The sequence below is a fragment of the Pinus tabuliformis genome, chromosome 4_1, assembly GCF_031772625.1.
Source record: "Pinus tabuliformis cultivar Carrire ecotype Pingquan chromosome 4_1, CPIR1, whole genome shotgun sequence".
NCBI classification, from domain to species: domain Eukaryota; kingdom Viridiplantae; phylum Streptophyta; class Pinopsida; order Pinales; family Pinaceae; genus Pinus; species Pinus tabuliformis.
Genome location: NC_142303.1, coordinates 310,340,699 through 310,412,787, shown reverse-complemented (window position 1 = coordinate 310,412,787; position 72,089 = coordinate 310,340,699). Strand labels below are relative to the sequence as shown.

The 72,089-nt window shown below is 36.5% G+C and overlaps 1 pseudogene; it reads left to right on the top strand.

Moving 5' to 3' along the window:
* The first annotated feature begins 25,195 nt into the window (after positions 1 to 25,195).
* LOC149175528 (putative methyltransferase PMT21) lies at positions 25,196 to 66,719 on the top strand (annotated as a pseudogene).
* The last annotated feature ends 5,370 nt before the right edge of the window (positions 66,720 to 72,089 follow it).

The following is a 72,089-nucleotide window of genomic DNA, read 5'->3' as shown; positions in this document are numbered from 1 at the left end:
CATGTATGAACACTTGGTATATCCCCATTTGGTTGGGTTATTGATGTATGCATGAGTCATTGGTGATAGGAAGGTCATACTCACATAGTTGAGTTATAGAGTCATGTTAGTATTTTGAAAAATATTTTTGTAGACTCTGCATGTGCTACGGGGGAGCATGGACAATATAATGCATCTGAGCTTGTACTAAGGGGGAGAATATCTTGGTTTGCCCTTTTCCCTTGACATCAAAGGGGGAGAGTATCTTGGCTTTGCTTGATATATCTAACAGGTTCTACATCTTGAGGTGATCAACATCAATATTGTTGGCATCAAGTCCAAAGGGGGAGATTGTTTGAATTATGATACATGTGTTGTCCTTAATGGCAACCCACATACAGGTCAGTTCAGAATTGATAGAGGGAAAATCACATTGTAAGAGATCTATTCAGAGGTAATAGAGTAATGGTATCGAATCAAAATTATGGGACAAAGGATTACTGATCAGAATCAAGAAATTAAAGAAAGAAAATGGTTTAAGTTGTATACGTTGTTTACCCTAGTACAAGTAGCATATATAAGTGGGTAAACAGAATAAAAAGAGTGTATACATATTCACGTAGTTTCACATAAGGAAAAGAGTGTATGGGATGAAAAAATAAGGTTAAAGAATACCAAGGGTCCATACTGTTGTATTAGCCCATAATATTGAGCGAAATAACATTTAATTGATCCCATCTAAGAATACAATAGATTCTAAGTGTGGTTTTGGTGGATGATATTGACAAAGTCTCTAGTATATAAGGAGCATAAGAAAAAAGGGCTAATTGTGCAAGTGAAATGGTTTTTCATGAAAACTTCTATCTGAAGTATATTTTGTGTTGTAATGTCTATGGTTATGATATAGATTTGAAATATCTTGTGCACCCTGGATACAATGTTGGATCAAGATCATGAGGCCTGAAATGAATTATCATTGTATGATCTGGTAATGGATAGTCTAGATGTAATTGCTAACTCATGTTTTATCCTTTATATATGATCTGGGTATATCTGAAGTCTTGGAAAGGTTCGAATTTATAAGTCATTATTTGCAGATCTATACGTTGGTTCACCTTGGTGAAGGCGCATATAAGCACAGGTTCGACACTTCTAATTTGCATATGCAGAGGAAGGGCTTGTTGTTCAAAGATGAATGATCTATCTAATCAGTGTTGTTATTTTATTGTTGTTTGTCAATGTTGTCTTTATTATATTTGAAAGTAAAAATGATTTTATAAGGAGATTGAGTCTCGTTGATTGATTGATTGAGTAATGAAGGTGATCCTTGCTGCTATCTATTTAGAACTCAGTAATATGACAATTGATATTTAGAATAGCATTGGTTGGTATAGTTTTTGGTTCATAAGTTTATGATATAGTATCTTTAGAAGTATACGTAGGTTGGGTTACAGAAAGTTGCTTCTACAAGCAGGTTGGCCTCAATGAAGTCGCGCATACATTCTGACATATGACTTTTGAGGTTGCAGTTGGTTCTAGTTGTTGATGCAGTGTTTTGGGTTCAGCTTTGTGTTCTAGTCACAGTGATCTGACTGTTCAGATTGACTGACTGTTGATAGATGCATTTGTATTTGATGGTTGTATTGCAGTAGTGATGGAGTTTGAGCTTCAATGTTACTAATGGTTCCAGTATGAAAATTTGATGAAACATGACCTACATATTTTGTTGTTGTCTACCAAGAGTATCGAGTTTGAAAAGTTATGAAATGTGGTCCCTGGAGGAAGAATGAAGGTGGTAGCCTTCTGTAGGTTGGTGGTGCATATTGGTAAACATATCAGCCAGTGCAAGAGCTACGTGGTTGGAGCTCCATTCCAGAAGAAACTAGAGAATGGGATAAGGTTGTAGCCTTCAGCAGGCAGATACCTGCATACTAGAAAAAGTCTACACCAGTACAAAGCTTGTAAACACTTTTTATAATAAGAAGATTGGTGATTGAGAAGACAACATCGGTGGTTTTTTTTCCCACATTGGGTTTCCACCTAAAAAATACTGGTGTTCATGTTTTCTTCTTATGTGTGTTGATTTATTCTATTTTTACTACATTTGGTTACTACTTAGTAATTGCATCACACTCTGATTTAAGATCAATAGACAATAAATTAGCATTTTTAGAATTTCATTATATATACACTAGTTCCATTCATTATAGTCGCGGACATAAGATGTTTGGTATCTGTAAAGTAGCATATATAGTTTGAAAAAGAAAAATTATTATTGTGAAACTTTAAATACTGATTCACCCCCCCCCCCCCCCCCCAACGTCTGAGTATTTTTTTCAACACACCATTTCTCTAGTTATAAAGAAGTTCTCTTTGATTTGGTAGAGAGGGAGACTAAGTTAAGGATAATTCTTGGAGTTAATTCTACTCATCCCATGAAAGGTTTTGGGTCTGTCAAGTTTTAGTTAAGTTATGGGGAATCTGACCTGTTACATGATGTCATGTAAGTACGACGATTAATGAAGAATCTAGTGTATGTATCTACGTTGGAAGACAAAGGGATGGCGATTTCCTTAATCAAAAGGAAGTTTTATCTTGGCCTACTAATTCATCTATGAAAGATGCCTTTACATTAGGATCAGGATTTGAAGGACGCTACAAGGTCACAGGAAGACCTATCGTTGTATTGGCTCATAATACAAATTACTTGAGCAAATTATGGCACCACATATGGTCTCATCTTCACTATGATGCTCTTCATAAATTGAATAAATTGTTCTTTCGTATTCTCGATGTTCAAGCCCAACATGATGGTGTTTTTTGAGGTTGTGGAATTGGAAAGAAAACAAGGGGATGATTTCCCTCCAGTAAGAACAAAATTTACGACATTATTCATCTCATTCATTATGATATATGTGGTCTGATGCCTGTACATTACATTGGTGGTCATTTCTACTACATTACCTTCATTGACGACTTCTACAGAAAGACATGGATATATTATCTTAAGCACAAGGATGAAGCCTTCGAAAATTTCAAGGAATTCAAAGTGTTGATTGAAAATCAATCAGGTAAGAGAATCAAAGTCTTCAGGTTGAACAATGTAGGAGAATACATGTCAAAAGAATTCATAGCATTCTGCAAGAAAGATGGAATAAAAAGGGAAATGATTCTTCCATATACTCTTGAAAAGAATGGTCTCGCTAAAAGAAAGAACAGATCTATATTAGAAGCTACTCATGCTTTGCTCCATGATCAAAAGATGTCAAAATTCCTTTAGGCCAAAGCAACATCTACTGCGGTATATGTTTAGAACAAGGTGCCTCATCAAGCGTTGGAAAATAAGACTCCTAAAGCAATATTCATATGGATTAAGCTTGATATTAACCATTTTCATTTATTGGGATGCCCAATATATTTTCACGTTTTGAAGGACAAAATAAGCAGACTAGAGGCTACTAGACGAAATGATACGTTTGTAGGTTATTGTGATAATTTTGAATCTTGTAGAATCTATATTCCTGGCGAGGGAAAGGTCGAAACTAGTAGGAATGTAACATTTGATGAAGATGTAGCTCTTGGAAAAACAAGAGATTTTCCTCCACTTCCTCCTCCCAAGGAAGATAATGATGACTGGAATGTTCTAGATGGTCCAGCTGCACCTGAACTTGATATGGTTGATGCTTCCATAGAGCCTATCAATCCGTTAGATCCTCCTTCAAGTGATCCTCCCTATAAGAAGATATCACCATGGCTCTGTGACACTTTACAAGATACTGAAAGGAATGTCCCCATTCGCAAATCATTCATAGAAAGGAAGGAACCTTGTAGGTATGAGGGATATGTTTCTGCAATGAGTACTATGATTCATGCTGAACCATCCTCAATTGATGAAGAAACAAAAGAACAATTTTAGAAGGATGCTATGGTGGAAGAATAGAATCAATTATGAAAAATGATATCAGGATATTGTACCTAGACTAAAAGGGAAGTCTGTTGTGACTTCAGAATGGCTGTTGAAAATTAAGCATGGAAGTGATAGCATCATCAAGAAATATAAATCAAGGTTCATGGCTTGTGGCTTCGCTCAGAAATAGGGAGAATATTATGATGAAATATTTCCTCCTGTAGCTCGATATACCACTATCCTCTCTATAGATTCCCTTGCTACAGGTCAGGAATGGACTCTTCATCAGATAGATGTAAGGATTGCCTTCCTCCATGGCATGCAATAGGAAGAGGTATGTGTTGAAAAACCACAAGGATTTTAAGCGGAATACGGGAACACAAATATATGCAGGTTGAAGAAGGCATTGTATGGTTTGAAGCAAGATCCCCAAGATTGGTATTCACGTATTGACAACTACTTAATAAATATGGGTTTCACAAGAAGCAGTGTCAATCCCAGCCTCTACTTCAAGGTAATCCAAGGTATGCCATTGGTCCTAGTTTTTTATGTTGACAATATATTTTTTATAGGTGGTGAGACTCTAATGATTTAAAGTAAGAGGAGGCTAGCCTCTCAGTTTGAAATGAAATACCTTGCTCTTATGCACTAGATTTTGGACCTTGAAGTGTGGCAAAAGTCTGGTTAAATTTTTCTCTCACAAGGGAAATACATTGTAAAGTTACTAGAATGATTTGCAATGATTGAATGTAAATCCATGATCACTCTTGTGGAAATTAATTTCAAGAAATTATGTCGAGATGTTGCAAGACCAGACTTAGAAAATCCATCTCAGTATAGGCAACTAATTGAGGCTTTGATGTTCCTTGTGATCACTCATACATATATATCCTATGCAATAAACACTTTGAGTCAATTTATGACGGATCCCCACCACTCGCATTGGATAAATGCCAAACACATATTGAGATACTTGCATGGGTCAATCACACTTGCCCTGAGATATTCTGTAGGAAATGTTCAGCTTCATGGATACACAGATGTTGATTGGGTCAGAAATACTTTCGACAAGAAAAGTACATCAGAATGTTGTTTTAGCCTTGGATCTGCCATGATATCCTGGATGAGCATGAAACAAAAGTCTATGCCATTGAGAATAACCAAAGTAGAATATATTTCCACTAACATGGCTAGTTGCGAGGCAGTAAGGTTAAAAATTCTCCTTGGAGAGTTGTTTTGAGCAAGTCCTAGACACCACAGTAATATACTGTGATAACAAGAGTGGGATTACTTTGGAAGAAAATCTAGTGTTCCATGACAATTCCAAGCATATTAAAATTTGATATCAGTTCATTTGAGATATGGTGCACAGAGGAGCCATCAAGCTCCATCACATGTCAACAGATGATCAGATTGTAGATATTCTCACCAAGGCATTACCAAAGAGAAAGTTCTCATTCTTTAGAGAACAACTTGAACTGATGGTGTAGCCCCTCCAAATAAGGGGTAATGGTGATCAAGGACACTGAGCATACTCTTCCCACCCTACCTGAGCTCCTAGGGTGAGGAATTAAGATACAGGTCTCTTGGGGTTAAGGGAACTCTAGACAATAGGGAGATACCCTATTTGTTACCCACGATTTAAGAATGTTGCTCCCCTATCTTTAAAGGGTCAGAGAATTCTTCTCCCATCTTGGCCTTTGCAAAGTATACCCCAGTTGGAATCATACCATCAAGTAGGCCATATTGATGGGAATACTGCTCCTCATTTTGGCCAACGCGTTGAGAGTGTAATTAGGGTGTACAACCCAAGTTGATTATGATGAAGGTGTTTTACCATTGATGGGAAGATCCATAGGCAATAGGATGGGTTCAGATAAGCTGATATGATTCTAGGTAGAGACTAAGCTCCTCGATGAGATTTAAGGGTTGAGGGTGTACACCCCTGTGAGGAGAGTTATCCTATTTCTCAGTAAGGGTGGAAGATATTGCTCCCCAATATGGTTCCAAGTTGAGATGTGCTCCTTGACGGTATACTCTCTCATGATGATTGATGATGATCTTCTTGGTAGCATCTTGATAGTAGAGATTCCAGACAACGGCCTCATGGATAGAGGGTGGTAGACTAAGCTCCCCTCTAGTAATAAATTCTTCTTCTTCTAGATTAGAGAATGTTTCAGCAATTAGAGTTGAGCATGTATACTCAAGAATTACAACAACTTGACAAGATGATGCAAAGATATGGATAAGTGGAATTCTCGCTAGTTGAGAGGGAGTGTTAATTTTCGCAACTACAGTAGAATTACACATTGGACAATGAAAATGACCAAAGATGATGTTTGCATTAAATTCCTCTTTTTGAGAGGATCAAAATGGACATAAACATCACTAGATTCGTTCAAGTGGAAGTTAAGTTTAAATTATTTTATTAATTCATCCATTGTGGAATGAGTTGGCCCTAACCACTTAGATAACTGCTTGGGTAATTATTAACCCAAATTAAACCCTTTAGAAGCCTATAAAAGGAAGTGACTTGAAGCTTATTTAGACACACACTTAAGTTATTTTTTTATTTCTTCTACTTTGTCTTCGCTCGCACAGGTTCATCGGTGAAAGTCCTCATTGGGTCCAAGATCATAGGCAAAAGGTTCACTCTGAGTTAGGGTATCTTGGATCTAGGTCGCTAACACAGACATAAATGTTTTGTCCATAGTCACTGGCACAGTGTGGGTAAAAGAGCGACTTTGGATTTCTGGTCACTAGGAGGCAGTTCAGTGGGAGAGACTTTACCTTTAAAGGTTTTGGTCTCTGGTCGTTGGCTTCAGGTAGACCATGTAGTAACTTTTTTTTGTTGGTGGCTCAGATAGCACTACATGAGTATGAATTTTCCTTGATTGGTTGCTCAGACAGGACAACAAGGGAGAAACTACGGATATTTATTTTTTGGATCCATAATCGTAGGCGTAGAGACCTCCTGGGAGCAGCTTTTCTATTATAGTTTCCCACATACTGTCTTTATGAGTGTCATCCTGAAGTTTTCCCTCGCACATAGACAATCTTGATGATAGTGACCTGTTTCAGATCTGGGGTTTTGACATCTCAGAATCATTGATCTGTAGATCTGAGTTTCTTTGCTGTTATGACAAATTTGTTGATCTGTAGATCTAGTTTATTATTACCTGGTATTGATTATATGTATTGGGCTCATTGTACTCATTGTTGTAACATTTTATGATGATATACTAAAGAAGAAGAAGATTTGAAAGGGTTTTCCTTTGTGGAGTGTTTCCCTGGTATTGGACCAATCTTCTATCTCTTATAGTTGTTTGTTGTTATCTTCATTATCACTCCTTATATTTTCCATTTTTCAACTACATTTTATGATTGATTATACTACTAATAGTTGGATGCATTATTAATGAAAAGGATAAATTCAGATAAATTAACTGATACAACATTGAACAATTACAAAATTTAACATGAAGTTCACGCATGCCATATATTCTTTGATAAAGAACTTAATCATTATAAACACATTTGCATGGATTATCACAAGAGCCATAGAGAGTGGGCCATCAAATTCATGGAAAATTATCATAATATAAGGAAATATGACCCAATCATGGATAACCACTCCGAATCTTAGAGCGTCTCGCACCGCTTTTGGTCTCTTATTCTTACTATCTCCAGCCTATTAGATCCTAACTTGGCTCATTGGTTCATTATATTCTATTGATTTTATTAGAGAAAGAGAATGTTGGATGGGAACCTCCTACCCATTTTTGTACCATATTGTCTAATTGCATCTCTTCACTTATCATGAGGTGGTTCTATCTATTATGACACCTCCTTCTTCTTCAAGTGATGGAACCACTCCACTCCTTTACTTTCGTAATTCATGTTAATGATATATTCTAGCTTCGATTCTGACCTAGTCACATCACGTAACACTTGTTAGAGAATTGAACCACCAGGTATTTAATCAACCTCAACATGTAATTGAATGGTATGCGACATAGTTTTTCAAGCAAGACATGTAGGAAAGCAGGATTTAGGAATTAAAGTGTCTTTAGGTAAATATAGGTGAGCAAACAATTTTATCCTTAGTCCAAGGATCTATAATGTCATCTAACCATTAGTTGTGTTAATTAATTAAGAGTAAATATGACTATTTAATTAAAGGTATAGATGTCTTGGTCCTTCCATTTTTTCGTTACAATCACATTGCAATAAGAAAGGATATAACAAGGAGATGTTACAAAACCCACCCCCTTAAAGGAACATTCGCCTCAATGTTCTGAAAAATAGAGGATGTTAAAAATAAACAATATCTATATTTACAAGTCTTTATCTCAGTAACACTTATTGTGTCTTGAAATTTCATGTCCAACCATGTTGTTCATTATGCTCAAGGCTCCTTCAGGAAACAAATCGAAATCACTGCTTCCAAGGATACATCTAATGTATTCCTAATCCCACTGAGTATTCACATAACATTTTGAAACTAATATGATTGGATTTCCTCTTCCTTGTAGTAACACACCTTCTCTGTTTACACATCCCATTTTTTGCCTCCCCAATTCCCTCAGGTGATTTATCTCTTCGTAAGTATTTCTTGCACAAGAAGTGTCTTTATAGCGAATTCATCCCTCTCACTTGCTTTATTAACACAAATATTAGCCATGTCCTCTCTCATCGAAATAAAAGCATATCATAAGTTCCAACATCATTTAATGGTCTATACCCTGAGGTCTTGAAATTCCTTATGCGAATGTTGCTTGGTTTTGTAGTCAACTTTATACATTTGTGCGGGGAATTTTGTACTTTTCTTTTATGCATTATTTAGCCAAAACTGTCATTAAATCTAACTCACTAAGTGACTTATCACTCAAAGAAGAACTCAGTGGTAGATACACTTCTCCATGCAGTATTTGTTCTAGACAAATCAATGGTTTTCCTACACCATAAGCACATGATTCTTATGATATTACCATGAATTTTTTAAGTCAAATTAAACAATATTTTTATCAACAAACAAAATTTTAAATAAATTCAAACCAAACTTTTAAAAGCGAATGTAATCAAACTAGTATTTGATACTTATCCCTTTGTAGTATCTAGTATGTTCCTTCTTTAAAACCAACCCACTGAATGTTTTATCAACCAAAGAAAGCACTTAATGGTGGAGATACTGCTCCACACAATGTTCTCGTAAAACTCCATTCTTAATTCTAGCTCACTGAGTAGTTTCACCACTAGGTAAAGGACTTAGTGGTGAATATAATACTTCGTGCAATACTTTTGTATAGGTCCCAATAAGCTCCATCCTCTCACTCATATCCCAGCGAGTGTGGGAACTACTAACAAGGAAGCATTATGTTGATAGAAATATTATTTACTACCACATCTCCATTGTCATCACACCTCCAATATCATCAGACCTCCATTATCAATATTAGGTCAAAAAAAGTATATTTTGCGCAACTTGTTACTTTATTTTTCCACCTTTGTTTTATAGGAACCCTCATAACTCATTCATTTTTGCATAAACCTACTCTCTTTACATAAATAAAAAACCATTTGAGTTACAAAAGACATAAAGAGGTAAAACTCTAATATATTTTTAGTGATGCATGTTTTGGTTTATAAAATTGAAATAATTTGCAAAAATGACAAAAAAAATGGAATATTACATAGCTCTAATGAAACTCTATAGCTACATCCAAGATTCCAATGGTTCCTGAAGTTAATATGTCAACTCAAGCACATGGATAGGTTTCAAAATGCTTCAACATGGCTTTCCATCCATTTGGCATGAGAAAATCATCATTAGATGATTATAATGGCCAGGTAAAATTATTTGTCAACCATTGCATGGCATAGGAAATAGAGGACGAATGGACATGAATTACACTTGGTAGCAGATTGACCTCAAGAGAGAATGAATAATTATATTATAAGTTGAATATCATCAAAGGTGAATACCAATGTGTGAGAGAAATATTCATATGACTCACTGACTCATTAATGAATTATAGGAATTAGATCTTCAAATTAAATAGGAAATTTAGTCATCGTTTAGTTATTTAGATTTCTAGAAATTGTTTTCTCACTTAGTTATTGTAAGAAACATTATAAGTAGGACTTGATGAAGAGCAAGATTCATCTATTGTCAATGTAGAAAAATATTATTCCTAAGTACATATTGTCTTCAATTTAATGTCAAACATTGCTTCTTGTTATAATTTCAGTTTGATGAGAAGGTTGCATCAGTGATAGTAAGGTTTTCTGAGTATTTTTAAATATCAAGCACTAGCAAGAGGGCCCCTTGTGGCATACAAGAAATTGTAGTATATTTTTTCCTTTACTCTATTTTTCTCTATCTCACCTTCCATAATAATTGTCTTGTTCCTAATAGTCAAAATTTATAGCTTTTGTTCACTATCTTATCTTCTTTTACAATTTTTCCAAGCACTTTATTTAGATTTAAAAACACCAAAAAAAATTACCATTCATTCATACATTCAACCGTTTACTCTAACATTCATTTTCAGTCTCACACTCATAGGCATATTTACACAACATTCATACACATATCATAGTCTTAATTTATGAATGAATTCTGAGCTTAAACACATTCCTTCTCAATATTTTTTATCAAAGTTTCATATTTTATTTTTGAAGTTGCTTCACAGTTTCCATTGCTTTCATAGCCAGTTTTAATTTATCCATCTTTAGATAATTGTCATCTTTAGATATTTGTCGTTCCTTTCATAGAATAATTGTTCTTGCTTCCATAGTGTAAAATTGTGTTTACCTTCGTTTGATCATATTTTCAGATATTTCTTAGAACAAATATCTTTGATTCCCTAAGTTACATTTATTGCTTCATTAAGTATAGCTTTTTGTTCTTGATATCATTAGATTAAATTTGTTTCTTTAATTAGTTTAGATTTAATTACTTTCCTAGAATAAATTATACTTGTTTTCACTAGATTAAAATTTGAAGAGTTGTCTTTATCCACATAGAATAATTGCTTCTACTTTCACCAGAATATACTACTTCAAGCGAATCAAGTGTGTGTGCTATGTCTTGATTTCATTTTATATATACAATCTCAATAGATTCATAGAATTTCATTCTTTAAAGGTTTGATTTCATTAAAATTTAACATAATATTTCCATTGCTACTTCCTACATTAATATTGCACTCTATTTTAATAGATTGATCATTCATTTTTTGTCATTAATATACCATGCTTTTTCCTCTCATCTTGGAACTGGATCTCCTAGCACATAAAATGTAGTGTGATTAACAAGTCTATGAACTTGTTTTGAGATTTTAATGTAAGTATTTTAAGGTATAATTAACTGACCTAAAAATTCTGGCATGGTGCCCACGGAAGTACACACAAGAATTAGCCTTTGATTTAGAATGTCATTTAGTTTACACAAATTTTCAAAAGAGAGATGGTAAGATAGGAGGTAAGACCATCGACATCACCATTGTGAGGTATCTCTTAACCGTAGTTGTTGAATTAAATCTCATTTAGCTTCATCCATTTTTAGTCGCATAAAAGCTAAAATTCATTCATTCTAGAGTGCATGTATAGGGAAAGAGACTCTAGAGTTATATTTGTTAGAGGAATAATTTCAATTCCATCATAACCAACTATCCCCATTAGACCACATTGTGTAGTAAGAGCCACATCGCCATCCATATCATGAATTCAAACTTTTGTGGTTGGATGAAGACTCCCTGAGGTACAAATATCTAAGATTAAAACTAGAGAAGAACCAACTTATTACATAGAAGGAGTAGTAGATGAACCTACATCTTCAAGTAAGGCATTCATACTTATTTCTTGAATCGGAGAACAAATTATTAGACAAGAACTAGAGGTACCTACTACAGAAGGAGAAGAAGAAGATGAAGGAAATTTATCAAGAGGTTTGTTAATAGAAAAATTAGAAGAGGAAACTCCAATTGAAGAACCTTATTACCTCAGCTTTTAAGGATCAATGTTAGAAAGTGAAGGGGAATCATTTTCACCTATCAATACAAATGGAGCATTAATATGAGGAGCAGGTGAAAGACCATCACTTGAATGTGGTAGGGGGGAGATAATATCTATTGGTCAAGGAAGAGGTGGTGAAGGAGATGGGGACAATGAAGTGGATCCTTATGGATTTGCCATCCAGGATACTAATACTATTGTTAGTGTGAAGGGAATCTCTCCATCCATACTTCCTAACTTCCATGATATGAGAACATAAAACATGGAAAATTTTCTCTTTAAAATTGAAGTATTATGTAGCTCTTATGATTACTTACTTGATGCTCAAAATTTGAAATTGTTTCTAGCCACATTGAAACATGGAGGTCTTAAATGGTTAATGGGTCTAGATGCTAAATCTATAACAGCATGGGATGATATGAAAGGGTTTTTCTTAGAAAGAGATAAATATTATTGTACACATCATGATCTTAAAGAGAAAAGCATTAAAACAACTTGAAAAGAAGATGGGAGACTTGAGTATCTTATAGAGATATTTACATATAATATTAAGAGTGAAAAATTGCATAATATAGGACTTGATAAACTAAAAACACTCTTACTTAGATTAATCATGGATGAGTGTATTGATCTCCTTAACCTAATGGGTAAAGGAGATGTGTCTCAATTATCATTTGGAGAGATTCATGGGTTATGCATGCACATATCAAGAGGCAAAAAAAATATGGAAAAAGTCCTAGAGATCTAACTATAGCAAGAGTAAGTAAATCAACATTAGGATCAACGGGTTGAGATGAACTCGGAAATTTTCTTAATAATTTAAAAAAAATAGATTCCTAGTAATCTTAGTGAATAGATTTATATATTAATAATGAAAAATAAGGAAAAAGTTGGGAATATTTCTTTTTCTATATTATGCCCTAGATGTATAAACAAACATGCATTAAGGTAATACCTACTTGATAATACTAAGAATTTTGTCATCTATGCATAATCACGTGCTACAAAATATTCCCCATAACTACCCAGGTTAAAAGTTGTTTACCAAGAAGATAATGAAACTATTCAAACACCATAAAAACTTTTCTTTGTTGCTCCTAAGAGACCTTGTTAACCAGGTATGATGAAAGATCCCGAATCACAATTTTAATCATATGCACAACAATATCAAAATATTTGGAGCACACCCCTACCATGGAAACCTTAGCCACCTCAGTCTCAATTCCAATCGTGGCCATAAGGTTGGAAAGGATCCTATGGCATGGGGGCTCCATTCAATGAACCTCTCACATAGAACGCGCATTCATGGCATACTAAAAAAACCTTTAATTTGAGTATATATTGGAAAATACCTCTAAAAATCACTTTATTTAACCCCCTACCAATAAAAACCCAATATGCATTCCTAATTTACAAAACCCTACTTTTACTAGATATTGTACGTATCCATTTTTGAATTAACATTTTTTATAACCCCTTTATATTTTTTCATTAACTTTGAGCTCCATTTTTTATACACAACATATAAAAAATCATTACCCCCTATTATATTCTCAATATATTATATCATTATTTTGTCAATATATATCCCCCAATATGAACACACGTGGAATCCTATTGCTCTCCTAGTGAAGCCCCCATGTCCTATGGTTGAAATCCACAATATCCTCAATCTTTCCCTCAGTATCCTCTATAATAGTCTCAATACTATTCGCAATCACCACAACCTCCACAACCTCAATTTCACCCTCAATTGACCACAAGTAAACCTCTTCTATTACAACCTACTCAATTACCAAAAAATCTTATTGGATAGTTGGCATTGTCTGAATGGTTGGTGGCATTTGGTATGTTGGCATTGATGTCAACCAGACTAGCTTTGAGGAAAAGAGTCTGTAGCCATTTCTCAGGTAGTATATGGGGTCAAAGCCTACATCAGACCTTATCCACTGGAAATTTATCTGGAAGATCTTTCTAATGGCGTGTTAAAGATTTCAAATCACCTCATGGATCAAAAGTTATTGGCTGTTGCAGTTACCCTTAAGCAGGTCATAATATCAGAGCAAGTGAGCATATCACGACCGTCGGAGGATAGAATAGCAGAGGTCAAAGTCCCTTATAATTATTTTGAGATAAAATTCTGATTCAAATCAAAGGTCACAACACATTAAGACCCAATATTGAGACCTTAGAGAAAAGGGCATATTGAAACATTAGGAGCTAGATGTCATCGGAACAGAGCACATCATAACCCAATATCAAAACATCAGAGCAAAGGGCATATTAGAATATTAGAAGGTTGAGGTTATGAAAACCTCAGAACCTCATAAGTCCTTATAAATTTCAACTCTTTGAAAGTACCAAGGCTTGCAAAGGAGAATAAATACAAAGGAAATTGTTTAAAAACCAAGGACCAATGGGCCCTTTTTCTCTACTCTAGTTAGACACATGGAAGCAAGTGATTCACTTGAGGAGATGAATTGGAAAATGATATTAGCATGGCATGGTTGTACAGTGGACATGTGGACATTTGATTCAACATTTTTGGTGGGTTAATGGTACAAATCAAGTTGACACATGTCACAACTAAGGAGAGACCGCGTGGAGTGATGACAACAACATGATGGCATCTCCAAGGTTTCAGTTTTTGTAAGTCCTGTCCAATTTTTCTATAGAAAATTTATGATCTGATAAAGGGGATTTGATGTAACTAAAACATGGTCATGGGAGAGCAAAAGGACTAAGGGTGAAGAGAAGCCCTAAGCTCCTAAGTGATATTTTATGCCACGTAGGAGGTATTTCGGAGGTCGAAATTTCATGGACCCCTCTAATTGAATTATGAGAAAGTTCTAATATACAAGAGCTCTAAGGTGTTGGTTCTTGGTCAAGGAAAACCAAAAGTACCAAGGGTGGAAGAGAAAACATAAAGGAATATAGGCTCTTGGTAGGATCTGAAGGCCTTAGCACCTAAAATCTAAGCCACCAGTCACAGCGCCCAGTCCCATGTAGGAAAAATAGGAAAGCGTCAAGTGAAAGGAGCTCGGAACCTTGCTTCATCGTAGCATCACTTGAATAAAATTTAGGAGATATGAGGGATTCGATATTGCAACACCTAAGAGTTAAGATGACACTCTTAGGCAGTGATCATATGAGAAAGAAAATGATAAGGGGCTAAGCACTAAGGGGCTAAAGGAATAAGAATTGTGTGATTTAGTAATGTTCTTTTAATATAATTTATGAAGAGGTATGGCTCCGATACAACAATATATAGTATTAAAGGATGAATGGGTCAAAAACTAGAGAGTAAATACAAACCAAAGGAGTTGGTTGATGGAGTGAATGACCACTGTCAAATATCATTGGTTCAAGGCAGCCAGGACCATAACATTTAGGAGTAGATAATGGATTTTGTCGCAAGTAGAAGTAAGAGATCTTTGATGTTGTTTGCATGCTTCAACAAATTAATGGAAGAATAGAGCCATGTTGGAGTACATTATGAGCTCTATGATAAATTCAATAAGCATGGGGAGCCTTACTAGAGTGTGCAAGTGGACTGAGATTAAATTCTCAGAATGGAGGATCACACAGAGATTTGTTGAAGTGCTTAGTAACCCATTCTCTTATTTAATGTAGTAGCATAATTCTAGCATCATATGCGGAAACAACATGGAGGAGCCATACAAGGTACACTTAGGAAGTGTGGAAATAAGTAGCAAAGACAACAGTGATCAGAGTGCAACAGAGGAATAAAACTAGTGATTTCCATTGAGAAATGCGGGGGAAGAAAAAATTGTTGTAAGTTCTCAAGAGATTAGAGTAGAGAGTGTGAGAGTTGTTAAACTGGACCAAATTTTTCAACTTAAGTAGACTATTTCAAAGAGACTATGGACTAGCAGGCTAAGAGTAGTGTATATGTAGTTGTGAGAAGAGGATAGGGTGATGTTGTGTGATTCCTAGAGATCTTGTGGAATATAAGAGGACCAAGAGAAAAGGTACATTTCTACAGTGAATCGAATTGGTATTTATTTGTATATGTATTTGCCCCTATTTTTAGTTTGAACATTGTATGAAAGGTAAAATAGTGGCTACATCAGGTGGTGACCTGCATTCATAAGAGGTTGGTGATGAGTCCCAATAATAGGTCAATTTTAAAGATCATTATGCCATCCTCCAACCTTAGAACTATCCTTCTCCCACATTAATTCACAAGTTTTGTTATCTTATGCTTAGTAAATGGAGTAAAAGGTGTCTTTCATATTATGTGGCCTAATTTGGTTTAATTGTAGGAAAAATATGTAGTTTCTAGGCTATTACTATACAAGGGCTTGATGGAGACAATTAGGAGAGAATATAGGGTGTTTTTCCACCTTCCTAACTCCCTAAACTTGACTTGCGATCACAATCTCCTCTCTCACCATTTCGAATTCATTAGAAGTCGAGTGACTCCTAGTCTAGGTGAAGATCAAGAGAGACAAGATCCACCATTTCCGAGATCAAGGAGGGAATCATTGCTACTTTCAAGGAAGATGCTTCAATTGTCCTTTTGTATAAATAAACAAGAAGAGGAGCTCATTAGGATTTGAAGTTTTTGTTCAGCTAGGTGTAGCTATTGAGATTGAAGCTTGACATTGTTACTTTGAATGTTTATGTGATATATGTAACCTGCACTTTTTGGTAATGAGAAGTTATATTTTATGTTGCATCAAATTTAGTTCCAGAGGGTTGAGACCACTGGGTTTGGGCCCAACGCAAAGGACTTGGTCCCTCTCTTTGTACTTATGTTTCTTCTTGATTCCAAGCAGTTCGTAGTTTCTTGCGTTTCAATAGAGATTAATATATTATAAACCTATGATTGCATCCTCTACATCACCTCCCTTGTGGGAGAATGAGTGGAAGGATTCAAAACCACAGTCCAAAAATATTGTGTTTATGATTTCTTGGAAATATATTAGTGTTAATTGTCCCATTTTACATTTTCTTTTTCTAGCTTAGAAGTCAATTTAGTGATTACATTAGTGTTACGGAATATAATAGATGTTATTTAAGTTCAACTCATCTTTTCCATCATAATTTATCTTATTTTGCTAATGATAAATGGATGCATGCATCTGCTTGATTACAAGGCTTTTTTTTTTTTTGTAGGGAAGGGAAGCTTTCTTTCTTCCATATTGAGCTCCTTCATCTTCTCTTTCCACCATTCAAATTATGTCCCAAAACTCTATTTCATAAGTCATCTTACCTAGTATACCATGAGTACTCATCCTAACACAAGAAAAATCTCTGAGGGGTCCTCATCTTGGCTAGGGGTTTAACCCAACCTCACTTCATTTTCTTCAACTACCATCCACATTTTCGTAGCCACAAGACATAATTTTCACCTTTAAAAGCCACTCTAAAGCCCTGTTGTAACATTACTAGCCCTCCTCTAGCAATACAGGACCTCCTGTAGTAGCCACGTGTAACAAGCCTATAGCACCATTTTCCTTCATTAGTTTTGTTCGCCACTATAGCTTTGATTTAGTCTAGATGATTAGTGACATCCAAGCTATGATTTGATGATCAAGGGAAGCTCCTATGTGACTCCAACCCTTCATTTCCTTCACTGCAAAAACATAGTAGAGTTAGTTTTTTGATCCCAAGTATGATGAAAGTAGGCAAATTATTTGCAAGGAACTGTGAACTAGCTAGATGGTATGTGAAATTTTGATTGGTAGTTGATGAATTATGTAAGATAAAATGTTTTCCTTTCTGCAAGTAGATATGGTAGTTTGATGGGTTTTGCAAGATAAAATGACTTTCTTTCTGTAAGTAGATTAGCCTTTGTCCTTTTATGAATTGATTAGTTAACAATTACAAGTTGAGTCAATATCATTTTCACTTTCATAGCTAGAAGTAATTTCCAATTGTACCTTCATAAAAAATATTTCATTCTATTTTAGTAGGAGGAATGGTGTTTGAGCGCTTTTGATTTCATGTCATAATTGATGGTGGAATCAAATCTGCTATGCATATAAAACTATCACCTCTAAGTTTTTTATGAACCCCAAGCTGATAATTTTAGTTCAGGAGCCCTTGGGAGTTGTGACATTATTGGTGCAATACTAGGGCTCACCAATTTCATGCCATTTCCAAGGACGTGTCTAGGTAGATGTCATTTCTTCTTAAGCATTATTTTATGTGTTGCATACAGTTTTTGAAAAAGTGAAAAAAAAATTTCTTTCATGCCTCATAGGAGTAGGGATAATCAAGGCAAATTCTTACCAAAAACTCCCACACCCTCAAACAATGAACCTTCACTCTTCTTTGGTGACTATGAGCTTCCATCTCTAGAAACAAGGGAGTTAGAAGACCCTCTAGGCGAGCAACCTGAAATTTTTGAACCTATTGGGGAAGAAAAGGAACCAACATCACCTACCTAAACTATGGCTGAAGAAAGAGACAATGAGGTTTTCCCTATTAGAGAGACTAATGGAGAGGCTAGAATGAAGAACATAAGCCCCGCTACTCTTCCACACTTCCATGGCTTAACCTCTGAGGATCCTAACACCTTCATGTTTCAATTTCTTGTTTTTTGTAGGACCTATGACTATGCCTTTGATGAACAGAAGTTGAAGTTATTCCCCTATACCAATAAGGATGCAACCTTGCACTAGTTTATGGGTTTACCTAGGGGTAGTAGCATCACTATCTGGGCCCAAATGCAGCATGCCTTCAATAGAAAGTATAGGGACTACTGTAGGTCCAAATAATCCAAGGAAGAAATCTTTAAGATGACCCTTGGACTTGATGAATCCCTAGAAGACTATGAGGAGAGATTTCAACTTAGTTATAGGAGGGCCAACTATACCCTTGATCTTGAATCACTCAAGCTAGTTCTTCTCTAAGGAATCATGGAGGATATGTTAGAAACGCTCAACATGCTATCTGGAGGAGATATATATTAGTTATCCTATGATGACATCAAAACTATGTTCAAGAATCACTCTAGTGCTATCAGGAAGAAGGGTAGGGCTAGTCAAGGCTTGGTCAGTTCCTCTACCTCCACAACATCCATCAAGCATGAGATAGGGAACATGTTGGAGGATTTAAAGAGTGAAATTTTTCATACCTCTTCATTGCAAATGGATACCATGAAAATAAAACTAAATTAGGAGGAAGAAGAAAGGGAACTAGCTATTTTCTTCCCTAGATGCACGAAAATACATACTAGGAATGAATGCCCATTGAATGTCATAGAAGTCTCCCTAGGATATGAAAAAAATCATGCAAGAAATAAGTGACTTTCTTTGGCACGACTAAAAGTTGTATACCAAGGGCTAGAAGTTGGGTTAGAGAAACATTGTTGCATTAATCAAAAAAAGACTCGAGCACCTTAACCATATCAACAAGGTATTCAAGGTGCACACTACTCTTATTATAATCCAAATCAGAATGCAACTTTGGAACCATGGTACTCTTCCACTCATCCATCCCGGTCCACACCTCCTTGGCCTGATGCTCTTCCATATCCTCCTCAACTTGTCAACCATCCTTTTCAACAATATCCACTCCAATATTCTCAATGGGGCAACCCATCACAAGGGTGGAGGCCTCAAGTCAACTAGCCTCCTAATTTAGTGCCTCCACCCCAACCTCAACCAAAGCTCTCATCCTTCTCCACCTAAGAAACCTAAAATTCCTAATCAACCCAATTCCTTTTCCTAAGAAATTGATCCACCCTAGCCAGCACACCCCAGAAGAGGTTGAACTTCTTGGAGAATTGAAGAATTTGTGTGTTAAGATACCCATTCTCTAGGCCATTAAAAATGTCCCCATATATAATAAGCTCATCAAGGAGAAATATTTAAAAAATACTAGAATAAGAAAAAGAGATACCCACACCATAAATATTTTTGGGCAATTATCTAATTTGATGGTTGGGAGGTTGATCTTCCCGAAATATATATACCCTAGAAGCCCAGTAGTATATGTGCACATTGATGGCCTTATAGTCCCTAATACCTTGATTGATCTTGCTGCTACCATCAATGTGATGACTAAGGAAATTGTTGTAGCTAAATATTTCACCTCTAGCACAAGTGCAACAGGATACAAAGACAAATCCCTCGAGATAGCCGCTGGGTTGATTATAGACCAGTTCCTAGGACATCTTAAATAGGGGAATTCTTGTAAGGTTATATGTGAGGGGGTTGCAACACTCCAATTGTGACATAAAATAAAAAGGAAATAGGAGGGGCTTGGCTCAATAAGCCTTCAAAGAGGTATATGTAAGCCAATTCATGGATCCAAATGCTAGGGGTATATGGAGCAATATCAAAGAGAAATGGTTTCTTCTTCTGGTGGCCTATTATCACTCAGAAGTTTTCCCTAGAAGTTATTAAAAGAAAGAATCATCTAAGGTAACCACAAACCAATCTTTTAGGCTCATGTTCTAGCCAAACCAAGTCTAGAGAGGGCTCTCTCTTTATGATTTAGCTTTGTTTTTATTAGATTTTAGGTTAGTTCTTAGTGTTCATGGGGTTTTGATTTTTGATTGAAGGCTGGGTGGTGGAACTATTGGAACAGATGGATAAAGCTAGGTCTTCAAGCCATTTGGCTATGGACTCAATCAATGGATAACATAACTGGACCAGATCATTACAGGGAATTTTCACACGACAGGCTAGAAAAGAAAATGGCAAATATTCGGGTCTAATGGATAAAATGGTTCTAACCAGGGTGAAAGGGCGATGAAGAATCCTTGGACCGAGATCAGAATGAAGGGAAGAAGGTGATCATGAACAAAGGGAAATTAAGAATCCTTTGCTATAGACCAAGGGGAGAAACCACAGAAGCAAGGGAGAAGTTAAGAATTCCCTGAATAAGATAGTTTAATATAAAACATTTAAAATGTAAACAGTCAAGACAAAGTGCATTCAAGCAATTTCTGAAATATCATTCCATGCCATCCATTTAGATTTCAGAGAAACAAACAAGATTATGGAGACACATAAGATAAATAACAGTAAACATGAGAGAATACTTATTTGTATATCGCTTTACACAAGAATCCTGTAAAATATCTGAGCTTTATTCCTTGATCCAGCAAGCCAATCCAGTCATTGATACAATAAAACATAGAATAGAGAGAAAAAGTCTATAGAAATGTCTTAGAATCCACCATAAATACTTCGAAATATGAAGTATTATACACAAACTAAGTAAAAAATATCTCATAACAGTTTGAGATTTAATTTAGGAAATAAAAATATCTTCAAGCATTAAGATAGAGATAGATGAAAAATTGCATCATGTTGTCCCTTTTATTGTGGTAGTGTTGGCTTTTGCAGTTGAGTTGTAGCCCTTTAAGCTGGCTGATATTTGTACGTTGGGATCTTCTTCAGTTTGATCTTTCACTGATACTCTTTGACCCTACTACTCTTTGACCCTGTTGATCTGTCTTTCCCTGTTTCATCTGGATGGCTTCAGATTTACTATGGTAACCTTCTGATGTAAAACATTTCATAGTAAAGCTCTTATTTTTTCCCACCATTCATCCTCAGGTAGCTTTACTTTCAACATTCCCTTGTAAAATTTCGTCTGCCTCTGTGTACTTAGCAAAATTAGGCTTAGTGACAAACAAATGTTTCACTTCATGCTTTGGGAAAAATAGGTTCTCCAAAGTATCATACAACACTTTTCTAGTTGGCAGGGCCTTTATACCTAAAGTACTGACTTGTTCCTTAGCCAATTTCCTAAGTCTGTCAGTGTAGTCCAATTGGGTCGTGAGTTTATCATGGATGACAATAGGACTAGGAAGGCCTTTGTCCCTCAAAATTTGAAATTCGGCCATAAACCTCTCAAAGGCCACCTGCATGTTGTGGCACTTTTCTTCCAAGTTGAGCATAAGGTTTCTTTTTGAAACAACCCTTTTGACCTCTAGGATGGCTTCAGTCCTATCCTCTACATGAAGCTCATGGAGCTCATGTCTGTTTTTGTTGTTTAGGAGGTGGATGAGTTGATTTGCATCCTCAGGTTGGTCTCCTAACTCTTCCATTACTTTCTGGATAGCCTCAGTGGCTACCTTCACCAATTCAGTTTGCTCAAATATAACTTGAATTGATGGCCAAATATCATTGACTGGCCCAGAGCATTTCTTTGGTCTATCCTAGTGGCTTCTACAGTGTTAAATATTTCTCTAGGACTTTAATTTTCTCACCCATCCTTAGGTCCTTTTGTGTTTCTTCTCTTTGTTGAATTTGGGCAATCTTACAGTCATTTTCTAAGCTTGCCACTTTCCCCTTTATGCTTTTGAGCTCTGTTGCCTAGATGGACATCTCCTCCATGGATTTTACTAGCTCTGTTGTTTTCTTTGTTGATGTGCCTATTGCTGTAGATTCAGTTGTGATTACCAGTGTTGTGGCAAGTGGAGCTGTTGGTGCTAATGGTGATACCAATGTAGAAGGAACTATTGTTGTTACTGTGGGAATGGAAGTTGTGGAAGTTGTTGCCAAGTCATTTTTCTTAGACTGAATCAAAATGTCCAACTCCTTCTCTATCTCTTTTAGTTGTTCATTTAGCTTTAGGACTAAGTCCATGAGCTCTTCATGTCCTTTTTGTGCTTCCAAGACTTCTACAGTTTGTGGGTGACGCAACTGGGGAATATTAAGCTATTTATTCAGAGCAGCTATATCATCATTCTTCTTCTTTATTAACTTTTATGTGGCCTTTACATCTTTGGGATCGTGTCCCAACTCAATGACTAAGTCCTCTAAGGAATTGATTCTGGTATCTTTGGCCTATGAAGAGGCCTTCTCCAACTGGAACTGTGCTGATATATTATTTAGGGAGTTTTGCAATTGGTGGGAAGAAATGGCTTTCCCTGTCCGAGAGGAGTAAATCATCTCCCCTATCTACTTGTGAAGCTCAATCTAGTCAATAGGATGAATGTCCTTTGCCAGTACTTCGAAGTCTATCTTTTTGAAGTCTGCTATTGTTCTCGGTTGCTAAGTAGTGGGCTTCATGAATGTTATTTGCATTTTCCCCTCTTTTACATCATAGGCTGACATAAACATTGTCTGATTGGTAAGGGTCATCTTCAAATGCTGTGCATAGGTCTGCGCTTTCAACCTCTCATTTCTGGCCTTTATCTCTTTGTATCTTTCTTTGATGTCCTATTCCTTGTCTACTGGCATCTTGAAAGAGGATACCTCCACACTTTGTTGTCTTTCCAATATTTGGGTACGTGATGTGGAAGATTCTAGTATGCTTCTAGAGGGAGTGGCATGCCTGGTCCCTTCTCTTTCAGTGCTTGTAACATCAGTTGTCTCCTCTGTATATTCCTATTCTGAAACATGATTTATTCTTTGTCTCTTTTCTTGGCTTGTCTCTGCATAGGCCTGTGATGTTACTCTTCCTAAGGGAGTAGCCCATTTCCTATTTCTTTTGAGGCTTTTCTCCGCATTTAGAGGGGTCTGTAAGACTAGGGGGTTACTCGTGGTGGCCTCTAGTCTCTCTATTTTCTCTGATTGTTCTAGTTCTTCTGTTGTTTGTGACTCTTCTGGTACTTTTGATTCTTGATGTACCTGTGATTCTTCTTGAAGCTGAGATCCTCCTAACACCTGTAGGAAAGAACCCTCATCAAGTTTTTTCTCTAGATCAATTACAGTGTTTTCAACAGCAACTTCAATGCTATCCCTATCCACTAAAGTATTCTCCACCCATTCCAATTGATTTGCATATTTTTCTATTTCAAGGATTCAATGGTGAATGTAGGGAGCCATCTTGTTTTTCTGCCTTCTATTGCAGATGAAGTCCAAGAGATCATATCTCCACATGAAGCTCTATTCCAAAGTTAGTCTTTGAAGAATTTGATCTGCCTGCTTTCTAGCTTCTCTACTATTGCAAATAAAGGGGCCTAACTGGTCTCTAATCCTCAACTGGGCCTTCTTTTTGGCTCTGACAAAATGCACCTCATATGAATTGATTATTTTCCTGTAGTGCTCTAGAGCAAATAACCTCGTTGGGAGGTATCTGGGTAGTTTATATGGGGCTAGCTCATAGCCATAAATTCTAATTTCAGTGTGGTTTTCGTACATGTACCAATCCCCCACTTTGTGTTGTTTCACGAGTTGCAGGATCCTCCTTATATCTGAACTGATTCTTGGAGGAGGGCTTCCTAGCAACATTCTCACAATGGGATGTACAAATAAGTCTACAAAGTCTGTATATGAATATGGGGAGTCATATTTATGTATCAATGGAGTCCATAAAATCACTAACCTAGGGTAACCTTTTGTATCAAGTTTTTGGAGAGTAAAGGGGAACTTATCTGCTTTATAGTATATAAAAAGGTGATACAAAACAGAGGAATACTTGAGAACTCTCTCATTACTCATCCTAAGAAACTGGCCATGCATCCTATTGGATATAAAATTGTCATAATCATAAATGACAATAGGAGGATGTCCTGGAGTGAAGATGGACATGGAAACCAGGATGATTTTATATATATATTCACTAGAGGTATAACCTACGATACTGGATATCATTGCTACAATGTCCTGGCCAAATTTGGAAAATATGGTATACACATATGGAGGAGGGTCTTTTGGAATATGCTTTTCTTCTACAATGAAGGTTTGGAACATCTCAGCAAGTTTGGAGTGGTAAGCTTAGGGAATTGGTCTAATAGGTCGCCAATTGAAATAGGGTTAGGTTTTTTCCTAGTTGAAGTTGCAGCATTTCATTAATTGATTCAACAGTGATGGTGAAAAGTATAGTCTGGTTAGGGGACATCACTACTCTTTAGCTGGAGATATAGTTTGCATGGTAGTAATGGACAATTTCTTGGAAAATATGAACTTCAGGGAATTGGTACTTAGGTAAATTGGACTCCTAAAGACCAATTTTATCAGCATGGTTTAGGTATTGGTCTTTGTATCAACAGTATAATTTGAGGGGGGATTCATGGACAGAGGTGTCCCTAATTTGGAAACATTTATTAGCTAGGGGGAGGTGGTCTAAGTCTAGGTGAGGAGAGGAAATTAGTCTCACATCCATGGCAATTGGGGCAGCCATTCTCAGTTCTTGTGGATTTGAGATTGGGGGAGGTGATTTTAAATTTTTTAGGGAAAAGGTGGTTGAGTACAGTGTAAGGGTAAGTTACTTGAGTTTCTTTAATTAATTTTTACTTTAACTAAAAAACTTAGTAACTGGTTCTTGAAATTTGAGAGGTTTTCTAGTGAATTATGGCTTAAATACCTGGAATTGAAGAAAATTAGGTCTGAACCAGGTGACTGGCAATTGTGAATGGCTGAAAAGGCTTCGAGTAGGTTGGAAGGCAATATGGGAGCTTTGTGGAGACTTAAAGGTGCAATTGTTTGTGGGTTGATAGCTTCGGCGTTAACAGGTGCATGCATGGAGGTTTACATTTGAACAAATGATAAAAATGAATGATTTGGGGCTTTTTGGCTTTATGCGGGAAAGTCAAAATTGGCGGGTATGGGTGAACAGCGGTCATTTTTTGCGCAGTGGGGTGAACAGTGGATCTTTTGCGCATGGCGGGAGGGCAGGAAATGATTTCCATCACGCAACTTTTGGGTGATTGGTGGTATTGTGGGGAGGCCGCCCGATTCCACTCGTCAAGAAACACGTAGCCTCGGGAGCCTAGCGGGAAACAACCCTTCGTAGGCGGTTAACATTTTGACTTCGGGGCTCGATCGAAATGAATGAGGGCCATCAAATATGGAGGGGTGTGATTGTGTGGTGATCAGGTAGTGGAGTTGCACAGAAGGTAGTGGGGTGCCCGCGGGTGTTTAAGCGCGGTGATTTTTAGTTTAATGAGGGATTAAGGAGGGGTTAAGGTATTGGGGTGATTAGTGGCAAGATTTAATTTGGTTTTTAGACTAACATAATTGCAGGTCGATTAGTTAGTGGATTTTTGGGGTTTTTGTGTAATATTATAGTTTATGTAATTAAACTAAGGTAGGGTTTATTAATATTGTGGTAGTTAAATACATACGGGGAAAAGGGGTTTTTAGTCGCGATTTAATAAATTGATTAGTAATTAGAAAAGTGAGTGGAAAGGGGCACAATACCCTAAGTATTTGATATTTCATGTTCTATTTCTTTTTCGATAACATAAAAGCTTAGGATATAATGTTTTTATGGGTTTTTTGATATGAAAATGAGTCATGTGGGGGAATGAACACCTTACCTAGGTAAAAGTAATTTTAACTTTATGAAAAGAGTATTTTTAGGGAACATGAATGAATTGAAGGGGGGAATGAATGTTTACAAGGGGTTTTAGTACTTATTTCCTATAAGTCATTGAGCCGAGGGTCTGATCCCTCCAAAAGTCAGAGAAATGCTCTGAGCCTCTTTGACTTAGGGTTTTTAAATACTTTGAACTTTATTGTGGGAAATTAGTTAAGTAAAAGGTGAAATGAATGAGGGAAATTAATTAATTGACTTTTATATCGACCTGCATAATTGAGTGGCCTTTCACATTTGGAATTTTTATGATGAAAAATATGATACACATGCTTTTGTCTAATCAATCACCATAATTCTGCAACCTTTCTACTACTTACCCATCTACTCATCCTAACATTTTTACTTCTTTTTATTAGGGTGCATTTGAGCTAGCAAACCCTTATCAAACAATTTTCTCTCTTTACAATAGTAAATTGACTAATTCTAACCTTATTACATCCAAGGGCTCAGATTAAACAATCGAGCTCCTTTTATTTACTCTACCTATCTACTTATCTTCCAAGATTATGTAGTTTGGTGAGATTTTGATTCTCTATCTATAGACATGAAATTGAAACATGAAATAACCAAGTTTAAACGTTTTGACTATCATGGATTGTGGCAAAGATTACAAACTGCACACAATCATTTATTTTGCACAAAAAGTAAATAGTAGTGGCATTTTGACTTGCACACTTCCATGGTATTTTTTTCTTTTTATTTGGGGTTCATATTTTTTTTAATCTTTTTTGACCTTTTTATTCATTTTTTTTTGTCCTTTGACTATTCTTTTATGACATACCCTCTTTACATTTTTTAATTTTTTGAATATGGAAAACATTTGCAGAACACAAAGGTATGTACATATTACAGGTTTAATCACAGCCATTCAAAAATTATGACTCCTATTGTTATAGGAACCTAACATGGCCTACTGATGGAAATGATACATCTTGAACTAAATTTCAAGTGGTGAAGGAGAGGGGGAGGAGAAGGAGGAAATTAGGTGTAGAGGGCTGTGACAACAGAATCTTCAGCCACTAATTTCTAGCAGAAAGTGGAATTCGATGGATAGGGTTGTAAGAAACACAGAATCCTAAACCATGGTTTTCCAATGAAATGATAGAAATAGAGGGAGCTGATTTTACAGTTTCAGGCATGCATAGTAATGGGTATCAATCTTTGTTCAACAGTTGAGGTAAGTTTGAGCCACCATAGGTACTGTAAGCTACTCACAAACATAAGTAAATCTGAAGGATTACAGGTACTACATGCATATAAATAACAGAAGTAATTATGTGGTCTTGCACAGGTACTCTCTTCTATTTAGCAGTGAAGACAAATCCATTAGTCAGCAAGAAACATAGCAGTTGTCTTAATACTATTTCAGAGAAGAAATACATGGTGAAATGAGGTTATATAAGGGAAAACTTACTGCACATTAATCATGTTAGGAATCAATAGGAAAATACCATTTAACTCAAAGGGTTGAATAACCAGTCCATACACTCATTAATGATATCAGTGAAACCCCCATCAACAAGAAAATTAGAACCAAAATGGCATCACGGAGTTCAGCCCTACTTGGTGACAAATTATGGAGCCTTTGTTATAGATTTCATCACCCTATTTATAAGAAGAGGGAGAGAGCTTTGAGTTATCATCAAAATATTTGAGCTCGAGCCCCAACTGTCATGCTAGACTAGATGTCTCGACTCTGTAAGGCTTTGCTACCACCTACCTAAATATTGTTGGCATTATGATACAAGTGTTGTCCTTGATGGAAACTCACACAGATGACAAATCATAGTGCAACAAGTTAGTAGCAAGGAGTCGATGATCAGACTACAAAGAATGAAGAAAGAAGAGTATATATGCAGGTTCACTATATATCAAGTCGCGTACATATGCAGGTTATATGTAGGTTCACTATTTACCAAGTCGCGTATATATGCAGGTTCGCTATATACCAAGTAGGGTATACATGCAGGTTATACATGCAGGTTCACTATATACAAAGGTGCATATACACACATGATTTCTGATCAAAAGTTGCGTATGTGTATGCATGCACTTTCATGCACAGAAAAGTGCGTACATGTGGGAAAGCTTATTTTTGGGTTCATGGTATTTAGACCTATGGTTTTCATCCTTGGTATTGCGTTCGAAGCGTTGAACCCAGGTATTGGGTCCCTAGTATTCGTTCTCAATGGTTTTGGAACATGGTATTGAGTAAGGCCTAAGACTATAAAAGGAGAAGAAGATCATTAGGCAAAAGCATTGAGAAAGTCTTGAATATCTGATGAAGTGTGAGATAAAGTATGTTGGTCATGGGTTTGTGATGCTTAGCTTGATCTGAACCAAGGAGGCACTAATGTGGATGATGATGAACAATGGATTGGGATCTTAAGGCTTGGAATGTTTATCACTATATGGTTTGATTATGGATAGACTAGATCTGAATTATTGATGCATGTTGTATTGTATATTATGATCTGGGTATGAATGATGTCTGGAGCAGCAACAAAGTTATGAGTAAGTATTTGCAGATCTGTACACGGGTTGGCTTTGCTGAAAGCGCGCATGTACGCTGGTTTGGTTCTTCATAGTAGTGTATACATTATGAGATATGATATTTGAAGTTGCAGTTGGATCTGGTTATTGTTGCAGAGTTCTGTTGTCTATTCTGTGTTCTAGTTTTAGTGGTTCAGTATTGGGTGATTCAGAGATTGATGATGCATGTATAATTTGATGATTGTATTGCAGTGGTGATTGCTTTGTATTTATGGATCCAGTATGAAAATATATGAAACGTGGCCCCTGGAAGATCATAGGGTTCAGCAGGTCGGCGCCTACGTACTGGTAAACATATCAGCTAGTACAAGAGCCAAGGGGTTGTAGCTCCCTTCCAGGAGTAGCTGGAAAACGAGTGAAGGTTGGAGCCTTCAGTAGGCCGGCGCCTACGTACTAGTAAATGGATCAGCTAGTACAAGATCTAAGAAGGTTGTAGCCTTCTGTAGGTAAAATCCTACGTACTAGTAAAAGACTGCACTAGTACTATTGTAAAAGGAAGTTTCTTATTAAAGGAAGATAGAGACGAATTGCAGTAGGTGGTTTTCACCCACATTGGGTTTCCACCTTATATCATGGTGTTCATGTGTGCTCCTTATGTGTGATGATCTGTTCTTTTTTACTGCACCTGTTTACTATTATTATGGTTAATAATGTTCTGATGCACTCATTGAAGATCAACTAACTGAATCATCAGTTTACTAGATATATGCTAGTTGCATTAAACACAATTGCATATATACGTGGGTATCCTTAACTAAAGTAGCGTATATGAATCTCAACATGGAAATGAAAAAGTTTTATTGATTTGATAATACTGATTCACCCCCCCTCTCAGTATTATTTCGAACAATTGGTATTAGATCAAGTCCTTTTGTAAAATCTTGATCGCTTGAAGGAGATCCATAGAACAATGGGAAAGAAAATGCGTCAAAGGAAGAAGACAGCTGAAAGGAACAATGATAGGCTGCCGATGAGTGGAACCAAGTATTCAGATCCTGAATCACCTCAAATTAAAGATGGGCAAGCAAATGAAGCATCAGATAAATTCATAGATCAACAAGATCTACCTAGCAAAAGGGAGAGTGTTCTCAAAGAAGAAATTATCAGCTTAAAATCTCAGCTGGAATGTGCCTTCAGAGTTCATCAAATGCTGCAGGAGCTGAATGAAGAACAAGAAAAGGAGATTCTCAAACTAAGGCAACAAATGGAAGAAGGAAGAAAGTCCGAGGAAGTTTTGAAGAAGAAATGTCTAGAAAAGGAAGGAAAACATTAGGTTGAGGTAAATATTTTGAAAGGTAAATTAGAAGAAAAGGATAAACTATTACGATTTCAAGACAGTACTAAGATTTTGGATGATAATCTTAGTAGTCAAAGGTCGCTTGCTATCAAAACTGGTCTTCGTTTTTATGAATCTGCTGAAGGTGAATCTAGCTCATAAGGTGAGGCAAGGAACTCTAATGAGAAACCTAAAATGATCAACAAGGAGATGAGAGGACAACCCCATCAATAGCCAAGGAATGAAATTCCTCAAGGAAAATATTTTTCTCCTAATTGTGGAAGCGATAGATGATTATTTCCTTTGATGAATAATGTTGAATGTTATGTATGTCATAATCTTGGACATGTTGCAACCAGATGCAAAAGTAGAATGGTTCAAGACCATCACTCAAAAAGATCATCACGTTCCAGATACTTTAAGGGATATTGTTTTTCTTGCAATATGTTTGGTCACAAAGCCATTGAATGTTTTAGAAAGAATATGAAACATGTAAGATGTTATGCATGTAACAAGCTTGGACACATAGCAAAGGAATGCAGGAGAAGATTGTGGACACCATACCAAAAGGAGAAAACTTCATCACAGTTAAAGGTATGGAAGAAAAAGGAAGTACAGCCAGAAATATGTGGCATAGCAGAGTACACAGACATGATAGACTCAGAGGAAGCTAAAAGTGTGGAACATCGGTGTTCTAAATCTCATACGCAGGTATCATGAAGATAAGTTGCATATATACGCAAGTTAGACACTGCATAGTCGTGTATATGGAGCTCTGAAGAAAAATAGTAGAACAGACTCAGGAAATGGTTTTGTCGTGGCATATGATGGTTGGCACAGGCTCAGGGGGAGCATATGCTTCGAATAATACATTGTTGGCATTATGGTTAGAAGTTGTTGGTGATGATGATTATTGACATATCTTGCTACTGATTGTTGGTTGACCAAGAGAATGCACTGCAGGTTAAGATGCTTATAGTGCAGATCATACAATGTATGATAGCTGCTGATAACTATCATGGTACTATTTAGGTCCTTGGTCTTTGTGAGTCATATGATGTATCTTGTTACCCCACTATGCATGGGATGGATGATGTAATGGTTCTTGTGCTTGAGTCATAATTGGTGTAATCACCACTTGGTTGGGAGATTGATGTATGTATAGAGTCATGTTATGCTTTTGCAAAACCTTACATGTGCTCAGGGGGAGCATGGACGGATTGGTACATCTTGGCATGTACAAAGGGGGAGCTCAATCAGAAACTTCAGCATGTACTCAGGCGGAGCATGGACAGCAGAATGTATATCAAAGAAGATAATATCTTGGTCCGCTCTTTGCCCTTGATTTCAAAGGGGGAGAGTGACTTGGTGTGGTGGTTGCCATCAAGTCAAAAGGGGGAGATTGTTGGCATTATGACACAAGTGTTGTCCTTGATGGAAACTCACACAGATGACTAATCATAGTGCAGCAGGTCAGTAGCAAAGAGTTGATGATCAAACTACAAAGAATGAAGAAATAAGAGTATATACACAGGTTCACTATATACCAAGTTGCGTACATATGCAAGTTATACGTGGGTTCACTATGTACCAAGTCGTGTATATACGCAGGTTCGCTATATACCAAGAAGGGTATACACACAGGTTATACACGCAGGTTCACTATATACAAAGGCGCGTATACAAGCATGATTTCTGATCAAATGTCGCGTATGCGTATGAACGCAGTTTCGTGCACAGAAAAGCACGTACATGTGGGAAAGCTTATTTTTATGTATGTGGTATTTAGACCTATGGTTTTGGTCCTTGGTATTGCGTCCGAAGTGTTGAACCCAGGTATTGGGTCCCTAGTATTGGTTCTCAATGGTTTTGGACCATGGTATTGAGTAAGGCCTATGACTATAAAAGGAGTGGGAGATCATTAGGCAAAAGCATTGAGAAAGTCTTGAATATCTAATCAAGTGTGAGATCTAGTATGCTGGTCATGGGTTTGTGATGCTTAGCTTGATCTAAACCAAGGAGGCACTCATGTGGATGATGTTGAACAATGGATCAGGATCTTAGGGATTGGAATGTTTATCATTATATGGTTTGATTATGGACAAACTAGATCTGAATTATTGACGCATGTTGTATTGTATATTATGATCTAGGTATGAATGATGTCTGGAACAGCTACAATGTTATGAGTAAGTATTTGCAGATCTTTACGCGGGTTGGCTTTGGTGAAAGTGCATATGTACGCTGGTTTGGTTCTTCATAGTAGTGTATAGATTATGAGATATGATATTTGAAGTTGCAGTTGGGTCTAGTTATTGTTGCAGAGTTCTGTTGTCCATTCTGTGTTCTGGTTTCAGTGGTTCACTATTGGGTGATTCAGAGATTGATGATGTAGGTATAAGTTGATGATTGTATTGCAGTGGTGATTGTTTTGTATTTGTGGATCTAGTATGAAAATGTATGAAACGTGGTCCCTGGAAGATCATAGAGTTTAGTAGGTCGGCGCCTACGTACTGGTAAAAATATCGGCCAGTACAAGAGCCAGGGGGTTGTAGCTCCCTTCTAGGGGCAACTGGAAAACGAGTGAAGGTTGGAGCCTTCAGTAGGCCGGCACCTACATACTAGTAAATGGATCTGCTAGTACAAGAGATAAGAAGGTTGTAGCTTTCTGCAGGTAAAAGGCTGCGTACTGGTATAAGACTGCACCAGTACTATTGTAAAAAGATGTTTCTTATTAAAGGAAGATAGAGACGAATTGCAGCCGGTGGTTTTCACCCACATTGGGTTTCCACCTTATATCATGGTGTTCATGTGTGCTCCTTATGTGTGATGATCTATTCTATTTTACTGCGCCTGTTTACTATTATTATGGTTAATAATGTTCTGATGCACTCATTGAAGACCAACTAACTGAGTCATAAGTTTACTAGATATACGCTAGTTGCATTAAAAACAGTTGCATATATACGCAAGTATTCTTAACTGAAGTACCATATATGAATCTTAACATGGAAATGAAAAAGTTTTATTGATTTGATAATAGTGATTCACCCCCCCCTCTGAGTATTATTTTGAACAAATATTACAATAGGGATCGAATCCCTTTCTTGGAAAAAATGAAGAAACAAATGAATAAAGAAAGAAAATTGAGAGAGGAAAGAGGAGGTGTCCCCTTGCTAGTTCAGTGGAGGCCTTGGATAGAGCCACATCCCTGCTATCATCGGCCTCTTTTTAGCCGCTTGAGGCAGTTCACTACTCCTCGACCGAATTCTATCAATTCTCCTTTAAATGCTTGAGTGACATGTTCGGTGTAGTAGGGAGTGGAGTGGGAAATGTATGTGCCAAAGTGGTCCTTTTTTGTGTGACAAAGTAGAGCACCATGTTGTGCCATTAAAACTTCCTAAATCCTCCTCATATCGATCTGTAGCCAGGCTATGTCTTATTTAATATCACCACTGCTGACCCATTCGCCAATTTAAATCTCTGTACTGTGCTATCGGTGTACCGTGCCATGGGAATTTAAATTATTCAAAGCGAACATTTTCAAGTAACTCTTAGGCCCCTTTTATGAATTTCCTTATACGACAGAGTGTTGGAACAAAAGGCCCATGTGCTTGGTGCTAAATCTCTCAATAACTACATATGGGGGGGGGAGGCTTTTTCTTTATATCACAGAAGTCCCACATCGTTCGATTTCCTGGACCCAAAACCTTTATAAATCCCATCTCATTCCCATCTCATTATATATTGCATCCGAGGCCTTTCCTTATCGTAATCGTAATCATTGATAAGCCTGAAACTAAGAACCATTGATCACTTATAAACATGTTGATGTCATCACTACCACTTGTCACCCTATGAGTGGTGACATCTGGCACTCGTAAATAGTGCCATAGGACCCCGAAAAATGCCAAAAAAGTGTGACACGTGTCCACCCACTATGTCATCATCCATACGTGCCACGTCATTACTGACGTCAGCTGCCATGTCAGCTCAATGGACCAATCAGAGGCCGCCACATGGCCCCCTGTAGGAGGGAGAAAAAGGTTGGCCAGGCCTTGGTTTAGCAGGGAATTCCTTTGTATTTGAAAATCGGCTCTCCATGGGACTTCAACACAAGCATCGCAAATTGGTGGTTTTTCATTGTTCCAGAGGTGCTACCCCTACCGATTACCGATCGCCGATGAAATTTGGAGGAGAGAGAAAGGGAGAGCCCAACCATTGTTTTGTGAAGCATTTCCTTTGTATTCCAAAATTTTCCCCTCCCGATGGTACAACATTATATCGCATTCGGTCTTGTCTACGTAATTTCAGGACACAAAATGCCGTCGATCGTTGATGAATGTTGAGCCATGATCTGCCAATTGCCAATATGTGATATTGACAATCAAAAAATCCCTATTTCTAGTTCTAACAATGCTCTTTTCCTGCTTGGACCCGCTGATTCCAATATACGATTGCGATGAACCTCCCAGGTCTCGATTGCAATTTTTCCCTCATACTTAGCCATTTTTCTTGTTTTCTGAGTTTTTCAAAGGAATTCTTCAATAGGGTCTAACTTATGATCGAGAAACCCTTTTCTAGACTTCAATATACCACCAGAAATCATTTTCGAAGCACTACGCAATGGAGAGAATCCCATATAGATCTAGTAGCTTCTATGGCTTAGAATTTGGCATCAAATTCACTACTATTGGGCATTTGAAGCAATTGGTGAATAAAAAAGTGGTGACTGACAGCAGAAACCATGCTAAAGCTAAGTATCCAAGCGGCTTTTAGGAAGACCACCTTAGTATTACAACTTGTAAATAGATCCACGGTAGCTACTAAGGGAGTTGTTGAAGATGTTATGGTCTCCATTGAATCTTTGGAGTATCCTACTAATCTCCTTCTTCTCTAGCCCAAAACCAAGTTTAAAGATTATCCTCTCATTTTGGGAAGACCGTGGTTAGCCACTGTTAATGCTTACATTCGTCTTAGGGCTGGGAACATGACCATTAAGAATGGACATTTGTCAAAATAGTTGGTATAGTATCCTCCTGACCACCCTTGTATTGAGCATGACTTACCCTTGTGGTTAGAAGAGGAGGAAGAATATGAATTGTATCACACCACCACCCACCCAATCTGCACTATAGGTACTATTACATTGCGTGGGGTGGGGAACCTGATGAAGATTACTTCATTAACCATATCCTTCATAACCAACCTCCCACTCCCATACCAATTGATGAGTTCATGAAAGAATATGGGAGTATTCCTTCGAGTGACTTATTCCCTATTGACTCAAGTCTAGAACATGTCAATATTGTAGAGTTTGGCCCATCTAGAACCTTAAAGATCAACCCTTCTCTCTCGGCCAAACAGGAAGAACAATTGTGCAATGTGTTGAGGCAACAATTAGATTCTCTTTCTTGGGATTATAAGGAAATGAAACATGTGAATCCATCATTTTTTACTCTTGATATTGACATCAAGGAGGGATGCGAGCTTGTGCACCAACCGCGGAGAAGGATGAACCCAAATCTTAACGACATTGTGAAAGAAGAACTGAAAAAAAAATTGGATGCAAGGTTCATATACCCCACTTCAAATAGTGAGTGGGTGTCACCTCTTATTTTAGTTCCTAAGAAGAATGGGAAGTGGATAATGTGTGTTTATTACTAGGAACTCAACAAGGCTACAAAGAAGGGCCATTTTCCTTTGCTCTTCATTGGCCAAATCCTAGATGGCCTTGCAAGAAAGAAACTCTTATCCTTAAATACAACCAAATCCAGATCAACAATGAAGACCAAGATAATACCATATTCGCATGTCCTTGGGGTACCTTTTCTTATAGACTTATTTCATTTGGTTTGTGCAACGAACTGTTTCTTTCCAGAGAGCAGTGTTGAGTATTTTTTCTGAACTAGTTCATGAATCTGTGGAAATATACATGGATGATTTCACTTCTTATGGATGTGACTTCCATGAAGCTATCTCCAATCTATGCAAGGCCTTCAATACATGCATTGAAATGAATCTATCTCTAAGCATTGAGAAATGTGAGTTCTTGACAAATGAGGGGACTGTCCTTGGCCATTCCGTATCCAACACTAGTATAAAATGACGAAATTAGTGACTAGGTGACTAAAAAAGTTAGTAACCACAACTTTTCCAAGTGAAATACTACCAAAAATGAGCAATATTAAGTGAAGCAACTAAAAATGAACAACATAAATGACTAATTTAGTCTAGGAACAAAAATACAACTACCTAATAAGTACTACAATAATACAAATTGGTCGTTTATGTTAGTCATTTTAATTGTTCCACTTCAACAATCTAAAATTACAAGTGATAAGGGATTCAAAGGTTGTTATCAATTTTCTAAAAGGTTATACTTCCTTACAAACTTCTTTATTGGATCAGCGGATGATTAGAGTTATGGAGCTGATTAGAATATTCAGGGTTATATCATTTGATCACATTCACAGGGAATTAAATACGAAGCATTTGTCAAGTGTGCATGCACATGGAATCCTTGTGAACCATAAACTTAAACAATGACATCACACTTCTACACATCATTTAGAAACATTGATGGACAAATACAGCAAGGCCAACACCCAACAATAACCCATGTAATGAAGAAGAAGCTGTAATAAATATTTGACCATAATTTTTATTTATTTATTTATGCTAACCTTACAATAATTCTAAACTGGTTATGTTATATTACTTGAGTATGGTGCCATGGAACCATAGTTGAGTAATATATGATAATGAGTTTAGATTTATGGTAAAGTTAGCATTATATATATATATAGATATATATATATATATATATATATATATATATATATATATATATATATATAGATATTAATGGTAAAATTTCTACTATAGAAACACTAATAAACACACATGGAATCCTCAATCCTTAGTTTTAAATATTAAGAAATCCATGCAAATGCTCAAATCCACCAAACAAAATATAATGTGGTAATATGAATGAAAAAGGAAATAAATTAACGAATCATCAAATCAAACTTCACTTTTACCCTCACACATAGCACTAAGCATCACAACTGTTCCAAATCATCTACAATACTAACGAGTAGAAGAAAAGTTGAGAAATAAAAATAATAATAATTACAAAAACCAAGCAAAATCCATCTAATGGTAAACCACAATGGTGATGATTGCAACATCAACCACAAAAAGTCACAAAATAAGAAAGATAGATCCACTTATAGATTTCAATAAGGGTCCTCACAACATCATCTGGCCAACGCAGAACCTCCATGAAGTAAATTTTGATTTCTAAGGAGTAGGAGCTAAGTATCCAGCAGCAATATAATAAAATTCAAATTACATTTCAATAAAAAAATCAAAATTTTCATTTCATTTTTTTTATAATTAATCATTCTAAAAAGTGACTTTGAAGCTCCTATATGCTCCCTCCACCCCAATTTTTGAATAGCAACACTAGTCATTCACCCTTTGGCTTTGATGATAATGAAATCAAACTCCAGTTAATATCATCAACATATCATAATTGATCCTTGAACCATGGGGTTTCCAATGGTAGATATCGTGCCCAGGAACTCAAGTTTTCCGAGATCAAGATGATGAAGATCCCAATGCTACAATGAAGATTTACTTCCCAAAGTCAAAATACTAAGTTGGTTCCCTCCTACGAACACGAAAATGTTTTCTTGGTGGGAGATTCAACATTTTAGAGTTTCAAATTCTATTTTGACTGTCATTTTTGCATTGCAGAACAAGTATCCATCCAAATTTTGTCCTGCCCGACCCTAAGGCAAAGCTTATCATCCCAAATGATTACTATATTTTCTATATTTCTATCTAGGGTTTCTATTTTGAATGTGATGGAAATCCGCATGTAGGGTCACTTGTTTTTTTTTGATGAATTCTGCGTGAGGTTACAGGAGGATTTTATGTAATGTTGAAGTTAATTTGGGAGATGTTTGGAAGGAAATTGTCTGTATATGATGTATGTTTAAATACCCAACTGTTATTATATCAATGATTGGCTTTCACTTGCATAGAATATGATGGATTCAATATGTTCATGGTAATGGATTTCAATGGGGTTGCTATGTGATTGTCTTCGTTTTGGCTAGAGGAGGGTTGTGAAATGGAGCAGTATGGAAAATTGGGGACGTTGGAGAGTGGAATGGGCCTGGTTATGGCATGGACAGACAAAACTTCAAGTCACTCTATCTACTCAGTCTTATATTGTGAATGTTGGAAGGGAGCAGTGGATGTTGTAGGTGACAATGAGCTCTTGTAGAGGTCATTTCCTTCGAATGTCGATGGATCAGTGAGTCGTCAATGGGCCATCATTCAATGATTCAATGACCAATACTTCTAGTATCAGGCCTATTTCTAATTTTTCTCCTCTTCGTCTCTCATCCCCTTCATCCTCATTACTTAGAAGGTTTCAAGAGAAGGATGTGTTGTTTTATACTAGTATATTGCAATCGAGAAATACTTTTGGAGATGCACTTGGTTTCTATGAAACTAGTCTGGAAATAGAGCCTACCAATGTCGAGGCTAGCATTGAAAAATGAATTTGTCTCCAAATACAAAGTCTCATTCCAAGGGCATTTGAATGCTTTACAGAAACTATTGTGCTCAATCCCCAGAATGTGTGTGCTCTCACACACTGTGGAGTTTTGTACAAGGATGATGCACCAGAGGTTTGTTTCTCCCAACTAACACTGTTTGATTTTTTTTTCTTTCTCTTGTGTACTATTTTTTGTTACTTATTTTTCTAGCTTCTATATAGTAGTAGGTGTTTTATAATTGATTTTGAAACTGAATGCATTTTAGCATGTATCTTAAAGAGATCAATTCTTGATTTTTTAGCTAAAAAATGTTAGTGTACACCCAAGCGCTAGTTTAGAAGTTAGGTTTAAGTTATGGAGGTGAGCCAACAAATCTGACAATTGGTCTAGAGTTTTATATTATAACAACCATATTGGCAAAATTTCAAATCCTATAAGATTGGTAATTTTTTACTCTGGTCTACAGGAAAATGGAGTTTCAATCCTAAAGTATGTGACTAAAAGAATATGTAAATTATATCAAGGAAGTACATCTGAATATAACCCTTGCTTTTGCTCAGCAGGTCATAAAATTAACTAAACTATGGTGGAAGCTTCACAATTGGATATTCCTACATAGAGAATGTTGTTTTGGAAGCATAAAAACTTGGGCAAGAGATTCAAAATGTGACTATAGAAGTGCTTGAGAAAGTGACAAAATAGATTAGAAAATATAAAGACAAGATCAAGGAAATCGAGGTTAGTTTAGAAGTTGGGATCTCATTAGAACTTGATAATAAATCTCCTGCAACAAATAAAGATGATAATAGTTTGCATGGTTGTATGCTCCTTCTAAATGTTGGTGGGCCTTCTATTGAAAATAGTGATCTTGTTTAGTCTATAAAATTGACTTATGTTTCCAATGAGGGGGATGATAAAATAGAGAAGGTTAATACTCAATCTCAAGATTTATAAGCCAAGTCTATGTCTCAAATCAGAAATAATTTCACATTTGAGATTTGATAAATAATGTCTCCATTGGAGAGGGTATTTATGCCTCAGTTGATTTCACCTAGTCTGGTGAGATAGATAAAAATTTTGGATGCTGGAAACTCTTTCAAACTAGCCATCCAAGCAAAGTGATTCAGGTTTAATTCCATTTATGATATGAAGTTTATTTTTATTATGTTAAAAGAATGGCATTCTTCATGTAGAACAAGTTTTACAAATGAAGCTTATGTTCATTACAATGTCATTTGGAATTATTGAATATGTTGTGGTGATTGAAGCCAGATTCCTTTCCTTTTTTTAAAAGATTTTGATTATTTAATTGCTCGGGTCTTATTCATTTTGACTTCATTATTTGGACTGGGTTGGAGTGGGTCCTTGCTTTAGCTTTGTAGACTTACAAATAGGGCGTTTATTGAAAATATATTATTGTTACTGGATTTTGCTGAACAAATTAAGGCTTCTACAATGTGCCTAACAAGGAAAGATGAAGCTGAAGCGTGTCAAAAACTCACAAATGATATTGTTAATTCTACAGCACCTGATAAAATTTCAATACTCCTGAAGGGTAGTTATGTCTTTGTTGAAAACAAAGCTAAAAATATACCCAGTGGAGAGAAGATGAGTGATGAAAATATTGTTACAGAGTCAGACAACAAATTTACAATTCATGACAAAAATGTGGTGAAAGTGAGGTGGTAATTTTATCTACTATGTTGGGCGGCAGATCCCTCCATAACATGTTTTTCGGGCTTGAAGCCCGAATTTTGGTCAAGTGTAATGTAAAGACCCCGCGAAATATGGGTGCAAAGCACAAGATTCTAGGGTTGTCTACCCTAAGATAATGTAATTTAATGTAAAGTGTGTTGGCCTACCCATGGTTCGCGGACCATGGCATTGTATAAATAGAACAAGGCTCTAAGTGTAAAGTCAGTGGGAGGTTTTGACAAGTCACAGATAGATGCAAAGGCATGGTTAGAAGATAGAAGTGAGTCGAAAGTGTATTGGGTCGTATTGGTAGCTAGAGGCTCTACAGCCGAGTCCACAGAGGCCTAGTAGAGTCCGTAGCTGAATGTGTGGACCCTTACAGCTAAGTGCGCAGGGTGGAGTTTGGTTTGTAACTGAACTTGAGTATTAATAAAGATAAGATTGACTCAGAATATTGTGTGTCTGTTTGTAGATCTATATTTATATGTTCTGGTTATCTTTATGCATTTATATTATTTTCGAGTATTCACGCTAATCTGGAAGTTAAGTAAGTAATAAGAATATTGGGCCCACATAAAATAAGTTAAGCACTAATATAATAGTACAGTAAGGATCAGATTGGAGTAATACGAAGCTGTGTATAGGTTGTGAAGAAAAGAAAGCTACGCGGAGCAGTGCAACATGGAGGTTATCATCGTGAACCTCCAGAACCCTCATCAAGGCATCCCTAGGGTACGGAAACCTGGTTCTAGCACCCTCCCATACTACTTCAAGTGAGACCTCAGTCCATGCTCCACAGTCTATTACCAAAAGGGCCAGTAGTACTGGGATTCACTTGGCTAAACTCACTACTGAATGTGGGTTAGGCCCCACATAGGCAACATATTATGGCCATGATATGTAGTGCATCAGTCAGGATAGGGAGCCGTTCCTCAAAAAATGAGGCTAGATAGGAACAAAAGCCTTCTCGTATAGATCTTCCTGATATTGGCCCACAATTTACATCATCATGTACCATGGAACTATCAACATTAACATATTTGAATGCAACAATAGTACCAACATCAATGTTGTTTCAACAACTTTTCATAGATTCACAACAAGTACAATTGCATGCATAAATTCTTGTGTACTAGTCACTTATGTGAGTTATCTTTGTTGTGTTTATTCTACCTCAAAACCCACAATTGTTCTTAATTGGGATCTACATTCTAACTAGCAATGCATGATGTGTTTTGGCAGTCAAGGGTCATTACCATATGAGGCATTGATGATAACAACTTTTTCTAATATAGGGGGAGGTGTGTGACCATGTTCTATGCTGAGTTTGTTATCTATGTGGGATGATCATTTCTTACATAATATTTCATTTTTATTTATTTCTTGTCTCTCCAATATCTTTAAGATGAATAGTTTGTTTGTGTGATAATATTGTGTGTCAACATCTCAAAATGGTTCCTTTGCATCAGATGGAAGAAGGAGTATGTGGGAGAATGCTTGGTATATTATTGCATATCATATTCATGGGAAGGGATTCTCTAGTACCTCAGACACACCTATTCACACCCATTTCTCAAGCACAACATCAACAATATCTAGCAAAATTGTTGAAGTCATGGAGATTACAACTCCTACATTAGTTGATGCCCCTGATGCAAGGAATCTTGTTTTAGGAATGAGGTCAAGAGACTTGGTAGTGTCAAGGAGCCATTTATTACTGACTAGAATGACTGGGGCTTCTAACATAGGGAGGGTTTGGAGAAGGAATACCCCTCAAGCAATTTTGAGTACACTTCCCCCACTCACATTGTCACCACAAGTGTGGAGTACTCCAGTGAATGAGGGGATGCATGGCTCCACCATTTAGAGGAGTCAACATTTTAAATCCCATAAAATGACCATAGTAAGGTATCTCTACCAATTTTCACAGATTGGACACTACCTACTCCATAAGTGCTACTCCTTGTATGCCTCACTTACCTTTCCCTCGACCATGGGTGGTCCCTCCTCAAGGACCACGACCAGATTCTGGCTTATAGATTTCTAGTTTTGCAGTTCCAGAAGGAGCTCATGATGCACTTAATAACTGAAGGTATTACATATCACCTTATGTACCATATATGCTAATGACACCTGTGGTTCCTCATTTCCTAAGTATGGTTGGGGCTACTACAATTCACACTGGTACCAATGTTAGTACAAATGTTCCAAAAACAAGTGTGGTAGTTAGTAGGTAGTCCAACAAGGAGCAGAGACCTAGAAAGAGGAAAAAGAAAATTTCTTTAGAATAAATTTTTCAAATTGATGGCTTGCAAGTGACATCTAGTGTTCCTAAACATCCTACTAAACCCACATCAGTATCTTTCCTTGGGTCGTTAATGATTTTCTCAACTACTTCAAATGCTCTCATTGCATAAGGTACTAGCATCCTGGGTACACCTTTTGTTTCTCAATACCAGGTAATAAGTAGAGGAGAAACTAGACAAAGAATTATATTTTTAGAAGAAACAAAAAATTGTATAGAAAAGGTGAAATTGAATGTTGAAGATGTTGCTTCTATTGCAGCTACTGTGGTTAGGCACAACCAGGGCATTTAGAGTTAGTTAGTGTAATTTCTTGGTTACATTTCCCTCTCAAATTAAACATTGTAAATAGGTTGAGTTAGGGACATGCATTCCATGGATGAGGAGTACTTTGTGTTGGGAAAAATGGAAAACAAGGGGCAGGTGGAATCATAGAGATTGGCTTGCAAGACTTGGAAAGAAAACATAAGTAAGTCAACAATGACAAGGCTAACACACACAAAAATCTAGAATAAGATGGACAACTAGGAAGGATTAGATTGGCTTGCTTGTTTTGTGCTAGGTTGGAAACCAATAGAAAGGGGATGATATTTTTCTCTTAAGCAACAAGAGTAGGGGTGTTGAAAAGGAGAAGAGAATAGCATAGAAGAGGAGCATGGAGAGGGGTTTGGTTTCTACTATTGAAAACAATGCCAGGAATGAACTATTGGGTTGCATGCATAGAAGGAAGGAACAAGGAGAACATTGCATGTCCTTGTGCAGAACTCAAGGCCTGTAAATTCACTGAAGGGTGGAGGGAATCAATCCCTTGGAGTCCCTATACCAATCACCTATTTAAAATTTAATCCTTTAGAAAAATCTCCCCCAAGCACTAGAATCTGGCTCAGCAGTGATTGGGTTGTAAGAAAAACAACATTCCAATTTAGGCTAGTCTACATATGTGTGGAGAAATCTAGTCCCTAACTAAGTTTCCATACCCGGTTTAGAGATAAGTATTTCCACCATTGTTGATTTTAAGTTATATCTCCTAAAAACATCATTATAAGAATAATCACATTTACATGATGCTACATTGTTGGGAATTTAATTGTTTCCATTTTCATCCTTATTATTTCATGCATATCTTGATAGGAGGCTATGGGGTGGTACAGGTGATGGGTTTGTCTATTATACATGAGGTGAAAATTATTCCTGTGCAGAAATTTATAATAGGTTGTATGTAGGTTACGTTATGTCTACATAGATTGTTCCTGAAGGGTATGAGTAGAAAACCACACCTCTAACCAACGTATATATTCACCTTCTCCCACTGTTCTCCCACCACTGATAATTAAAAACAAAATGAAAGGGTAATATGCAAAAGATGCCCTATTTCTCATCGAGGAGCTATAAAAACTTATTAAAATATTACTACAACAATGCCGCTAGAAAAACTGCATTCATTGTCGATGAAGGATGAAAAATATCTATCACTCCTTAAGGTTGAGTGACTAACTTGTCAAGGGACATTGGGTTCCTGTTAGATAAGTGAGTCAAATCCTCCCATTAGTTTGATCTACAACTTCAACCTTGGAAGTGGTAGACTTCAATCCTGTAGGTGGTGTTAATTTTAGCTTGACATGTTCTTTTCTTAGGACAATTACTTAAACAATCCATATTATCCCATTGATCAATCAATTTTATTTCCATTAGAAATCACATGAATCATTATCACATCGGCAGTAACTAAAGAAATGACATAAACAATAAATGCAAAAGACAAGCGAGGATAAGAGAACACAAGTATATGGCTCAAGCCAGGGAAATCCCCCAAGATGGGGAAAACCATTGATAAATTCTTCTTATTATTGATGTCATGTGTTTGACAGAGAGAGAGTACAATAATTCAAAGTCAAAACGGCATGGAAATTTGATGATCTAGTATCGCTTCCCTTAGACAAGTAGATGGCCCAATCAAAACTGCAATTTCGGCACTGTGTCAACAAAAGACAAATTGTGTCCTATCTAATGGTCAATGATGGTCATGTAATCAACAAAATAGTCCTTCTTCAACTTAGAATTCTTTAGTAAACTGATTCTTAGTTAGGGCTTATTAGATCACTGTAATAACTCTTTTTCTCAACTCCAGACATCCTTCAACCAATTTGAATCATCCTTCTAGAGTCTAGACTAATTCTAGCCCTAAAACATGCCTCAAGACCCTTATTCTTCCATAAGACAAGGTTTGCATCTTGCCTGGGTTGTTACTTACCTTTTTGGCCCCATTTTCCAAGCACTATTAGGCTTATAGCCTTCCTAATGAAGCATCCTAGTGTTGCAACCTACTTGAAGAAGAGAGATCCCACACAAAATAGTCCCAACACACATTTTGAACTACCCTGAAGTCTATAACTACCTTCTTGTAGGATCTCGCCTACAAAATAGGATAAACATTGCCAAGAACATGCATCAAATTAACCCAGACTTTCTCCTAACAGCCTCAACCTCCTGCCTAAGGAACTCAGCCCATCAAACAACCCAAAACAACCTTGCCCTTCCTCATTCGGTGGAGACATCTTCTTTCTTTGACTATTTCAGAGAGGAGAAAATAAGAGATGTCTATGTATCAAATGAGGTTGGAGGTCACTTCCATTTATAGGAGATGGAGAGGGGTTCAACTTGGTTAATTAACCCCAAACTGACCTTGTTAAATTACACATATGTCGACTTGAATCCAAAAACATATATCTCCTTATCCAAATTTGGGGATCTTTAGGTCAATTTTGGTCCTCTCGAAAAGAGGAATTCAATGCCACGATTATCTTCTTCAAATAATATTCCCAAAGTGAAATTTGGCCCTAGTTGCCAATTTTAACACCATCTCAATTAGTGAGAATTCCACCTGCCAATCCATCCATCATCATGCCATCCTATCATCATGAACTATCTCTACATCCCTTCTCAACTCTGTTGAACACTGATATAGATAATGAAGAAGAATTGATCGAGAGTGAGTCACAAGACCTTGCCACTTTCCACTGACAAAAGTCAATCCACATAACTAGGGGTAGAACCCTAATCGGGCTTGTTCCTAGATCAAGTTTTTGAACAAAATGCATCCTAGTCAGAAGGAGTACGATAGTACACGATGCATCCAACTATAATGTTATTGTCCCTATCCACTTTTCCCAACTAATTATCTAGGTGAGAGGTACTTCCCATGAGTCCTAGACTACTTGGGTAGGATGTATGTTGGGGCATCCGCAGGAGAAGGTGAACCACTCATCGGGCCTATATGCCATAGGAGAAGGTGAACTACTCATCCTATGAATATCTCATCAGTCATAGGTGAAGGTGAACCACTCACCCTATACATGTGTCATCATACTAGGGTATATTCTCACAGGGGAAGGTGAACCAATCACCATGTACATAATGAACCAATAGGGGAAGGTGAACCACTCACCCTAATGTCATACACAGCTCTAAGAAGTAGCCCAACCCCCCAGGAGATATTAGAGCTCAATGTTCAACCAAGCCCCTCATAATACATACTTTCCATGACTCCTAATCTCTCTTTGAAGTAAGGTAAACTTGACCTTACCAAGAGGCTTTGAGGGGATGCTCATAACCTGCACATCCATCTTGCAATGTTGGAGCTTGATTGCTCCCCATTGTACCATATCCAAAATAAGGTGGTACCTAATACCAATATGCTACGAAAGGTTGTGGAACATAAGATACACTAAAAGGAAAATCCCACTCTACAAAAATGGTTTCCAATATGTGCTCAAATGGCTCACTGAAGAGCTTCCTCAACCAAATGGTTGCACAATAAGCCATGCTTACTACTTTATACTTTTAGCCTCAATGGTTCTCCTAGAGTAACAAAATTCAGTCTTTGATTTATTCACAAAATAAAGGTGGTCCCCAAGAGATATAACACTTAGATGTGCTCTTTTCATTTACCACTCTGGAATTCTCAATAGTGTATTTCAAATCATAATTAATCTTAATGAGAGACTATCCAATATATGAGTATTAAGCATAAATTGTCTCAATGTCTTAGTACTATGGGCCATCCCATACACCAATGTCCACACAAGTTATCTATAACCATATCAACAACCTCCCCATCTTATTAGACCTTTAATATTAGGCACAAAGTTATGTCTCTCATCTTGATTTTAAAGGTCAACTCCCTCTTACATTGATAAATGAGAGGATCATCATTTGTTGGGAAGAAATCATCAATAGTTTCATCCAAACATCATAGCTCCCTCTGAATATCAAGAAAGTAACTTTGTCCAAAACATAACCATCGAGCTATCTGCAACCTGATATTAATCCTTTGGACCATGTACCAAAATCATCCAATCATAGTCATGTGGCTTCTCAAGTAACAAAGATTTATCAAATCATCATTAGAGAATTATCACCTGTCATGTCTTGCCTAATGTTCTTTGACATGCTCATCCTTCTTGAAATAATCATCGGGCAAAAGGATTCATCAAGACATTTGGCTAGGGATTCTATAGCTCCCTCTGAAGTCTTACATCAAATAGTTATCTAACTTTCATCAATCTTCTCCTCATCTTTAAGATGATACATTGTCATGATACATCAATAATACCTCAATATTACATATATCACAAGTACTTCTGACTATATGAAGACACCAAGAGACTTGTTCTGAATTTTTCCTTGGAATGATCTGCTCTGTTCCTTTTGAACTATCTGCTTCAATTCTGATTATGCCAGGGTGTCTAGCCCTTATTAGCATTGTTCCAAACATCTTCTGCCATACTTTATATAGTTCAAAGAGAACCCAAGAAATGAATATCATATATCGAATCAAGTTATGCCAAATTACTTCTTAGCCACAAATTTTTAAACTTCAGAACATGTTATCATAGGATAGTTTCATAAGGTCATCAATATGCTTAGAATATATATAACTGTTGATGTACTATATTTCTTCAAAGATTCAGTGTTGTTACAGAAGAATGTGGCAAATAGATAATGCACTTTAAGCTTGTTGATGAAAAATTGACTTCTTCCCTCAAGGTTCTGATACTTGCCATTGATTGTTGAAGATGAAAAATTGTGAACACTTGTTGTGGCCCAGATATGATGTTCATCACATATTGCAATATAACTTTCACTTTATTTCTCAATCCAATTTAGGTTATCTTCTATATAATGTATGGTGAGAAAGAGAAGTGATCTCAGCCATATAGAATATTAGTGGCATCATAAGCTCATAATCAACAATGATGCAAAGTTAACCAGCTTCTCATCAAGTCCTCAGGTCTGTCGATGTGCTACTATAATCCCTGAAGATGTCTACTGTTGCAAAATGTGCCACTTGTGTATTTTAAGATGCCTTCCAAGTATATAACTAACAATGACCTCATGTTTGGTGATCCACACTTCACTGTACACCTCTTTGCCACAACTATACAAGCCTGAGATTATCCAAAATTATTTTGAAGATCCCTCAAGGTATTTTCATACTGATTGTGAGGATATGCTTTAATCAACAAAAAAATAGCCTTAATCTCATAAAAATTTTCTCAACTTCAATCTTTAGTTCACTTATGCCATAGACCTTAATAATATTTTGCAATATAAATAGACACTGTCCACTGGTCCTAATGTCTTGTCACTAAAATTGCCTTCAGACATGCCAAGTATGAATGCCTTAAGTTTGCTATTGAAATTTTTTCTCATAATTTTCATTGAACTGATTATCTTTTGTTAATTTTCCTTCAGAGAGGAGACTATAGTATCCCACAGATCAATTCTCATGTGATTTGGAAAATGACTCCCAACAAGACGAAGAAGAACTACCCATATTAAAACCTTACTGCTTCAGTTCAATGTTAATGTTTTTCTTCATATTTTGTTGTGACTAAACCCTCTTAGAGTTCAAATATAGGTAAGCCACACTTGTCTTAATTAAATTCAATGTAACTCTTATTCAGATTAAGACTTTAAGAATTTATTGAAGAACATATATGATTGTATTAAAGTAAAAACTTGCTACATAGTTCTATAACCTCACAAATTGACCTTCAACTATAGACTTCAATAAAGATGCTAGAGTGAAACAATGATTTAAATCTCGGATCACATAACCATTAGTTTCAGATCAAATTATTCATGGTAAGTTGTCCTTGAGAGGGTTGCCTTGATTCTGTCCTAAATACAGAGGTTAGGGTATCTGAATTTTTCATAATCAACAGATACCTTAGAATGAGGCAGAAATATTCCTTGATTTACTAGGTTAATGAATTTTTAGCTTGTATCTTGTACAAATTGCCGATATAACTCTTCCATATCTATCTTGAACAAAAGCAATGATGCTGCCTTAAAGAGGTTGATTGCTTGCTTCAAAATGACTTGTCAAATAATTCTAAGAGGTATGTCATAGAAAACCCTTATACCAGGCCTCAGAAACCCTTTGAACAGTCACAAAACTAGCCTTGAGAATGAGTGAAAGACCTCAAGAAAGAGGTTCGAGATCAGGTTATAAAATTCCATGGAAAATTGCCTAAACAGAGCTCGGATTACCTTCAAACTACTTCAGAATAAGCCAACAAATACCAAGAGATTACTTCCTGTTCAAGGGAGAGATTTGATCTATATTGAGATTGACAAGACTCCCCTAGATGCAGAGCTATATCACAGAAAGAAATCACTCTTTCAACTCAGCTTGAAAGGCCTTCAATAAACTCGGACGTGGTTGCTTCCTTTCTCAAGTGAGAGGACAACTTCAAAATGTTTTCCAAACAACAATTTAGATAATATATTCACAATGCTTCTGAATTTCAGACCTATGAAGAAACTCAGAGAATTCAGTCCTCCTAAATTGATTTCAGACCTCATATGATGTTCCCATGACTGCGATTTCTTTGGCAAATAACTCAGCTTTGTGTGTGGGCTATTAGATTAGCCCCTCAGTCTCCCATATTATGGTTTATATTCCCCTTAAAATTCTTCGATCTTCTTGATTGGGTTTCTGTTCTAGTCATAATGACTATGGCTTGAGATCATGCCCAAAATTTGACTTAATGCCATAAGGAGCTTGGTCATAGGTATGTCTCTATCTTTTGATGTGATGAAGCCTTTATCTTTAGTGATTTCTTTGCCTCTTTCTTGGGCTTGTCTTCACTTGAGCTCTGAAACAATGTTAATTTTAGCTTAGCATGTTCTTTTCTTAGGACGGTTACTTCAATGTTCCATAGTAGCCCATTTATCAATCCATTTTATTTCCATTAGCAATCACATGAATCATTATCACATTGACAACAGCTGAGGAAAGAACATAAATGATAAATGTAGAAGACAAGCGAACACAAGAGAACACAAGTATATGGCTCAAGACAGGGAAAACCCCCAATATGGGGAAACCCTTGATCAATTATTCTTATTATTAATGTCAAATGTTCAGTAGAGAGAGAGTACAATAATTCAAAGTCAAAATGACATGCCAATTTAAAGATCCAATACCACTTCCCTTAGAAAAATAGATGGCCCAATCAAAACTACAATTCTAGCACTCTGTCAACAACAGACAAATTGTGCCCTATCTAATGGTCAACGATGGTCATGGCATCAACCAAACGGTCCCTCTTGAGCTTGAATTTCTATAGCAAAATGAACCCTATTTAGGCCTTATTAGATCACTGCAATAACTCCTTTTCTCACCTCCAAACTTCTTTCAAGGGCTGGGACCTTCCTTCTAGCAATTCAAATCATCCTTCTAGACTAATTCTAGCCCTCAAACATGCCTCAAGACCCTTCTACTTCCATAAGACAAGGTATGCAGCTTACCTGGGTTGTTATTAACCCTTTTTCCCCCTTGTCCAAGCACTATTAGGCCTGTGGTCTACCTAATGAAGCCTCTTAGTGTTGTGGCCTACCTGAAGAAGAGAGATACCACACAAAATAGTCCCAACACACATTCTGAACTGCCCTGAAGTCTGTGGCTACCTTCCTGTAGGATCTCAGCCTGCAAAAGAGGATAAACACTGCCTAGAACATGCATCAAATTAACCCATACTTTCTCCTAATAGCCTTGGCCTCCTACCTAAGGAACTCGGCCCATCAAACATCCCAAAACAACCTTTCCCTTCCTCATTCACAGGAGACATCTTCCTTCTATGACTATTTCAAAGAGGAGAAAACAAGAGATGTGTATGTATAAAATGAGGTTGGAGGCTACTTCCTTTTATAGGAGATGGAGAGGGGTTCAACTTGATTAATTAGACCCAAGCCAACCTTGTTTAATTGCACATTTGTGGGCTTGAATCCAAAAACATATTTCTCGTTCTCCAAAATTGGTGAGCTTTAGGTCTATTTGGTCCTTTTGAAAAGAAGAATTCAGTGCCACAATTACCTTCTTCAAATAAGCTACCCAAAGTGGAATTTGGCCCTAGTTGCCAATTTTAACAGTGGTGAGTTCCTCATTAATAAAATTCCTTCCTACCACAAAATACGTAACAAAGTTGAATATCTCTTCAACTGTGGCACTAGGAGACTGCTCTCACATTCCATATCCTAAGAAATGGATTAATTCGTTCTTGAACACTAATGGAAGCATTGAAAGCTAGGATTGGCATCCCATGTAGAATAGCATACAAGTATTACGCTGCTTGTAGGCTCCCAATGTCTAGTCTAGGTTACTGAGAATTTCATCAACGATGTATTAGTCCTCACATACCTAACTAATCATGGTAACAAGATTTCACTATTGTATGTTCAGGCTTGAACGACATACATGCTTTAGTCAAATCTTATACAAATCACCTTGATATGGGCATCCTCAAAAGATCTCATATGATTTGGCTGCATTAACCTAATTAGTAAATTATATCTACAAGTTTTGTTGCTTACGAAACTTTAATTGGCATGGTATCTAGTATGACATTGTGGTGATTCTCATAGTCACACAACATTGTTTGTTTGCATGGTTTTGTGCACTAGTCATGAAAATTGAGTGTTTTTCTCAGGTACACCTTGCTACTGCATACACATTCCCTAGTAGTATTTCCATTTGAGCATATGGTAACAATAACATGCAATTTCCTGAGTCAAAATAAGTATATTATCACCTGTTGTAGTCCAACAGCATGCCACATCCCATCACTTATTTAATCCCAATGTATATATCCATTGTTAAGCAAATATTTCCGTCTACTTGCATTTATTCATTGTACAAGAATAACATCCTGTGGCACTATACGGTTAAATATAGGTCTCCACTCAGAACATGAATATCTATTTTTAAATCCAAATCCAGGGTTTTTAAGTCTACCTTCCCTTTAGGTTGATATGAAATGAATAATATTATTCCAATGCCTCAATTACGTTTTATAGGAGTGAATATGCATTAGTTTTTTATTCCATGGGGAACAATTTACATGGTGGATTGTATAGTAAACATACAAGAAATAAAAGAAAAATGATGATATCAAAAGTAGGGTAACAAATAATTAATTCAAGCAAAAGAGACACAAAGGATTAGAAAAAACATGTAGAATGTTGTGAATGATGCACTATAAAGGGTTCCCCACCTATGCATTGCAATTTCCTACTATTTCTATCCAGTATCTCATGGAGAATCAATTATGGAATGAAGGTGTGACTACTTTGCCTCATTTGATATTTTTTAAGGGAAAACTTGTGAATTTTTATGCTTGATTATTTGTTATTTGGAAGGATAGGGTCCTGTGGTAAATGCTGACCTTGCCACCCATAAAGTGTTTATCTAATTCATTGGGACAATAATGCAGATTCAAAAGGCATATATTTTGGCCTATTATTGTGTATTGCTACCATGGTGGATCTTTGTTATGCTAGCCCCTATTTTGACAAAGGATAATTCAAATGATAGCAATTTCCTATCTATTATTGTCAATTGTGTACCTTTTTCTGTGGCCATTGCAACATTCCTTGGTTCAAGCATGTCCAATTTCCTAACTCTTTATGTAGTTGATTGTTGCTCATCTTATCTAGTACCTTTATTTAAGATTTTTTTAACTATGAACTCTCGAGTATTCATGGAAAAATGATCTTAAAGAAACCCCATTTCTATGAGTGAAAGGAATGTGCCTCATTCATTCAAGGATACTAGAGAAGAAAAATCTTAGTGTCTTTATTTCATATCTCACCTTTTGTCTCGACAAAGTCAAGAGTACCATATTGCATCCTGGACCTGCTAGAATATGGTATTATGTTGGCCTGCAAGATGATGGTGATGATTATTGAGAAATATGGTTTTTTGCAATGGTTTTCATTCATATCTCTTTGAGCCCCACTCCTTAGATCCAAGCCTATAAGACTTTTGTTATAGGTTTCCCCACTCGAACTCCAAATGTAAACCTTTTGATATTCTTTCACCCAAATGTTGTAGAGGATCTATGATAATAAGTTGGCATTGTTTCCAGACTTACTGCTTCTTAAATGTTGTTATTGGCACAAGAATGTCCCCTATGAATGGATCAATAATGAAAAATCAAATCAACATTGGTTGAGGAAGGAAGGGGAGAAATTCCTCTTCCCGGGTGGAGGTACAATGTTTCCCAATGGAGTTGGTGAATATGTGGATCATATGGAAGAGTTGGTCCCAGGAATGAAAGACGGAATAGTCCAAACTACACTTGACACTAGATGTTGGGTGGGTAACATTCTGACTAGTGTCAATAGTTTTTCCAAAACGAATCCAGTCTTTGATACCTTTCTTAGTTTATATTGTCGATCACATGATGTAGTCAGGTTATGAAGGAAGTATACTCCATAAACAGCAACAAGGAATCTAGAGTCAAGTTAAATTGATGGATGCACCATCAACACACATGGCTGATCCACCTTATGATGTTCACTATACCTGAGAGTCTGAGACATCTAGATTATCAAAAGAAAGCTAACAGAAATTTTCATGTCAGAAGCAAGAGGATTAATAGGAATTGATCTAAAGTTATTTTTCTATGCATCATTTTACTTTACATAACATCTAAACCTGCTCTTGAGCTAAGTTTAATAGTAAAAATTCTGTTAGAGAGACATTTCTCTTCCCTCCTACTAGCTGTGACAAGGTGGATTTATACAATTAGGCCTTAGTGAACATGTTGACATGGTACTTAACAAAGAATAGCTGCAGAATTACAGGTCTTTTCTAGAAGTTGATTCTCAGATAGCCTTACATCTAGTATTCATTAATCTATCTGTAATTTCTATTGCTTATTATGATATGTATATTTATGTATCTTACATGATAAATATCAAAATAAGTTACTTAATGTAAATGCTCATAGTTATGTTATTTGAATATGACTTGTGAGATCTACTATATAAGTATACATGTCCTTATTTATATAAGAGAATACTTTCTGTTTAGGTTTCCAGTTGGGGTGGTGATTTGCTGGATCGTGGAATTATTACAATGTCACTGGCGCCTAGAGACAATCATGAAGTGCAAGTGCAGTTTGCACTTGAACAGGGTATTCCTACAATGTTGTGTATCATCTCTATAGAGTAGCTTCCTTATCCATCCAATGAATTTGACATGGCTCACTGCTCTTAATGTCTAATTCAATGGGTAAATTTGGTATGTTTGATGATACATTCTAAATTTTCGTTGTGTTCTAGATTGTGTAATGGCTTAAAAGTACCCAAATTAACATGGATAAAGTGATCAAAACAATTTGCAAATCATTACTTCGTAAAAATAGATATATTTTCATTCTTATTGCATAATAAATATGAATAACTAGTGGTGAGAGTATAAGTGCTACTGCAACTAAGTGTAGGGGACTTCCACCCAGCTCCCAATCAGTTTCTTATTCTTATTCTTCAATACTTTCCCAAATGAAAAATATTTCATTCCCTTTTCCTTATTTATTGAATATAAATTTTCATATTCACTTTTGATTTGATTGTTATAGTTTAGGAAGGTGTACATACTCTGTTTCTTTGGATTTGAAGTAGTGATTTTTTATGAGAAAACACATGTTCTTAACCATTAAACCCATACTAATTATTTAATTAAAGTACTTACAATTATTTTAATTTCATTTATTTATTTCATTTTTAGTATTTATTTCAATTCAATCAAATGTTATGGCTACGAAGCATTTTAGATTGATATTCCTATTCAATTTAGTGGGTTTTGTTCACTGATTTAGTAAGAGAGTGATTTTATGAAAAAATTAATTTCCCTGGAAGACATAGGGAACATGATCCAACTAAGGTGTTTGAATTAGTTTCATTTTATCAAAATTATCCTTGATTTCTCTTCAATTATTTAATTTTTATGGGAGCTTGGTAGCTATTTGTTGAGTGAAGTTCTGTTGATGCAGGTAGAGCCTACCTTATGGAAATAGATCGAGTACTACAACCAAGAGGATTTTGGGTCCTATTTGGAGCACCAATAAACTATGAAAATATATGGCATTGATGGAACACAACTATAGAGGAGCAAAAGGCTAACTATGATGCCCTTCAAGGTATTTTGAACAAGATGTGCTATAAACTATACAATGAAAGGGATGACATTGTTGTATGGTAGAAATATTTGGACAGTGGTTGCTACACTACCCATGAAAAAATATTTTACCTCCCTGAATGTGATGACAACATTGAACTAGATGTTGCCTAGTATGTTCCCATGCAGTCTTGTGGAGTAAAACCAAATCCCAACTTCAAGAAGTTAGGAGTAGGACAGACTCCAAAGTGGCCACAACATTTGAAGGTAGCCCCAAAGTGGGTCCATACATTTTCTGGGGGCATTGATGGTGCTTTCAGAAACGATACAACTCAATGGGTGGCGCACGTTAACCATTACAAGACATTGGTACCTGATCTTGGAATAGATAAAATAAGAAATGTTATGGATATGAACACTCTTTAGGGGTTTTGTTGTATCACTGATAGATGATCTTCTGTGGGTCATGAATGTGGTTTCCTCTTATGATATAAATTCATTGAGTGTTGTTTAAGACCGAGGACTAATTGGTACATATAACGACAGTTAAGTTGCTTTCTTTCGATGGTTTGATTAGGCAATCTAGTGTTGTTGGCATTATGACACAGGTTTGGCACTATGAAACAACTATTGTCCTTGATGGAAACTCACTCAGATGATAGATCATAGTTCAGGCTCACAAAATGAAAGAAAAAGAAGTATACGCAGGTTCCCCTTGACCAAGCCATGTATACACGCGAGCTCGCAGACCAAAAGGCGCGTATGCGTATACATGCACTTTCATGCAAGGAAAAGCATGTACATGTTGGAAAACTTGGTTTTGGTCCGTGGTATTTGGTCCCTTGTATTTTGACCCATGGTATTGATCCAAGGTATCTTGACTGAAGTGTTGACCCCAAGTATTTGTTCGTAGGTATTGCTTCTATGTGTTTTTGGACCATGGTATTGAGTAAGGCCTAAGACTATAAAAGGAGAAGGAGATCGTTAGGCAAAGGCACTCAAGTATTGAATATCTTATGAAGAGAAAGATCTAGAATACTGGTCATTGAGTTATGGTGCATAGTTGGATCTGAATCAAGGAGAATGGAAAATTTTAGGTGCGAATGTTCGCCCTTTGAGGAAATTAAGGGGTTTTAAATTTTTAGTGGGTGAATATTCTGTATCATAGTATATTTTTACAAATCGCCTCAAATAGCCCACCTTATTTTAAGGGAGAGGGTAAAAAAGGTAAATTTAGCCCTTGAAATTAGGAGTTACAACCTTCCATTTACCCTAATGTTCCAGAATAGGTTTTATTTAAGTGAATCCTATGGGCCAAATACCATATTTATAAAAGAGGTATGGTAAATTAATAAAAATATAAATAAATGAGAGGTATGGTAAATAAATAAAACCTCTTTTTATAATTACTTAAAAGATATGGTAAATAAATAAAAATATAAATAAACTAGACCTATGGTAAATAAATAAAACCTCTTTTTATATTTAGTCCATAACCCTCTTTCTATTTATGAAGGCCCAAAAAACAGGTTTAATTTAAGTGAATCCTATGGGCGAAATGCCATATTTGTAAAAGAGGTACGGTAAATTAATAAAAATATAAATAAACCAGAGGTATGGTAAACAAATAAAACATTTTTTTATATTTACTCCATAAGTCACCTTATATTTAAGAACACTCAAAAAATACGTTATATCTAGGTGAAACCTATGGGAAAAATACTATGGGCCAAATACCATGGGCAAGATTATTATTAATACCATGCAAAAAAACATTATTAACCCTAATATTAGTATTAATAAAAATAAAAATGGCACATGGTATTGACCCATGGTATTCACGTGGAATGTAGCCTATTTAAATGGGGGAATTAAACCAGCATAGATCCATCTTTACTCTAGATCTACTAAGCCCCGAGAGGGATCAAATATCGTGATAAGCAAACTAGCATAGAGTGAAAAAATATTTGATCAAATATCGTGATATGCAAACTAGCATAGAGTGAAAAAATATTTGATCCCTGTCGGGGCTTGGTGGATCAAGAGTAAAAATGGATGTTGTAATTTAATGTATGATAAACATTTTAACTAAATCAATTATTAAATTTATTAATTTTTATAATTACTAATTGTTATCGGGAAAACTAGTGTCCATTCAGAGCTGCTAGTCGCACTATGACGGGTAGCTATCTTAGAAACAAACAAACTAAAGTCACTTGTGTTTTCCTTTATGAGAGATAGCTGAGAAAGAAGCAGAGAGTACCAACCTTAGTCTTTCACTTGGCTCCTTTCTTGTTTCCTTTCCCCTTTGACAGAACTTTGCCACTCGTTCCTTACTTGTCCCGCTTCAAAGAGCACCTGTAGAGTCAAAGCAACATAATACCATCAAAGCATAGTGATATATAACCATAAAAAATATAGGATCAAACATATATTAACCATACAAATGCATACATCAATACAATATTCAGAGATATACAAGAATATGGAGGAAAACTCAAATAGCTTTATTGATAAAAGTAGTAGAAGAGAGGATTACAACCCATTGGTCTGACCCAGCACCATCCTCCTAGCATGAAAGCCATATACACCTCATGAAAAGCTTAGATCACCCAACAATACAGTGTTGCACAGAGAAATCAACAACACTTCCTTACAAAATACAAGATTCCAGCCTTCTGGATCTCTAGGATGAGGGATCCATATATAGATGTTTCCAGGGGGGTGAGTCAGCTTCTGGGATTTTGATTAGTGTCATATCTCTGATATTTCTTGGTTTCACTTCTAGATTTCATGATCTCTTACTCATCCCTGGGCGAACTCAGAGAGGAAAGTGTCGAATGGGTAGCTTCTAGAAGATTCTCTGGGTTTCCACATAGAAAACTGCTTCTTCCATTTGACTTCTCTCTCTCATCGCACCCTATAGAAGGGCTTTCTAGTATTCATCGCACCTTTTGCATGTGGCAAGTGAGATGCATCACACCCTTAGCACTGAGCAGTCTGTATGGTCCAGTTTTGACCAGTTCTGAGTAGTTTTTCATAGAGAACTTCTGGGAGATGATGTAATCAGCTGACCTTGCTCCTTTAGGGTATGAAACAACACTTTTATGGACTTAGAAGCCCTTGGTGTATGGACGTATGTGATTGGGTTTGCAGTGCCCAAATATGTCTATAACAGTTGTCCCCTAAAGCATGAGGTTGTAAATCTTTTTGATGTCGAGTGAAATGTTTTATAATGAGGATCCGAGGTTTTTTGAACTGGAAGGTGACCTGTAATAAAATAAAATAAAATACATTATCTTCATAATATTTTCATGAGCTAGCTGAGGCGGACATTCCCATGCTCAGCTTTATAAATTCATTTTCATGTACATAGGACAGACAACTGTTTGTGTAGTAGACTGATGATTCTGATAGAGCCACCATCCTTTGGTTTGGATGATTATCTGTGCAGAAATGATGTACATTTTATGTCTTTATTTTCCTGAATATATTGCAGCCTGGATGGATGAAACTAGATCCTGGTTCTTCAAAACTCATTTAATCTTTACCCGAAGTACAAGTCAGTCCATGTGACAAGATGTTTTGGCATCGAACATGGAAAGAAATTGCCTGATTACCAGCCAATGATGTAAGCTATTAATAGGCGTGAGAGGAATCACCGATAATGATAACGACCCTCAAGGCACTGCAGTACAATTCATGTGGTGTGAATATATGAGTCGATGTTGAACACCACGCAAAATCTTTCGGTCGAAGGCCATTAATGTAAACCTATCGCCAGAAGTGAGAAACTTGCCATTGAGGCATGCAAGCTTCAAAGTATTGAAAGGGTTGTTCCTAGGTCGACTTCTTGGATAATGAGCTAATGTTGACAAGAAGTGACCCGTCATAGGAGGGCATTAATGAATCCCACATCTACGACATGGAACAGAGCAAATGATTTTGAGGAGGTGAAAACGATCTGATGATACAAGGTTCAGGGTGGCGGTAATGAAAGAGTGAAGAGTGAAGGTATTGCAGTGGATGAGACACAAGCTGGGTTGGCAAGTTCTCTGAGCGACTTCTCTTGAACATATCGGCGAGACTAAAATGGATTGGTAGCGTTAACCCCAAAAGTGGATGGTATGGTGGACCAATGGTGATATGACCAGTGAACGAAATAACCCAACCCGACTCAATCATGGTGATGGAGTGAAAGTGTCATGTTCAAGAGCGACCTGCTACCAAAAAAGTTTCTTCAAGTTTCCTTCCCAATTTTCCCCAGTCATTTCTGACCAGTACCTATTTACTTTTGTCAAGCTTGAGGAGGATAACATATGCTTGTTCTATAATTTTCCCTTCAGGCAAACCCGTCGCTATGTTTTAACGAGCCTAGCGATAGTGAGACTCGCTCTTGTCTGCATGGACAAGTTTGTTGCAATTGTTTTAACGAGTTTAACGACAAGGATAACTCGGTTGTTTTCAATTTTAGAGAGTCTAAAAAGAGACAGAAATGAAACTCCAATATTCCTTTTTCGTAATATAATCCCTTAAGTCCGAAAAAGTATAAAACAATGCAAAAGGGATGACTTTTCTATAGTCTTAACGAGTCGAACAAGACAAACGCTCGATATTTTTGTGTAATAATCCCTCAGGTCCAAAAAGATTAAAATCTGGATGAGGGATGCCACTTCCAATCACTTTAACGAGCTGGAGAGGCAAATTTCTAGGTAATCTTTTCATACTTTATGAGTCAGATGAAAATAGCTTAAAGGAGACTCGTTTTTTGAGGAACAAGTGATGTTTTCAGATAGCAGCTGGTTCCAGGTAATGTTTGGAACATTTTCAATCACAACAGTGTAAAGGAGGTGGCTAATATGATCACTCGTCGCAGCTATTCCTCAAAAGGGGTTAACAATCAAATGGAGGCATATGATTGGCTAAAAAGAGTGGAGGTGATGGCAAGAACACGACCAAGGCTCAAAGGCTGATAATAATGTGATCGCAATGGTTATTTACTGGAGGTGGGTTCTTTTTTTAATGAGCTTAAACTCTAGTGGAACATATGTTCATTGCTAGGTTTATTTTTTAATGAGCTTGAACTTCACGTAAAACTGCTTGTGCCAGTCTTATAATAAGGATGTCTCATCGATAGGTTCATTTTTTAGGGAGCTTGCCCCATTCAAAACTTTGCTCTGGATAATTTCATTATGTAATCTAGGAACGACCAATCCTACGAGTTTAAAGGGTTAAGAACCTACAAACTAAGAAAATAAATGGTCACTTTTCACTTTCATGCAGAAAGGTTTGCATGCCCCCAGGTATAACGAAGTAGAGTTTCCAAGTTACCATTCAATTTGCAGACAAAACGTTTTCTTGGCTCTGTCAGGAAAGGCCTACCTTCTCACGAAGGAATCATTTTCCAGTCTGATCCATTTTCCTAAATGGACAGGATAGTCAGACTAGTCATATTCCTACGTGGAAACCTACCTTATATCCGAGGTTTTCCTACCGAAGCAGACCAAGGTGCATGCCCCTTGGGTTTTAGTCACAATCACCGAATCACTCACGCTCATCAGGTGGACGGACTGCAGATTGTTGAGACATTCCTTGCACAAAAAGACCAGTTAGGATGGCATTTGACTATTAGCTATATGTGAATCAGGGAATGAAAGCTGGTCTATGAGCTGGACCACTCTACCTTCATGTGGAAAGCACATTACTCGAAAGAGTGAGGAAACAATAGCTCCCATGCTATAAATGTAGTCATGCCCAAGGAGTAGATTGTAATCTAAATGTCCTTGGACTATCATCACGTTTAGATGAACAATTTTCCTTCTCAAAGTTATAGACAAATTTGGAAGGATCCCTAACGGTCGACTGGTTCCTTTGTTGAAGCCTATCAGATATCGAATCTCAGGAAAAAGCGATGATGAACCAAGTGCTTTCCAAGCAGTTGAGGAAATGATACTCATAGAAGCCCCTTCATCTATGATAGTACCAACCATGATCATTTTGTAAGCTTGTACTATGATTTAGAATGGTACATTAGATGGTAGATGGGGTCTACCTAGTAGATTCCAATTGAAGGAAACGACTAGGTTGCTTGGAGGTGTGACCGAATAAATGGCCGAATAAATCTCTGACAAAATTCCTTCCTACGGTAAAGGAACAGGTAGATTTTCCCCATGTTCATCGGAGTTTGTGTTTACGAAAAGAATTTGAACGATGTCATTCTCATTCTCTTTGGTGACGGTATCATCTGAAAGTGGATCCTCTAAACACAAGATGGTGTCGACTTCCGTCTCGACCTATTGACTTTGGTCCAAGGTGGACTCAGAGGGTTTATCTTTAATGATAGGTGCTTCGACTAACAACAAAGGTGTGTCAGTCAAATTTTCAACTAGCGATGGACTTGGCAAGATTTTCTTGTATCCAGGAGGAAGTCACTACAGTGATGTAGGATGGTTATCCAAGACTCTTTTGGCTTCGTCCAGGAAGGGACAACGGTGGAGGGCATGATCGACTTCACACAGTCTACAAGGAAATTTAGATCTTCCTTTCTATCCATTGACTTCATTTTCACTAGTTGATAGTGTACTCTCAACATGATCGTCAGAGGTTGACGACACTGGATTGTGCAAGCAGGGAGATCAGTCCCTTAAGATCCGTGGGATGCAAGGACTATCCCAATGATAGTGGTCCCCTTTGAAAATGACACATGGAGATTTAGGTCTGGATGGCGCAGTGTGTGGATTTTCACTAGACAATGTATGTTTTCCCCTTTTTGCCATTGGCTCCTTCTTCTTCTTCTTCTCCTTCTCTTTCTTCTTCTTCTCAGTTACTTGGTTTTTAGTTTTACTAGCTTCACCAAGCGAAGAGGAAGAAGGAGAGGGAGAAACAAATGAAGTAGAAGGTTGGGGGGTAACTCTAGTATCATCTAGTTTTTGATTTGATTGCTCAGGAATCACGGTGCTTTGAATGACAGAGGTCGAGAAAAGCCATACTGGCAGGCCAATTGTTAGTCTTGGAAGGGATAATGTGGCCATATGAGGTGCACCAACATCTCCCCAAGAGGAAATCCTTGATTGGTGGACTCCATTTTCTCAACCTAAGATCAATGAGGGAACAGTGACATTATTCCGATTAAAATAAATTTTAGACGCTTTGACCCAAATTGCTTTTTCAACTTCTAAGAGTCAAGAAAAAGCTAAAGATGACTCTAGTCACCTTTGATTTTTAATGAGCCTAAAGTGACAAGTGCTCAGATGGACCTTTTCCTTTAAGGAGTCTAAAAAGGAACGAAAGAGACTACTCTGGAAATCTAGACAGAGGGATTACCAAACCAATCGCAAAACTACAGAATACTTTTTACGGTACGACAGTCAATCTTCCCGAATGTTGTGTTTAGTGCATTGCGATCGATAGGGCGGCAGACATGGCTTCCTAAGGATAAATGATATAGTCTATTGTGGTCTCCCAATATATACTCGATGGTACGTGGGAGCACAAGTCCGTACTAGCACTTGTCATCTCAAAGAGGAGGATTCACCCAACCTACGATGAAAGCGACAGTTACCAGGCTTTACAATGCCAGAATATGTCTCTAGCCTAGACTTCTAGATGTTGTGGGTTAGGTTCCAAAGCATTTTTATGTTCATTAAATTTATTTTAGAGTTGATCTTTATTAAGATGTTTGCCTTTAAGGTTCACCGCGTGATGTAGATATACAACTCCTAAATATGCAATCTAAGATGATAAACAGTCATTTACTCTTCCTTTTGCAATGAAAATCCTAGCTACTAAGGAAAGAGAACTGGAATTCTTTCAACATAGAGTAGAGAGCACACACTAGCACTGCCCTAAATCAAAATCAACAAGTAGTCTAAATGAAAATGCACATGCATGTATTTGTTTTCTGCTTTCTTAATGTGTGAATGACAAAAAGAATGCTAAGTACAAATCTGAACTATCTTTTCTTTCAAAGCGACAGTACTAACAATTTTCTCTTCAAAAGATGAAAGGAAGACAAGATGACACTTTGTGATTTCAAATTCAAAAAATGAAAGGAAGACTAAGACGATACTTTGTGTTTTTGAATTCAAAAAAAAGGAAGGCTAAGAGCGACACTTCCAACTTCAATTTGAAAACTGCTTTCGACACTTGAAATACTATTAATTCAAATCAAATACAAGAGTAACAGTGTATCGACCATCAAAAAGAGTAGGATTATTTTCTTTGACTGGAAACAACACTTGTGACACTTTCAAATCAAAAGACTACAGTTCGATTAAGCTACTTTTTTTGTAAAGGAGAGCTATAAATGGCGAAAAGTACATAAAAACATTCACAATTCTTTGTACAATGGAGGCTGAATAATGTAAAGGAAGGGAGTTTCAACAGTGGTATACTGATCATAGACAGCAAAACTCCTGAATAAAGCTGAAGAAAATGAAGAAAAAACCAAAATCTGGAGGTAGAAATAGTCTTATCTGATCGTTGCACCTGTAACACAGGGAAACAGGGATGCATCCCATCTACTACACATGGGAGGTGCAATGCATCCAGAATGTCAAAAGGAGACAGTGCGATTAACCAGGGACAAGACTTCCACTTGTTTTTTGGACACAATTTGTAGCGTAGTTCAGGTATTTAGGCTGAACTAATGATAGTCAGTAAACACAAAGTATAGGGGTAGATCTAATGAGGTTACTTGAGCTACCACCAGGGCACTTAGGATCTTTGCAAGTCAGTTTTTCAGTTCATAAACAAACCTGGAGATTGACTGAAGCAACATTGATCTACTTTTCACTTGCATAGCAAATGCATTTCAAAGGCTAGTTGGCTTAACTTCAGGCTCCTTCTGTAGTTTATGAAACAAAGAAATAGAGACAAGAATACAAACTATTCGCTCCCCAGCGGAGTCACCATTTTGTTATCAGGAAAACTCCAGTCCATTCAGAGTTTCTAGTCCCACTAAGACGGGTAGCTATCTTAGAAACAAAAAAACTAAAGTCACTTGTGTTTTCCTTTATGAGAGATAGATGAGAAAGAAGCATAGAGTACCAACCTCAGTCTTTTGGTTGGCTCCTTGCTTGTTTCCTTTCCTCTTTGATATATTCATGAAAAAGTTTAGGTACTGATGTTGGATTAGTTGTTTGAAAAATAAGCTGGTTTGTACAACCTTTCATCTTCTGTGCTATTCTTAGTTTGTCCTAATGATCTGTAGGGGTTGGAGCCATTACAACATATTTTCCTAAAAGGTGGAGATTGTTCACCAAAAAGGAAATTAATCTAGATGTTATAAAGCTGTTAAAAAATGCAAGACCTATGAGGGTATTGAATTATGCAAATAATAAATTTAGATTGGTAGAGACGCAATTAAATTTTATTATTTAATTGAAGATTTCCAATTAAAATAATAATAAATCTACAGTTATATATTCATATATTGATTGGAAGGATTCTCACAATGGTCACTTCTTTCAATTAGATCCCCTTCAAGCCTTTGGGATACCTAATACTTTCTTATATGATATAGTTGGGGCTTTCTACATGTTGTCGTGTTGGGGTAAACAAACTTGATGTGTCATTTTTATCTCGCAGTTGGAGTCTATGGAATAAGAGAGAAATTTGATAACTTGAAACAAATGGTAGCTTGACAAAAGTTGTAGAGAAAAGATTAATCTCTCCTACCTTGACAGAACTCGTTGTCAATATCAACACCGACAAGAAATTTTTTGTGGAATATTATCAAAATTAATAGAAGGATATGAAACAGTGTATTGTAAGAACCTTGACAAACACAACCACTAAAACTTGGAACATTATTTGTAGGAAAAGAAAATTATGTTTCTTTTTTCCAAACATGTATGTTAGTATATTATAGTTTAATGAATATGTTTTCTTATTATCATATATGGTTTCATACTTTAACAAAACATTTGGCAAGACTTCACAATGTTTTATTATTCAGGAAAAGATTTGCCAAGATCTTACAAGATTTTATAATTCAGTGAAAGACTCTGCATCACTGTACAAGATAATATAATCTAGTGAGAGATTCACCAAAAAATTGATATATACATATTATATTATTGATAAAATCACCTCCCATTTTTCCTATATATCATGGGGATTATCCCATTTATTATACATATAAATTTAGGGTGGTCCTTAAAATTTTCCCTGTCAAGGACAAACCTGAGCGCTTGAAGAAGGATACGTTCTATTGATGGGTCAAGATCTTAAGGCTTGAAGAGAGGTATCTTTGTGTGGTTTTGATATTTTATAATTGGCGCATGTCTTGATCTGTAAATCTAATGATCTGGGTATAATTGATGTCTGAATAGTTGAAAAGGGTAAAGCATCTTTTACAGATCTGTACGTCGGTTTAGTATAGAAAAGGCGCATATACAAATTGGTTTGGCAATTCAAAATAGCGTATACATAGGTTTGCCTTCATATATTAGCGTATGAATGTAGGTTTCACACATCGAAGTGGCTTACATCTCATGAAATATGTTTTAGCTATTTCTGTTTTTTGATTGTAGTGTTCTAGGTTCTAGTTTGGGTTTTGGTACTGTTACTATATTCTGGTTACAACATTCAAAGAAGTGATTGTTTGAGTCAGATTTGGTTAGTGCAAGGGATATTGATTGATGTAGATATATTTTGATGTTTGATTGATCCTATTGATGGATCCAGTGTGAAAATTTATGAAACGTGGTCCCTGGAAGAAAAGAGAAGGTTGTAGCCTTTTGTAGGTCAACACCTATGTACTAATACATCAGCTAGTACCAGAGCTAAGGGGGTTGTAGCTCCCTTCAAGGAGAAGCTAGAGAATAGGTGGAAGCCTACATATTGGTATAAGACTGCACCAGTATAGAAATATTGTAAAGAGAAGTTTCTTATTAAAGGAAGATAGAGAGGAATTACAGCACGTGGTTTTCACCCACATTGGGTTTCCACCTTATATCCTGTGTTCTTGTGTGTGATTTTCTGCTCTATTTTTACTGTACCTACTACAACTTATATGGTTTTGATACACAGATTAAAGATAAACTGACTAAATAATAAGTTTACAAGTTATACGCTGGTTGCTCTAAACACAGTTGCGTACATATGCAAGTTACATTAACTAAAGTAGCGTACATAAATCTATTAATGGAAATGAAATATTGTTAAGTTGCTAATACTGATTCACCCCGTCCCTCTCAGTATTATTTCCAACAGGTGTCCTCAACACCATTATCTTCGCTAATACTTGAGGCTTGTGTTGTTCATGTGTGAGTCATTTTCAACCTATCCAAGAACATATGATATCCTACATGTTGATGGTATTTTCAGTGTAGAAAGTCACAGGTAGGTACAGATTTTCTATCAAGTGGTGCTAAATGTTCATTTTTTAATCTTGATAACTTTGAATGAGGAAAAAGTACATACTTGATTATTGATTATGTGTATTTTGTGAAATAGATATGAGATGAAATATGTGTTGTTGGAAATGGACCATATATTAAGGCATGTTGGCTATGTCATAATGCGTGAATGGCCCCATTTTGTCAATAATGTCAAGAATATAGCCAAAGGCATGAGATGGAACTGCCACTAGAGGGACACTAAGGATGCTAATAATTGGGATGAAAAACTTCTCATTTGTCAGAAAAAGGATTGGAGGTCTTCAAAAGCTACTTTTGAATGATAAATCAAACCTTAAAATTTCAAGGCCTCTATTCCTATTCTATCCAATCAATCTGGCATTAGAGTGAGTGTCTGGTTGTGAAGGTATCCATTGATAGGATGCATTTTCCATCCATTATATATCATGTCAGTGAAATTCAGTGATCCGTTTCATTTTCCCAGGATGCCAAGTTATTTATTCCCCTGGTATTTGGGAGGCCTAATACTGAATATTAGAACTACTATATTGAATCAAATCCATTCTTTTTATCTTGAAGCTGTAAGGTGGGTAGTTAGGTGTTATTTATATTTGCAGTTTTCATGACAGAGGGATTTTGTAATGCCAAAACCCTTTGCGCTGTGGTGTTTTAGAACTCTTTTATTACTTTCATTTCTTGTGTCTTATGATACAAATAGATGCCCAGTGATGCATTGTAAAAAGAGTAGGCCATGAAAGTACTTATTAGAGCATTTTAATGCCTAGCTAGCTATAGGAAATGGACTTGCATGAGTAGAGTATGAAGCCTGAGGTGATTTTCAAGGTAAAGGGAGGGAAGAACTAAGAGCACCATCTGAGAGGGATGAATTTGGTCTTCCACATTGGAGCTTTTCATCTTCTTGGTAGTCTGAGGCTCTCTGGAAAGATTAAATATTATGCCCTTCATTTTGATCTCTTGAATGCATCTACTCTGTTATTAGTATCAACCCCGCCTGCTACCTTTAAAGAAACAACATGGTTGTCTCCAGTAATTATATTGCATCCTCCTCCATATTTTCCAGGAATACCTTGACAAACTCCATCAAAATAGCTCCATGCCTTCAATTTATCAATCTCATAGTTTTTCAAATTTCATTGGTTGTTCGTCTTTATAGGTTTGCAAATACGTCGATAGGCATATTTGACACGGTGAACTCATGATACCCAAATAATACGTGATATTTATGATATCCACTCAATGATATTCTCTTGCTAGCACAACAAAGTTCCTATTCTATTTTCCTAAACAGTAGATCAAAGACACACATCTAACATTCTACCACCTGATTCTCCTCAAATCCAAATTTGAGCCTTGAGGAAAATTTAGCTATAACATCTAACTTCATTTAATATTTACTGAAGCATAAATGGATTGTAAAAACCAGAAGCATGCATAGAAACCAACTGTACTTGTCAATACAAAGAAAGCATATGAGATAATTTTCATGTAGCCGAAGTACAAAATACCAAAGAAAAGGTTTGTAATCTCCATCTTAGTGAATAAGCATAATGTAGCCTATAGGAATAGTTAAAGTGCAAATGAACCTGAAGTTAGATAAGCTCTCCACCACCAGTGGTAGTCCTCACTACACAACTGAAAGTATAGAGGACAATAGTGATCTCTGCACAAGTAACAATAATGATAACAAAGACAATGAACAGAAACCCAAAAATGTAATAAAATTGATGTAGCCAAATAGATGTTAAGATGAAGAATAATTCAATGAAAACTACACCAAAGGGTAATATGCCTCCAATGAGTACTGAGAAAATTGGCTGCATGTACCATGCCTGCTCTAGAATCTACCTGGGAATTTTATTTGTCTTAACAATATCTTCAATTACAAGTTTCTTATAGCCAAAGTAACTACCAACAAATACCAAAGACACATATATCACAAACCATAAAAATACCAAAGTGGACATCATCCCAATCGGTAGAGCACTAGAGGGCTCTTCACCCTAGATCAGTGCATTGAGGACAAAGAAAATGCCAAAAAACAATGCTAGTGAAGATGAATGTGTCTTCAGCGTGTTTGTTTTCCATTCTTTCCCCTTCATTCTTGAACTCTATATTGTGTCTATGAAGTTGAATTATTTTCCAATTGGGAAAAAGTTCTTGATTAAATAAGAAAACATACAAAAACTAGGATACAAATTCTGCAAAAAGATAGGTGGATCTTCTGGTGCACTCTCGAATATTTTGTGAATACAATGCCTCCTTGCACATTATAGAAATTCAACCTACAAGTTTCAAAATTCCAACTCTTTGTAAAGTCTTCAATTATGTCTTTCATCCCCTTTGCATTCTAAGTTCTAGCCTTATTTAGTGTAACTACTTTCCAAGAAGAGAAAGGAAAATGAGGTGTCTTGAGGAGGATAATCACCTCAAGTCTGAAGGTTCTAAAATGTCTTAAAAAATAGTGTACTTTTTTGGCATTAATTTTCCATGAATTTATACATTTATAACAATTTGTCAGTTGTCTTATCTATAGTCATAAAGTGAAGATGCTATTATTGTATTTCCAAGTATTTATTCTGAATGCCACTTGTCATTCTGAAAATACTATCCACTCAATGAATGTATCAACATCCATTTAGAAATTGATTAATGGAATTCTTTATGAAGCAAATGAGAAATGTTTTTTCATAGCTTGTTTGTCCGTATGAATGCACCTTTGCTGCTCATCTCATCATTTTAATTTGGAGCTCCCTCCCTTGACCTTTCTTTTTGTTTCTGCATAGGATATACCAACACTGAAGCTTGAAACAATGGAAAACAAATTTGTTCTTTTTCTGATTCTATTTATTGTTGTTAATATGGCCCTCATAGGTTTCTAGTTTACTAGCCATGTAAATTTAGTAGCAGAATTTGAAAATGGACCCAAACCAAACAACCATATTTCAAATTTTGAGCAAAGTCCTTTATTGGAAGTTTGGTTGACATTCTACTAGCCATTATTTTAATCCTTGTTTTGTATCTAGTGTAGAAACATGCCTATGCTCTAAGGACTTACACCACTAAATCCTGATAAGTTGCCCCTTTCTTCCAATAGATGAAATAAAAGAGCATGGGATTTCATGTTTACACTTATTAGATAAAAGTTGCACAACATTCACTCTTCCTTTCCCATCACTCAGTGTAACTCAATCTTCCTGCAGTTTTGGAGAATTAGTGGACTCCATATTTTGCACAGTGATTCTGAGTAAATTCTCTTAGATGATTTCCAATGAGAACATGATTTAGATGAAGCAACAAGTTGTCTTCAAGTGAGAGGGAGATGGAATTTGATTGATATTGTTAGTGTTGTAAAAGCTTTGGAAATAGCAATCCAAATTAAATACAATTTGTTGGATCTAGCACTAGCATAAGGCACACCATTATACCAGAAAATTATACCGATGTCACAATGTGAAGAAACAAAAAACAACTTGCATCGGACAACTACAAGAAACATTCAATGATGCATGTTGGGTCTAGATATGAAGGTACATTTATATTCATAAAATATGAAGGCCAAGTACACAGTTGATGTTCATTAATGCTTGTTGGATCAAGAGGGCTTAAGAATTCATCCACTCTATCCCTTTGTGGGGCTTGCTACTACCAATGAAACCAATATTGCTACTAATGCAATAGAGGCAAACATTCAAACTGAGATTACAAGAGTTATTGCTACCTTGAACATCTTATCCAACACAGTACACTTTGAACATTGATATCTGTATATGACATGATGAACTCATGATACCCAAATAATACGTGATATTCATGATATCCAGTTAGATATCTCCTCCTGCTAGCACAACAAAATTGCTATTCTATTTTCCTAAACACTAGACCAAAGAAAAGACATCTAGCATTCTACCACTTGATTCTTCTCAATTTCAAATTTGAGCCTTGAGGAAAATTTGGCTATAACATGTAACTTCAGTCAATCTTCACTAGAGCATAAATGGTCCACACAAACCAGAAGAATGCATAGAAACCAATTGTATTTATCAATACAAAAAAGCATATGAGATAATTGTAATGTAACTGAAGTAAATAATACCAGAGACAAGGTTCATAATCTTCATCTTGGTGAAGAAGTAGAATGTAGCAAACAAGAATATGAAAAGTGCAAATGAGCCTGAAGTTATATAAGCTCTCCACCATCAGTGGTAGTCCTCACTACATAACTAAAAGTAGTAGAGGAAAATAGTGATCTTTGCATAGGTAACAATAAGGATAACAAAGACAACGAACAAAATCCAAAAAAATGTAATAAAATTGATCAATCCAAATAGATGTTAAGATGAAGAATAATTCAATGAAAAATACACCAAAGGGTAATATGCCTCCAATGAGTACTAAGAAAACTTGCTGCATGTACCATGCCTACTTTGGAATGTAATTGGGAATTATATTTGTCTTAACAGGAACTTCAATTATAGGTTTCTTGTAGCCAAAGTAACTACCAACAAATAACAAAGTAGCCATTGTCCCAATTGGTATGACACTAGAGGGCTCTTCACCCTAGATCAATGCATTGAGGACAAAGAAAATGCCAAAAAACAATGCCAGGGAAGATGAATGCAGTCTTCAACGTGTTTGTTTTCCATTTTGTGCCCTTGAACATCTTATACACACAAGCAAAAGAGTAACCAACAAACAAACCCATGAACACCCACAAGAGAACCATAATTGTCATAAGTCCACCATGATTGGATGGTGAAAGAAATCCAAGCATGGAAAATATCATTGTGACAAGTGTCATCCAATTTCTTCTTGGGCTTTATCACGTGTTTCCAATTGATTGTAATTTGAGATTCTAACATAATCGTCACTTACCTAAACTCCGCATAAGGCTGGTTCTTGGATTGACATGATCTATTGTTTCTCATTTAAGGTTTTCGTCAAACTTTCACACCTCACAAAGGTTAGTCATTAATGTCTTACCTAACCTTATAATCTTTTCCATCAAATTCCTCTTTCAATGGGATTGTAGAGAGTTTCTTCCATAGGTTTTCACCTTGTTATGAATGAGATAACAAGTCTATGTTATGTGTTCCCTCATTATGACATGTATAAGCCAATTGGCTTCTATTTGATCAAATCTACTCTAGCATGTGTTGTTTTGATCAATCTCCCAACTACCTTTGTTTAGTGTAACATTTTACTTTGAAGGCATATGCATAGGCTTCTTGAGGCACATTCAGGAATGTTAGCATAATTATCCTCTTTGTAACCATGTTCTATTCCCCTGTTTAACACGTGATACATCCGTTTATGTCACAAAGTATTATGAAGGCAGGGGATATGTGAGGGATGTATGTGACATAATTAAGAAAAGGAAACAAACTACCTTTAATTTTACATTCCAATAGAGTGATGTACAACATTTGTTATGGTTGCAACTGCTACCATGGTTGTTACATATTGTTGAATATGATGATTTATTCAACTTTTGCATGAGATGATTTGCTGTAGTACTATTTTATGCATGTGTATTAGCATAATGGTCCTATACATTAGTCTATGTTGTGTGTCAACAGTTCCACGTGCTGCAATGATACATTATGTGTTAGGTAACACATTAATGGACTACAACAGGTGTATGCAAAAACCATTTTAACACAGAGATTGGTATA